Source organism: Salvelinus namaycush, chromosome 3, assembly GCF_016432855.1.
Source record: "Salvelinus namaycush isolate Seneca chromosome 3, SaNama_1.0, whole genome shotgun sequence".
Lineage (NCBI taxonomy): Eukaryota > Metazoa > Chordata > Actinopteri > Salmoniformes > Salmonidae > Salvelinus > Salvelinus namaycush.
The window spans coordinates 29,158,786-29,230,874 of record NC_052309.1 but is presented as its reverse complement, the minus strand read 5'-3'; the positions used below and the strand labels follow the sequence as shown (position 1 = coordinate 29,230,874).

The 72,089-nt window shown below is 41.6% G+C and overlaps 2 protein-coding genes and 1 long non-coding RNA gene across 5 annotated transcripts; all 3 read right to left on the bottom strand.

Moving 5' to 3' along the window:
* Positions 1-35,392: 35,392 nt before the first annotated feature.
* On the bottom strand, positions 35,393-38,684 carry LOC120044317. Its single transcript, XR_005476543.1, has 2 exons — positions 36,940-38,684; positions 35,393-36,810 (listed from the first exon to the last, which is right to left on the bottom strand). It is a non-coding gene; the product is annotated as an uncharacterized LOC120044317 (long non-coding RNA).
* A 4,009-nt stretch (positions 38,685-42,693) lies between these two features.
* Positions 42,694-58,579, bottom strand: LOC120045182 (dolichyl-diphosphooligosaccharide--protein glycosyltransferase subunit STT3A-like). 2 transcript variants are annotated; one of them, XM_038990146.1, is made up of 17 exons: positions 58,495-58,579; positions 57,310-57,429; positions 57,108-57,168; positions 56,864-56,985; positions 56,439-56,584; positions 56,196-56,286; positions 55,996-56,102; positions 49,665-49,829; positions 49,207-49,387; positions 48,637-48,792; positions 48,379-48,470; positions 45,149-45,304; positions 44,456-44,761; positions 44,226-44,328; positions 43,805-43,993; positions 43,437-43,552; positions 42,694-42,990 (listed from the first exon to the last, which is right to left on the bottom strand). In XM_038990146.1, the coding sequence occupies exons 2-17, from the start codon at positions 57,395-57,397 to the stop codon at positions 42,952-42,954; spliced, it is 2,118 nt and encodes a 705-aa protein (XP_038846074.1). In that variant the 5' UTR covers positions 57,398-57,429; positions 58,495-58,579; the 3' UTR covers positions 42,694-42,951. The 2 variants fall into 2 exon arrangements, with proteins under 2 accessions (XP_038846074.1, XP_038846073.1); XM_038990145.1 differs by lacking the exon at positions 42,694-42,990 and having other exon boundaries at positions 42,997-43,552.
* A 911-nt stretch (positions 58,580-59,490) lies between these two features.
* On the bottom strand, positions 59,491-70,973 carry LOC120045181 (etoposide-induced protein 2.4 homolog). Of its 2 annotated transcripts, none has more exons than XM_038990143.1 (11): positions 70,892-70,973; positions 66,148-66,278; positions 65,298-65,443; positions 64,827-64,887; positions 64,619-64,685; positions 64,384-64,508; positions 62,399-62,518; positions 62,098-62,209; positions 61,879-61,990; positions 61,678-61,752; positions 59,491-61,543 (listed from the first exon to the last, which is right to left on the bottom strand). In XM_038990143.1, exons 2-11 carry the CDS (start codon positions 66,187-66,189, stop codon positions 61,378-61,380), a joined length of 1,026 nt encoding a protein of 341 aa, XP_038846071.1. In that variant the 5' UTR covers positions 66,190-66,278; positions 70,892-70,973; the 3' UTR covers positions 59,491-61,377. The 2 variants fall into 2 exon arrangements, with proteins under 2 accessions (XP_038846071.1, XP_038846072.1); XM_038990144.1 differs by lacking the exon at positions 70,892-70,973 and adding an exon at positions 70,752-70,847.
* Between the last annotated feature and the right edge of the window lie 1,116 nt (positions 70,974-72,089).

Genomic DNA, 72,089 nt, shown 5'->3' with positions numbered 1-72,089 from the left:
CAGCCAGCAAACAATATAGAACGTAGGGGTTGGTAATGTTCTCTAGTTGTGCCGTGATTGGCTCAGTGTTCTTTCTCTCATGGAGACACTACGTCACCACAAAATCTATGGGGAGACCTCGAAAATTCAAGCCCCTTGTGTGCTGCCATAGAGTTATATTAGAAGTGCCCATCCAAGAAGGCTCAAGGTCATTTGGCCACAGATAAGATGTTGTTAAATCACGTTATATCTACCATAGCTTTGATTGGACTGATCATGTCAACATCATCATTTAGAAATCTTAGCTAGCAAGCTAGCAGTCATCATCATGAATCAAGTCGACAATCTACTGGCAAATCCTTTTGAAAACGTATCGCTGTTCATCCGCTATTGGACATAAACATTACACAACAAGTTGGAAATCACAAATTCGACAGTGAATCAGGAATCAGTGGCTAACTGGGTGTGTGGTCCAAGTCTGGGTTTAAGGGTCTCTTTTCCAAGCTTAAAAGGATAAACATTCTACATTGGCCATGCTGTTGATGCAGCATGACTTCTGTTGCGTTCAAAACAACTGGAAGCTCGGAACTGGGAAATCTCAGACTTCAGTGGTTCAAGACAACTGGGAACTCCGACTGGGAAAATACGTTTTGAAAGGTCATCCGACTCTAAATTCCAAGTCAGGAACACTGGCCTCTTTCTAGAGCTCCGACCTGAAGATCACTAACGTCATGATTCAACCTTGTTTTTTCCGAGTTCCCAGTTGTCTTGAAACCACCATAAATCCATAGAATGCCAGACTTTGATGACATAAATAGCCTACTGTTCTGACTTGGTTGTACACATGTAACCTATAGTCTGTTTTAGAGAAATGTCATCATCAAATATTGTGAGAGCTTTCATTGTCTGCTTATATCTCCCCTTTATTTATCCAACAAATCTGACTTGGTGTACAAGGAGAATACCTTAAGAACCGCCCATGTTCTGAATTCTGTTGCTGTATATTTCAAAAGTGCTGAACAAATAGTTATATTGACTACGTCTGTCCTAGCTCGTTCATTAATGTTTTAATCAAAATTACGGATTCACTCTAACGGGACCGTTGAGCTAACGTAGGCTAAAGCGATTAGCATAAGGATTAGCATAAGGTTATAAGTAACAAGCACATTTCCCAGGACATAGACATATCTGATATTGGCAGAAAGCTGAAATTCTTGTTAATCTAACTGCACTGTCCAATTTACAGTAGCTATTACAGTGAAAGACTTATCGTGCTATTGTTTGAGGAGAGTGCACAGTTATGAACTTGAAAATGTATTAATAAACCAATTAGGCACATTTTGGCAGTCTTGATACAAAATTTTGAACAGAAAGGCAATGGTTCATTGGATCAGTCTAAAACTTTGCACATACACTGCTGCCATCTAGGGGCCAAAATCTAAATTGCACCTGGGCTGGAATGATACATTATGGCCTTTTTCTTGCATTTCAAATATGATGGTACAAAAAACTACAAAAAAACACGTTTTTTTCTTTGTATTCTCTTTGACCAGATCAAATGTGTTAAATTCTTCTACATTCATTTCACATTTCCCCAAACTTCAGTGTTTCCTTTCAAATGGTATCAAGAATATGCATATCCTTGCACCTGGTAAGGTGTTGTTGGGACTCTTTAAAACATTTTTTTTTAACTAGCCAAGTCAGTTAAGAACAAATTCTTATTTACAATGACAGCCTACACAGGCCAAACCTGGATGACGCTGGGCCAATTGTGGACCGCCCTATGGGACTCCCAATCACAGCCGGATGTGATACAGCCTGGATTCAAACCAGGGTGTCTGTAGTGACACCTCTAGCACTGAGATGCAGTGCCTTAGACCGCTGTGCCACTCGGGAGCTCTGCTGTTTGGACAGCTTTATGTAGGCCCTAACCGTTTGTAGGCACAGTTTGTCACCGTTATAGTGCAATTCATGTATTGTTTAGTATTTTGTTGTGTTGTGTAGTGGCTTTGCTGGCATGCATCTCAAAACTTATTTTTGAGTTTGCCCTGTCGTGGAAATTCTTACACAGGAACACTCAAATACAATCTTAAATTAATCATTGTTTATTTGTCAGCGCGCTGGAGAGGTTCCAACCAACTCAATGCACCATAGAACACATGTCAATCAGGAGCTCTCCTTGGGCAGTCCCAGCAGTTGTCTTATATGGCTATACACAGACAAGTTATATTTGCATGATTTAGCAGAATTAATTAATCATTACCGTTTTGTTTCATTCATGTGACCGACCAATACTGGTTCATGACATGTGACAGACCAATACCTCACGCCGGTTCTTCTCTCTAAGCTGAGACCTTGAAACTGAGATATCTTTCATTCGTTCTCAAAACAAGGTCTGGGCATACTGCCAAATTGTCTGGGCGTACTGCAAATTGTTCAGTCAGCCACTTGCATGAACACAGAAATTGGTTTTGTCAAACCCTGATCTCTTTCACCTGTCTTAGTGATTGTCTCCACCCACCTCCAGGTGTCACCCGTTTTCCCCATTAGTCCCTGGGTATTTATTCAGGTGTTCCCTGTTTGTCTGTTGCCAGTTAGTCTTGTCAGGTCAACCAGCGTGTTTTTCCGTGCTCCTGCTTTTTCTTATCTCTCTTTTGCTAGTCCTCCCGGTTTTGACCCTTGCCTGCCTTGCCTCTGAACCCACCTGCCTGACCATACTGTTTGCCCTGATCTCGAGCCTGCCTGCCACTCTGTACCTCCTGGAGTCTGACCTTGTTTATGATCTTTTGCCTGTCCATGACCATTTTCTTGTCTACTCCTTGGATTATAATAAATATCAGAGACTCGAACCATCTGCCTCCCGTGTCTGCATCTGGGTCTCGCCCTGTGCCCTTATAGGTTTATAGAACAGCACATAAATATAACACAGAAAAAGTTATAAGAAAAGCACAAACATTAGAATTCCTATTACAGCCCCACCAACATTTACATGCTAAAATCGCCACTGGAGCTCGCGCAGTTAAGCTCATCGCTGATTGGCAAATTTTTTATACTTGTTTTGTCAAGGGAGGCCAGATGCCCGCTGGCTTCCCTTGCCTTCAATGCTACGGGCAGAAACAATGTCATATTAATTTGGACAAGACAACATCAGATTGCCTACACCTAGAGAGACAGAGGGCACTGTGTCGCTCGCTCGATTGCATCTCCTGTGAGATACATTCAGCCTCTTGCAAATTGAAGGAAAATTATGAAACAGAAAGATTAACAAAAATTATTGGTCCATTTTTTTGGGGGGATGTCTGACTTCTCTTGGCATCCATGAATACACGCAACTGGTTAGTTAGTATCAGGTATGCCTGTCTGACATCATCCTCTATCCCTTCAAACTAATATCCTATTTCTCCTGATTTTCAATGATTTCCTGAAGTATCAGAGTGATATTATACCTCATAACAAGTCTCCACAGAGGACTGTGTGGGAAATATTATATTCCTTTTCATTGTCTTGGCCCTAGTCATGATGTTCTAACCCTTGTTCCAGAGCGCCCCCCTGTCTATGACAGAGTGAGAAACGCTGAGAAAGGTTGCTTGTTCGAATACCCATGATCTGTAATGTAGGCCATGTCCAGCTCAAAGTTCTTGTGGCCGACAACAAGAACTTTGAGCTGGACATGGCCTACATTACGAGTACTGACTGGTCAGTATATACAAGCTAAACAACCCCCTTTACCTTCTGTGACTACTGTCTTAATCTCCTTTGTATTTATTCAGTCACACCCTAGAGTATTAGGGCATTCCAGGGGTTATTTATATCAAATGTCTCTAGTTGAATGTGTTGTTGTTTTCACTTTGTTGGCTCGGGTGTTCGAACAAGAAACGTCTCGGTTTCTGGCCAAATACTTTAACCTCTAGGCTACCTGCCATTACATGTAAACTCCTCAAACTCAACTCTGGACCTCGAAGCCAGACCCACTGCACTTTTTCATTGTTCCCCCCTAATCAGGGACTGATTTAGACCTGGAACACCAGGTGGGTGTAATTAATTCAGGTAGAACAGAAAACCAGCAGGCTCCGGACCTAAGAGTTGAATACCCATTGATGTATTTTTATTTTAAAACACATTATTAACACTGTCCTGTGTTTACCCCCTTGAGGGCTTGTTGTCCGGGCCTCTGGCAGTCTCTATGGGGGTGCCACAGGGTTCAATTCTTGGGCCGACTCTCTTCTCTATATACATCAATGATGTCGCTCTTGCTGCTGGTGAGTCTCTGATCCACCTCTATGCAGACGACACCATTCTGTATACTTCTGGCCCTTCTTTGGACACTGTGTTAACAACCCTCCAGACGAGCTTCAATGCCATACAACTCTACTTCCGTGGCCTCCAACTGCTCTTAAATACAAGTAAAACTAAATGCATGCTCTTCAACCGATCGCTGCCTGCACCTGCCCCCCCGTCCAGCATAACTACTCTGGACAGTTCTGACTTAGGTATTTGTAGTTGTCCACATATTCTAGGTGTCTGGTTAGACTGTAAACTCTCCTTCCAGACTCACATCAAACATCTCCAATCCAAAGTTAAATCTAGAATTGACTGGAACGAACTACAAAAATCTCTGAAACTGGAAACACTTAACTCCCTCACTAGCTTTAAGCACCAGCTGTCAGAGCAGCTCACAGATTACTGCACCTGTACATAGCCCATCTATAATTTAGCTCAAACAACTACCTCTTCCCCTACTGTATTTATTTATTTTGCTCCTTTGCACCCCATTATTTCTATTTCTACTTTGCACATTCTTCCACTGCAAATCTACCATTTCAGTGTTTTACTTGCTATATTGTATTTACTTCGCCACCATAGCCTTTTTTTTGCCTTTACCTCCCTTATCTCACCTCATTTGCTCACATTGTATATAGACTTATTTTTCTACTGTATTATTGACTGTATGTTTGTTTTACTCCATGTGTAACTCTGTGTTGTTGTATGTGTCGAACTGCTTTGCTTTATCTTGGCCAGGTCGCAATTGTAAACGAGAACTTGTTCTCAACTTGCCTACCTGGTTAAATAAAGGTGAAATAAAATACATTTAAAAAAGGTGAAAGACCTGGATAACCGAGGGCTCTCATGGACGTAAAGCCCTCCAGCCCGTCAGCATTTATGCACCTCTTTTAGCACACAGCACTGAAAATCATTCCCCTGTGTTCTACAGATGAGTGTGAAATGAAACTTTTTTTCATTTTGTTTGTAGATTTTTTTGTTTGTTGTACTTACCAATGTGGCGTCTCATCTGGGAATGGAAGGTGGTGTTTGTTCATGTCCAATCAAATGTCAATCAGTGATTTCTGCAATCAGTGACCAAAAGAATGATATTGTCTGTCAGTGAGCTTTGAATTTTTACAATTTGATCAATTAAAGAGGCATAAATGTGACACATTTTTCCAAGAGCTTTATAGGAGTCAAGATTTGGCAGCCTTGCAACTGGTTTTGCTTACTGAATACCAAGACGGCGGTAGGATTTGAACTGTGGGGGGGGGGGGGGGGGGGAGTACTATATAGGCAGTGGTATTTATGGTAACATTTCACAGAAAAGGACCACAGAGGTTTTTCTAAATGGGTCATCAACATGTCTGCGGTTACTCAAGATTCTAAAGCCTTGTTCACATTGGCAGTTTGAAGTGACTTAATTAAACCCTATTTTTTTTGCATATCTGATAATCTGTTATTTTTCCTGCAGTCTGAACAGTCAAAAAGCACATTGAATCAGATATTTCTAGCTGCAGATGGTTATTTGTCATATCTTGTTGCTCCCTAGCTACTCTGTTGACAGTTTGACAAGAATATGTGGTAGCTAACTGACGTTAGCTTGTTAATTTTTTACAAACAAATTAGTGATGTGCTAAACAGATACCTAGCTAGCTAGTTGACTGCTGTGGCTAGCCTAAAATGACTCGTTTTGAAAGTTGGATCATCTTATCCTTTGAGGCTTTAAGTGTTTTCCCGACACAATGATTTTTAACATTCAAAGCAACTGGGAAACATCCATGGCAGGCATTGTTGTCACCTTAGCATGCTACATAACTTCTGAGTGATGGGATGCACGAGCACGGACCACCACAACCAATCATTAATATGACAACTAGCATAGCCATGTCAGCAAATTATTGCTGTCTGAACACCCTGTGGCACCCCCAAACACACCGCCCGGGCAACGAAGGAGTGGCTTCGTAAGAAGCATTTCAAGGTCCTGGAGTGGCCTAGCCAGTCTCCAGATCTCAACCCGGGAGTTGAAAGTCCGTGTTGCCCAGCAACAGCCCCAAAACATCACTGCTCTAGAGGAGATCTGCATGGAGGAATGGGACAAAATACCAGCAACAGTGTGTGAAAACCTTGTGAAGACTTACAGAAAACGTTTGACCTCAGTCATTGCCAACAAAGGGTATATAACAAAGTATTGAGATAAACTTTTGTTATTGACCAAATACTTATTTTCCACCATAATTTGCAAATAAATTCATAAAAAATCCTACAATGTGATTTTCTGGATTTCTTTTCTCATTTTGTCTGTCATAGTTGAAGTGTACCTATGATGAAAATTACAGGCCTCTCTCATCTTTTTAAGTGGGAGAACTTGCACAATTGGTGGCTGACTAAATACTTTTTTGCCCCACTGTACCCATAAATATACAAACAAATAAATGCAACATGCAACATTTTCTAAGATTTTACTGAGTTACAGTTCATGGGTACAGATTAGTCAATTTAAATAAATTCATTAGGCCATAATTTTTATACATTTTTATATTTCAACTTTATTTAACCAGGTAGGCCAGTTGAGAACAAGTTCTCATTTACAACTGCAACCTAGCCAAGATTGTTTTTTAAAGCAGTGCGACAAAATCAACACCGAGCTACACGTAAACAAACGTACAGTCAATAACACAAAATAAAATAAAAATAGAGAAAGCTATGTACAGTGTGTGCAAATGTAGAAGAGTAGGGAGGTAGGCAATAAATAGGTCATAGAATCGAAAATAATTACAATTTAGCATTAATTCTGGAGTGATAGATGTGCAGATGATGATGTGCAAGTAGAGATACTGGGATGCAAAAGAGCAAGAGGGTAAGTAATAATATGGGGATGAGGTAATTGGGTGTGCTATTTACAGATTGGCTGTGTACAGGTACAGTGATCGGTAAACTGCTCTGACAGCTGACGCTTAAAGTTAGAGAGGGAGATATAAGACTCCAGCTTCAGAGATTTTTGCAAATTGTTCCAGTCATTGACAGCAGAGAACTGGAAGGAAAGGCAGCCAAAGGAAGTGTTGGCTTTGGGGATGACCAGCGCAATATACAGTTGAAGTCGGAAGTTTACATACACCTTAGCCAAATACATTTAAACTCAGTTTTTCACAATTCCTGACATTTAATCCTAGTAAAAATTCCCTGTCTTAGGTCAGTTAGGATCACCACTTTATTTTAAGAATGTGAAATGTCAGAATAATAGTAGAGAGAAAGATTTATTTCAGCTTTTATTTCTTTCATCACATTCCCAGTGGGACAGAAGTTAACATACACTCAATTAGTATTTGGTAACATTGCCTTTAAATAGTTTAACTTGGGTCAAACGTTTTGGGTAGCCTTCCACAAGCTTCCCACAATAAGTTGGGTGAATTTGGCCCATTCCTCCTGACAGAGCTGGTGTACCTGAATCAGGTTTGTAGGCCTCTTTGCTCGCACACGCCTTTTCAGTTCTGCCCACAAATTCTCTATTGGATTGAGGTCAGAGCTTTGTGTTGGCCACTCCAATACCTTGACTTTGATGTCCGTAAGCCATTTTGCCACAACTTTGGAAGTGTGCTTGGGGTCATTGTCCATTTGGAAGACCCATTTGCGACCAAGCTTTAACTTCCTGACTGATGTATTGAGATGTTGCTTCAATATATCCACATCATTTTCCTACCTCATGATGCCATCTATTTTGTGAAGTGCACCAGTCCCTCCTGCAGCAAAGCACCCCCACAACATGATGCTGCCAGCCCCGTGCTTCACGGTTGGGATGGTGTTTTTCGGCTTGCAAGCCTCTCCATTTTTCCTACAAACATAACGATGGTCATTATTGTTTCATCAGACCAGAGGACATTTCTCCAAAAAGTGCGTTGTCCCTATGTGCAGCTGCAAACCATAGTCTGGCTTTTTTATGGCGCTATTGCAGCAGTGGCTTCTTCTTTGCTGAGCGGCCTTTCAGGTTATGTCGATATAGGACTCGTTTTACTGTGGATATAGATACTTTTGTACCTGTTTCCTCCAGCATCTTCACAAGGTTCTTTGCTGTTGTTCTGCGATTGATTTGCACTTTTCGCACCAAAGTATGTTCATCTCTAGGAGACAGACCGCGTCTCCTTCCTGAGCGGTATGACGGCTGCGTGGTCCCATGGTGTTTATACTTGCGTACTATTGTTTGTACAGATGAACGTGGTACCTTCAGGCGTTTGGAAATTGCTCCCAAGGATGAACCAGACTTGTGGAAGTCTACAATTTTTTGTTGTCTTGGCTGATTTCTTTTGATTTTCCCATGATGTCAAGCAAAGAGGCATTACGTTTGAAGGTAGGCCTTGACATACAGTGGGAAGAACAAGTATTTGATTCACTGCTGATTTTACAGGTTTTCCTACTTACAAAGCATGTAGAGGTCTGTAATTTGTATCATAGGTACACTTCAACTGTGAGAGACGGAATCTAAAACAAAAATTCAGAAAATCACATTGTATGATTTTTAAGAAATTAATTTGCATTTTATTGCATGACATAAGTATTTGATACATCAGAAAAGCAGAACTTAATATTTGGTACAGAAACCTTTGTTTGCAATTACAGAGATCATACGTTTCCTGTAGTTCTTGACCAGGTTTGCACACACTGCAGCAGGGATTTTGGCCCACTCCTCCATACAGACCTTCTCCAGATCCTTCAGGTTTCGGGGCTGTCGCTGGGCAATACGGACTTTCAGCTCCCTCCAAAGATTTTCTATTGGGTTCAGGTCTGGAGACTGGCTAGGCCACTCCAGGACCTTGAGATGCTTCTTACGAAGCCACTCCTTAGTTGCCCTGGCTGTGTTTTCGGGTCATTGTCATGCTGGAAGACCCAGCCACGACCCATCTTCAATGCTCTTACTGAGGGAAGGAGGTTCTTGGCCAAGATCTCGCGATACATGGCCCCATCCATCCTCCCCTCAATACGGTGCAGTCGTCCTGTCCCCTTTGCAGAAAAGCATCCCCAAAGAATGATGTTTCCACCTCCATGCTTCACGGTTGGGATGGTGTTCTTGGGGTTGTACTCATCCTTCTTCTTCCTCCAAACACGGCGAGTGGAGTTTAGACCAAAAAGCTCTATTTTTGTCTCATCAGACCACATGACCTTCTCCCATTCCTCCTCTGGATCATCCAGATGGTCATTGGCAAACTTCAGACGGGCCTGGACATGCGCTGGCTTGAGCAGGGGGACCTTGCGTGCGCTGCAGGATTTTAATCCATGACGGCATAGTGTGTTACTAATGGTTTTCTTTGAGACTGTGGTCCCAGCTCTCTTCAGGTCATTGACCAGGTCCTGCCGTGTAGTTCTGGGCTGATCCCTCACCTTCCTCATGATCATTGATGCCCCACGAGGTGAGATCTTGCATGGAGCCCCAGACCGAGGGTGATTGACCGTCATCTTGAACTTCTTCCATTTTCTAATAATTGCGCCAACAGTAGTTGCCTTCTCACCAAGCTGCTTTCCTATTGTCCTGTAGCCCATCCCAGCCTTGTGCAGGTCTACAATTTTATCCCTGATGTCCTTACACAGGTCTCTGGTCTTGGCCATTGTGGAGAGGTTGGAGTCTGTTTGATTGAGTGTGTGGACAGGTGTCTTTTATACAGGTAACGAGTTCAAACAGGTGCAGTTAATACAGGTAATGAGTGGAGAACAGGAGGGCTTCTTAAAGAAAAACTAACAGGTCTGTGAGAGCCGGAATTCTTACTGGTTGGTAGGTGACCAAATACTTATGCCATGCAATAAAATGCAAATTAATTACTTAAAAATCATACAATGTGATTTTCAGGATTTTTGTTTTAGATTCCGTCTCTCACAGTTGAAGTGTACCTATGATAAAAATTACAGACCTCTACATGCTTTGTAAGTAGGAAAACCTGCAAAATCGGCAGTGTATCAAATACTTGTTCTCCCCAATGTACATCCACAGTTACACCTCCAATTGACTCAAATGATGTCAATTAGTCAGAAGCTTCTAAAGCCATGACATAATTTTCTGGAATTATGTCTATGTCTAATAGTCTATGTAAAATTTTGACCCACTGGAATTGTGATACAGTGAATGATAAGTGTAATAATCTGTCTGTAAACAATTGTTGGAAAAATTACTTGTGTCATACACAAAGTAAATGTACTAACTGACTTGCCAAAACTATAGTTTGTTAACAAGACATTTGTGGAGTTTTTGAAAAACTAGTTTTAATGACTCCAGCCTAAGTTTATGTAAACTTCCGACTTCAACTGTACTTCCTGGAGCACGTGCTACGGGTGGGTGTTGCTTTGGTGACCAGTGAGCTGAGATAAGGCGGGGCTTTACCTAGCAAAGACTTATAAATGACCTGGAGCCAGTGGGTTTAGCGATGGATATGCAGTGAGGCCCAGCCAACGAGAGCATACAGGTCGCAGTGGTGGGTAGTATATGGGGCTTTGGTGATAAAACGGATGGCACTGTGATAGACTACATCCAGTTTGCTGAGTAGAGTGTTGGGGGTTATTTTGTAAATGACATCGCCCGAAGTCAAGGATCGGTAGGATAGTCAGTTTTACGAGGGTATGTTTGGTGGCATGAGTGAAGGAGGCTTTGTTGCGAAATAGGAAGCCGATTCTAGATTTAATTTTGGATTGGAGATCCTTAATGTGAGTCTGGAAGGAGAGTTTACAGTCTAACCAGACACCTAGGTGTTTGTAATTGTCCACATATTCTAGGTCAGAACCGTCCAGAGGAGTGATGCTAGTCGGGCGGGACGGTGCTGGCAGCAATCGGTTGAAGAGCATGCACTTAGTTTTACTTGCATTTAAAAGCAGTCTGAGGCCACGGAAGTAGTGTAGTATAGCGTTGAAGCTCGTTTTTGAGGTTTGTTAGCACAGTGTCCAAAGAAGGGCCAGATGTACACAGAATGGAGTCGTGTGCGTAGAGGTGGATCAGATTATCACCAGCAGGAAGAGCGACATCATTGATATATACAGAGAAAAGAGTTGGCCAGAGAATTGAACCCTGTGGCACCCTCATAGAGACTGCAGGAGGTCCGGACAACTGTTCTTAGTTCAATTTTTTTTAAATAGGGCATGCTCATTTAAGATGGAGAGGAAAGCACTTTTGAAGAGCAACCAGGTATCCTCTACTGACGGGATGAGGTCAATATCCTTCCAGAATACCCGGGCCAGGTTGATTAGAAAGGCCTGCTCGCTGAAGTGTTTTAGGGAGCGTTTGACAGTGATGAGGGGTGGTCGTTTGATCCCGGACCCATTACGCATGCAGGCAATGAGGAAGTGATCGCTGATATCCTGGTTGAAGACAGTAGAGGTGTATTTAGAGAGCAAGTTGGTCAGGATGATATCTAAGAGGGTGCCCATGGTTACGGATTTAGGGTTGTACCTGGTAGGTTCCTAATCTATGGATTTCACGACTGGGCATGGGTGCAGCAATGCGTTGACCTTGGAGGCCATAGTCCCACCCACTGGGGAGCTAGGCCCAGCCAATCATAATGAGTTTTTAACCACAAAAGGGCTTTATTACATACATAAATACTCCTAAGCACCCCTTCCCACCCTCCCTCAGACGATCCCACAGGTGAAAAAGCCAGATGTGGAGGTCTTGGGCTGAAAATGTCAAAAGTTCAGAAAATAACACTGCAGTTGGCCACCATCGAGTAATTATTGTGTAAATTATGAAAGAAAAGGAACACGGCTCTCACACTTTATTGCATGCCCTTGTAAACGTGGATTGTATAGCTAAAGTAACTGTGTAATTAAACACAGTTAAACTTAGCTACACCATGTTTCTACCTGATGCAACAAAAGAAGAACAACCAACTACAAAGCTTGATTTCATACTTTAATTTTGAGAGGGGCAATGTTTTGCTGAAGAACATGGAAGTTGTGAAATGCAATTAGCATACACGCTGCATGGGTTTCAGTGTCCCTTTTTCCACATTTATTCAGACAGGATAGTAATTGTAAAATAAGTATATCCAAATTCCCACTCCAAAAGTCAGGGCCAACACGTTGAAACCCGAAGAAGTGTCTGATGCCCGCCTTGCCCCTTCCACATCTCCTTCAGCCAATTTCTTCTTCACCTGAAATTGCAATGCAATAAAGGTGTGTTCGTCACAAATACTGAAAGCTCATACATTATGAAGGTCATAAAAAAACATAAGGATTTTATAGAGACTTACCTTTACGGACTGATTGCATGCAACAGCTCCAAACGGCAAGCTGCAAAATATCATATTCAGGATGGACCAGCAGTAGTAGTCTGGCACCGATGGCTCTTCAGTGTTGACATATTGGAAGGCTCCTCTTTGCCTTTGCGACTCAACATCATCTTGGGGTGGCATGTCAGTTACAGAGGTGTTTGACACACCTCAACAGGCTCTAAAGATGAATGCTTAAGCCCACCTCTTTCAATTTATACTAAATGAAACCTCCACCAAGGCATGCTACCCACCCACCGACCACATTTGTGACAGAGCACAAGCTATAACTAGGTCAGGCTTCACTTTGTTTCAGAGAAATTATCACCAACAACCTCAGTAAACTATTGAACCCATGCAATGAAGAACCAAACACTGTATGTGCGTTTGAAAAATTCTGATGTTGTCATGTATTTATTTTTGTTTCTACCACATCAAGTGTCAATATTGAAAGATCATGTCATCAAACTTCTCTCTATCAATTATACTTAATAGTTTTTGATTTCATTCTTCTTTTCCATACTTATTGTTTTAACGCACATATATATTTCTTCATCTGTAGGATTCAATTGGCCTCATCAATTCTGACAAGAAATGTGTGTAATATCCTTAAGTTGTGTTGAGTGAAGAAGAGTGTTCTGTCTGGTTGAACCATGTTTGTGTTTATGTATTCCTATTGGTTGGTTTAAGTTATATATCAATAAGGTGTTATGGTATTGGTCATGCTTGCAGATAGGGGGAGATCGTAAACATAAATTCTTCCCTGTCTGATAATGACATGCAAGCAACGAATCACAAAACTACAGTCATCAACATACTCTTGTCCTGCACATGTAATGTCCTTCTGTAACGGCAGATTTCCTCCTCTTCGTCTGAAGAGGAGGTGTAGCAGGGATCGGACCAAGACGCAGCGTAGTTAGTGTTCATCATGTTTAATAACGACAAAACCGTGAACACTACAAAATACAAAATAACAAATGTGGCAAAACCGAAACAGTCCTATCTGGTGCATAGACACAAAGACAGAAGACAACCACCCACCAAACCCCAACACAAAACAGGCTACCTAAATATGGTTCCCAATCAGAGACAACGCAAAACACCTGTCTCTGATTGAGAACCATATCAGGCCATACAAGAAACCCCACATAGAAACAGACAACATAGAATGCCCACTCAGCTCACGTCCTGACCAACACTAAAACAACAAATACTTATTTTCCACCATAATTTGCAAATAAATTCATTAACAATCCTACAATGTGATTTTCTGGATTTTTTTTCTCATTTTGTCTGTCATAGTTGAAGTGTACCTATGATGAAAATTACAGGCCTCTCTCATCTTTTTAAGTGGGAGAACTTGCACAATTGGTGGCTGACTAAATACTTTTTTGCCCCACTGTAAATACACAGGGGATAATGGGGAAGATTGGCGACACCTGGAGGGGGGTGGAGACAAGCACAAAGACAGGTGAAACAGATCAGGGCATAACAGTAACATAACCCTCCCAGTCAACCAGGTACTGGAATCCCCTGCATCGAGGTCGAACCTTCAGGAGACCTCTCACCATGTACGCTGGTTGGCCGTCGATGAGACAGGGGAGAGGGATGGGCCTGGAAACAGGAGACAAAGGTAAGACATGGTTTTAGTTCTAGACACAGGAAAGGTAGGAAGTATACGGAGGGTACAGGGCAACAGAGGACGAACAGCAGAGGGGTTAATGATCTTGGAGTGGGGGGGGGTAAGGTCTCGGCTTCCGGGGGTGCAGCCACGGGACAATAGCAGCGCACCAGCGCATCTGGCTTGACCTTCTTGGATACCGGTCGGTGCTGCGGAAGCGAAGTGGACCGGGCCTTACTGAACCCCTCCCGGAGGTCCTGGTACTCTGTGGGGCTGGCGGAGAGGTCCGGGGCAATTTCCAAGCCCCCAGGAACACGTCCCGAGGCAGTCAGAGCTGACTTCAGGCAATGACTGTGGCAGGACGGGCTCCAGCCCACGATGAAGGGACCGGTAGAAACAAAATGACCAGCAATACCGCAATACAGACAACTCTAGGTGTCAAGTCTGCGTAAGCGTTCGGCTGGAGAAAGCCCTGCCGAGCTGCATCGGCTCGGGAAGAGGTGAATCGGTAGTCTTCGGAGGCTCTTGGAGGAACTTGGGTAAGCCCCGGATCCTCTCGGGGATGTAGACGCCGGGGACTTCCGAGCTGGTCCATGTCAGCTGGGTCAGTCAGTCCCAGTTCACAGAGAGAAAAAAGAGATCATACAAAATATTTTGCTGTGACTTGTGCATGATGTTAAAAATATTTGTTTGTCTGATGTGATTAATAAGGAGCATCCAGACGTTGCACTTGATACATTTATGAAATTGATTCTTCCAATTATTGATAACCATGCACTTATTAAGCAACTGACTGTTAGAACTGCTCCATGGTTTGAATTGAAAAGCTGTATGGTTGAAAGAGATGGGGAAAAAGGAGTGGCTAATGAGTCTAGATGCACATCTGATGCATCTAGATCAGATGCATCTAGATGCACTTACTGCAAATTGAGAAATTGTGTGACTAAACTTAACAAAAAGAAGAATACACTGTATTATGAAGCCAAGATCAATGATATAAGGAATGATGGAAAAAAACTTGAGAAATTCAACTACATCTTTCATCGAATCAGATGGCTTATTCGTCACAAAACCATTTGATGTTGCCAATTATTTTAATGATTACTTCATTGGCAAAGTGGGCAAATTTAGGCAGGAAATGCCAACAATGAACAGAGAGCCATTGTATTCATGAATAAAAAAAGCATTGTAAGAATTTTATAAAATTAGTGTGGGAGAGGTGGAAAAATTGTTAGCGATCAATAATGACAAACCTGGCATTGACAACTTAGATGGAAAGCTTCTGAGGATGGTAGCTGACTCGATGGCCATTCCTATCTGTCATATCTTTAATCGGAGTCTAGAGGAAGGTATTTGTCTTCAGGCCTGGAGGGAAGCCAAAGTCATTCCGCTACCCAAGAGTGGTAAAGCGGTCTATACTGGTACTAAAAGCAGACCTATCAGCTTGTTGCCAGCTCTTAGCAAACTATTGAAAAAAATGGTGTTTGACCAAATACAATGCTATTTCTATGTAAACAAATTGACAGACTTTCAGCATTCTTACAGAGAAGGGTACTCAACATGTACTGCACTGACACAAATGACTGATGATTGGTTGAAAGAAATTGATAACAAGAAGATTGTGGGATCTGTACTGTTTATAGCGCAGCCTTTGATATTATTGACCATAACCTGTTGTTGAGAAAACGTATGTTTTATGGCTTTTCAACCTCTGCCATATGGTGGATTCAGAGGTATCTAATATAACTTTCTTTAATGGAAGCCTCTCTAATGTAAACGTGTGTGTGGTGTACCACAGGGGAGCTCTCTAGGCCCTATACTCTTTTCTATTTTTACCAATGACCTGCCACTGGCATTAAACAAAGCCTGTGTTGTGTCTGGACTATCATTAAATGTGAAGACTTATTTATATTAAATAATTTCTCTAGGTTTAATCATTATGTGATCAAACTAATCATGTAAACATTAACTAGGAAGTCGGGGCACCACAGGAAAATATTTAGATTTAGAGTTATAATTTACCGAATATAACTCTTCAGATATTTTAATATCTTATCAATTACAGTCATCTATTAATGATTATTAATTGTTACCTTTGTTAGTCTCATTCCAAACGTCGTAAAATTCTTGGTTATCTTCACGGACCCTAGTTTCCATAATGAATCAGCAATATACAAATTGGCTTAATTGTTTATTTACTAACAAAATAATCACAGAAATACAAAACAAACAAACAGTAGATATTGGTTACTAACAATGATAGAAAAGTCCCTAGTGGGCTACATTTGACATTTTTTACATTTTAGTCATTTAGCAGACGCTCTTATCCAGAGCGACTTACAGTAGAGTGCATACATTTTATTACATTTTACATACTGAGACAAGGATATCCCTACCGGCCAAACCCTCCCTAACCCGGACGACGCTATGCCAATTGTGCGTCGCCCCACGGACCTCCCGGTTGCGGCCGGCTGCGACAGAGCCTGGGCGCGAACCCAGAGACTCTGGTGGCGCAGTGCGATGCAGTGCCCTAGACCACTGCGCCACCCGGGATTGGCCTCGGCTAAGCCGATGTGACGGCTTGGTATACAAAGGAAAGAGGTGGGGCAGATAAAGAGTAGGAAAGTCTAGATGGATTACACAAACAGTTGATAATTGTACTCATGGACATGCCAATACGTTGCACATGAACGGCCACTCATTCTGAAAGAAATTGCAATGTACATATTTACGCTTGTATGTCGTTGTCTCTCCGTTGAAAACACTTGATCATCCTGTAGAGTTCATCAGAGTCTCAGGTTAACTTTCCCAGAAGTCACAATGTCTTTCGTGGTTGTAAGTGTTTAGAATGGATACTTCAGAGTACCATTTGGAAATGTTCTCATAAATAGATGCTTCGGCGGTTGTCGGTATTCTCGTTCTAGGTTTACGTAATTTCTAACTACAGACTAGTAATTCGTGTCGTCTAGAATTTGCTCCCTTTGTAGTGAATCGATAGTCTCAGAGTTTAACCATTTCTAGCCATGTAGCCAAAACTACAGCTGTATGGTCTCCGTGGCCTATAGAATTGTAGCCATTCCAACGTGGGGACTCCTTCCCGGCGTTCTCTGACTTAATGTATATTTTGTAGGAAGTGGGTTTTATACTCTGTGGAAGAAGGGGCAGTTCTATGATGCCTAATGTGATGTCTGGGCTCATGGGGGTGTGGCCACTGACTACTAAATCTTTATATGAAAATCCATACTCATTTAGAAGGTTAACATCACATTACATCTTTTCACAAATAGTTTCATGTTTAATCACATATGTTTCACAATATTTAAAAGTAAACCTGACAGCTGGGAAATATACACATTAAGATATATAGTTATGCGTGTTTCCCGTCCTTCATGATGTTAAAATCAAACAACTTCGATAGGATTGTTCTTCAAATGTCGACGGACCATTCCCACATTCTCAAAAATATAAATATTGTTTAGTTCTCCCATTTTGGGGATTAGAGGTTTTTAACAAAGAGAAGCTCTTTGTTCTGGTAGACTCTCTGCCTCAATACCAGGTCGCAGTTGCAAATGAGAACTTGTTCTCAACTAGCCTACCTGGTTAAATAAAGGTGAAATAAAAAAATACTGCATGTCAGTTTCTACCAAGTACTTATGACCATTGTAAAACCTGACGTGGGAGAGAGAGAAGGGGGGAGGAGCCACAATATGCACCCAAAAGGCCACGTCGTGACACCCGTGTGTCCATGTATGCTGATGATTCAACCGTATACATTCCAGCAACCACAGCTAATGAAGTCACTGAAACCCTGAACAAGGAATTTCAGTCAGTTTTGGAATGTATGGCCAGCAATAAACTGGTCCTGAACATCTCTAAAACTAAGAGCATTGTATTTAATACATTTCATTTCCTAAGTTATAGACCTCAGCTGTATCTGGTAATGAATGGTGTGGCTGTTGAACAAGTTGAGGAGACTAAATTACTTTGTGTTACCTTGGATGGTAAACTGTCATGGTCAAAACATATAGATTTAATGGTTGTAAAGATGGGAAGAGGTCTGTCAATAATAAAGAGATGCACTGCTTTTTTGACACCACACTCCAAAAAGCAAGTCCTGCAGGCTCTAGTTTTGTCTTATCTTGATTATTGTCCAGTCATGTGGTCAAGTGCTGCAAAGAAAGCCCTAGTTAAGCTTTAGCTGGCCCAGAACAGAGCGGCACGTCTTGCTCTTCATTGTAATCAGAGGGCTAATATGCAAATACTAGGCATGCCAGTCTCTCTTGGCTAAGAGTTGAGGAGAGACTGACTGCATCACTTATTTTTATAAGAAGTATGAATGTTTTGAAAATTCCAAATGGTTTGCATTGTCAACTTACACACAGTTCTGACACACACACTTACCCCACCAGACATGCCAACAGGGGTATTTTCACAGTCCCCAAATCCAGAACAAATTAAAGAAAGCGTACAGTATTATATAGGGCCATTATTGCATGGAACTCCCTTCCATCTCATATTGCTCAACTGAACAGCAAACCTGCTTTTAAAAAAACAGATAAAGCAACACCTCACAACTCCTCTCCCCTATTTGACCTAGATATTCAGTGTTTTTCTTGAAATGTAGGCTGTGTGCCGTTTTTTAAATGTAAACTCAGCAAAAAAAGAAACATCCTCTCACTGTCAACTGTGTTTTTTTTCAGCAAACTTAACTTGTGTAAATATTTGTATGAACATAACAAGAGTCAACAACTGAGACATAAACTGAACAAGTTCCACAGACATGTGACTAACAGAAATTGAATAATGTGTCCCTAAACAAAGGGGTTGTCAAAATCAAAAGTAACAGTCAGTATCTGGTGTGGCAACCAGCTGCATTAAGAACTGCAGTGCATCTCCTCCTCAAGGACTGCACCAGATATGCCAGTTCTTGCCGTGAAATGTTACCCCACTCTTCCACCAAGGCACCTGCAAGTTCCCGGACATTTCTGGGGGGAATGGTCCTAGCCCTCACCCTCCAATCCAACAGGTCCCAGACGTGCTCAATGGGATTGAGATCCGGGCTCTTTGCTGGCCATGGCAAAACACTGACATTCCTGTCTTGCAGGAAATCAAGCACAGCACGAGCAGTACGGCTGGTGGCATTGTCATGCTGGAGGGTCATTTCAGGATGAGCCTGCAGGAAGGGTACGACATGAGGGAGGAGGATGTCATCCCTGTAACGCACAGCATTGAGATTGCCTGCAATGACAACAAGCTCAATCCAATGATGCTGTGACACACCGCCCCAGACCATGATGGACCCTCCACCTACAAATCGATCCCGCTCCAGAGTACAGGCCTCAGTGGAACGCTCATTCCTTCTACGATAAACGCGAATCCGACCATCACCCCTGGTGAGACAAAACCGTGACTAGTCAGTGAAGAGCACTTTTTGCCAGTCCTGTCTGGTCCAGCGACGGTGGGTTTGTGCCCATAGGCGACGTTGTTGCCGGTGATGTCTGGTGAGGACCTGGCTTACAACAGGCCTACAAGCCCTCAGTCCAGCCTCTCTCAGCCTATTGCGGACAGTCTGAGCACTGATGGAGGGATTGTGCGTTCCTGGTGTAATTCGGGCAGTTGTTGTTGCCATCCTGTACCTGTCCCGCAGGTGTGATGTTCGGATGTACCGATCCTGTGCAGGTGTTATTACACGTGGTCTCCCACTGCGAGGACGATCAGCTGTCCGTCCTGTCTCCCTGTAGTGCTGTCTTAGGCGTCTCACAGTACGGACATTGCAATTTATTGCCCTGGCCACATCTGCAGTCCTCATGCCTCCTTGTTGCATGCCTAAGGCACGTTCACACAGATGAGCAGGGACCTTGGGCATCTTTCTTTTGGTGTTTTTCAGAGTCAGTGGAAAGGCCTATTTAGTGTCCTATGTTTTCATAACTGTGACCTTAATTGCCTACCGTCTGTAAGCTATTAGTGTCTTAACGACCGTTCCACAGGTGCATGTTAATTCATTGTTTATGGTTCATTGAACAAGCATGGGAAACAGTGTTTAAACCCTTTACAATGAAGATCTGTGAAGTTATTTGGATTTTTACAAATTATCTTTGAAAGACAGGGTCCTGAAAAGGGGACGTTTCTTTTTTTGCTGAGTTTATTTAGTTCTGTCCTTGAGCGGTTCTTGTCTATTAATGTTCTGTATTATGACATGTTTTATGATGTGTGAGAACCCCAGAAAGTGTAACTGCTACTTTCGCAACAGCTAATGGGGATCCTAATAAAATACCCATTTAGAAAAACCTGACCACAAGTACCACTGCCTATATAGTACATTTTCCCCACAGTTAAAATATACTGAAAACATATGTAAACGCAACATGCAAAGTATTGGTTCCATGTTTCATGAGCTGAAATAAAAGATCCCAGAAAATGTCCATACGCACAAAAGATTATTTCTCTAAAATGTTGTGTACAAATTTGTCCCGCTCAGCCCAGTCAAAACTGTTCGCTGCTCTGGCACCCCAATGGTGGAACAAACTCCCTCACGACGCCAGGTCAGCGGAGTCAATCACCACCTTCCGGAGACACCTGAAACCCCACCTCTTTAAGGAATACCTAGGATAGGATAAAGTAATCCTTCTAACCCCCCCCCTTAAAAGATTTAGATGCACTATTGTAAAGTGGTTGTTCCACTGGATATCATAAGGTGAATGCACCAATTTGTAAGTCGCTCTGGATAAAAGCGTCTGCTAAATGACTTAAATGTTAAATGTTTACATCTCTGTTAGTGAGAATTTCTTGTTTCAAAAGAAAATCCATCCACCTGACAGGTGTGGCATATCAAGAAGCTGATTAAACAGCATGATCATTACACAACACAACACAATACCACAGACATTTCAAATTTTGAGGGAGTGTGCAATTGACATGCTGACTGCAGAAATGTCCACCAGAGCTGTTGCCAGAGAATTGAATGTTAATTTCTCTACCATAAGCTGCCTCCAATGTCATTTTAGAGAATTTGTTAGTACGTCCAACCGGTCTTGCAATCGCAGACCACTTGTAACCACGTCAGCCCAGGACCTCCAAATTCCGGCTTCTTCACCTGCGGGATCATGAGACCAGCCACCCAGACAGTTGATGAAACAGAGGAGCAATTCTGTCCGTAATAAAGCCCTTTTCTTGGTTAAAACTCTTTCTGATTGGCTGGGTCTGGCTCCCCAGTAGGTGGGCCTGGCTCCCAAGTGGGTGGGCCCTCCAAGGCCCACCCATGTCTATGCACCTGCCAAGTCATGTGAAATCCATAGAATAGGGCATATGAATGTATTTCAATTGACTGATTTCCTTATATGAACTGTAACTCAGTAAAATCATTGAAATTGTTGCATGTTGCATTTATATTTCTGTTCAGTATAATACCGTCGTCTTGGTATTCAGTAAGCAAAACCATCTAAATAATTCTGAACTGAAAGGTTGTCCAATGTTGACTTCTATAAATCTCTTGGGGAAAATTAATCTGGCCAAGGTTACATGATGTTATATTTTAAATACAAAGCAAATTCAAAACAGGAAGACTGATAAAATGCCATTTTGTCACATTTATGCCTCTTTAATTGACCACATTGTAAAAATTCAAAGCTCACTGACTGACAATATCATTATTTTGGCCATTGATTGCAGAAATCACTCCTTGACCTTTGATTGGATGTTATGAAACACCTTCCATTCCACATTCATTCCCAAACGAGGGAGATGCCACATTGGTAAGTACTAAAAAAATAATCATCCACAAACAGGATTTCCAAACAAAAGTATAAAAAAGTTTAATTTCACACTCATCCGTAGACAACAGGGGAAGGCTTTTCAGTGCTGTATGCTAAAAGGGGTGTATGACGCTGACGGGTCAGAGGGCTTTAAGTCCGTCAGAGCCCTTGGTTATCCAGGTCTTTTACACAGGACAGTGTTAATAATGTGTTGTTTAAAAATAAATCCCAAAGATGTATTTTGACTCCTTGGTATAAACAATGAGGAAATATAATTGGCAAGGGTATTCAACTCTTACCCTACAAGGTCCAAGGCTTGCTGGGTTTCTGTTCTACCTGACCATTAATTATACCCACCTAGTGTCCCAGGTCTAAATCAGTTCCTGATTGGGGGGGGGGGGGGGGGGGGGGGACAATGAAAAAATGCAGTGGGACTGGCTTTGAGGTCCAGAGTTTGAGGGTTCTACATGTAATGGCAGGTAGCCTAGCGGTTAGAGTGCTGGGCCTGTAACCGAAAGGTCTCTGGTTTGAATACCCTAGCAGACAAGGTGAAGACAACAACACATTTGACTAGAGACATTTGATAAGACAGTAGTCACAGAGAGAAAAGGGGGTTGTTTACCTTGAATATCCTGACCAGCCAGTGCTCTGTAGCGTAGGTCTCGTCCAGCTCAAAGTCCTTGTTGCCTATCTCAACTTTTCTCACTTAGTCATAGCAAGGGGGGCGCTCTGGAAAAAGGGTTATAACATCAGGACTAGAGCCAAAATGATGAAGAGGAATATAATATTTTGACACCCACAGTCCTCTATGGAGACTTATGAAAATCAGGAGAAATATTATATTCGTTTGAAGGGATAGAGGATGATGTCAGACAAGCAGGAATTCCTGAATAATTAGGAAAAATCACACTTATCAGTCCCATGTTTAGTCATCAATACAGAAAATAAAAACACCTCACCTGGCCCACTCTGGAGATGTGTGTGTTGTTCCACGTGTTGTTGTCCACTAGAATTGTTCGATTGGCCATAGCCGTTATCTGATAGCCGTAATCCCACCATGACATCACTTTAGCATCCACTGGGGTGTTGTGGCGGAGCCAGTAGTAGTCCTCTCTAAAGTCATCAAAGATGATTTGGCTGCCATCTCTCCCGTGGGCTGACAGGACGATAGCAGGGGAGGGGTATGCGTAGCTGGTCACCCAGGTGGAGTGAAAAGTGTAGGTGATGAGTGTAACAGCTTAACTTTAGTCCGTCCCCTCGCCCCGACCCGGGCGCGAACCAGGGACCCTCTGCACACATCAACAACTGACACCCACGAAGCATCGTTACCCATCGCTCCACAAATGACACGGCCCTTGCAGAGCAAGGGGAACCACTACTTAAAGGTCTCAAAGCGAGTGACGTAACCGATTGAAACGCTATTAGCGCGCACCACCACTAACTAGCTAGCCATTTCACATCCGTTACATGAGGAAGGAGGTCATGACCAGAATCATCCCGTTGGCCACCTGGAGGACAAAATGGTACAGGATGTCATGGTGCCGAATGCTAAGAAAACTTTCAGATCTATACAAGAGTCTAGGGGTTAGGGGATGTTACTGGACCGGGCCTAGATCTCACTAGAGATCCCTTATCAGCCCTTATCAAAAGTTGGAATGACATCCAGTAGCAATGGATACATTCTCAGCGCTGCATTTCGGTGTTATGAACAAACATTTATTGTACAGTGCCATCTGGGGGTCAAGTTAGCAGCATCATCATGCCCTGAAGGATCCTTCCTCGCTTACCTCGTTTTTGATGGGGTAGGTGGCGTCCTGCTGCTTCTTGCTCTTCTTGTCTGGCCGGCTGATGACCAGGTTCTTTATGTAGGTGGTGAGGACCTGGGACACACCGATGCCTGACAGGGTTCATATAACTGCGACCAGGACCAGCATCAGACGCACCTGAGGAAAGAAGCAGCTGGATCAGTTAGACACACAACCCCTCCGTAGTGTTTTACCTGACGATTATATCTGCTACTATCCCCAAGGTTTGGAAGGCGGCCCATGCACTCCCCCTTCACAAATTTGGTGACCCTTGTGACCTAAATAATTATCGTCCTATTTCTAAACTTTCTTGCCTTGCTAAAATATTAGAATGCTTGACTAATTATAAGCTAAGATCTTCCTCATCTTTGCAATGTATTCTAAATGTATGTCAGTCAGGTTTTAGACCATCCCTAGTTATAAATTATGTGTTTGACTGTATGGATAAAAGGCTATATTGTGCTGCCCTCTTCATTGACCTGTCACAGGCTTTCAATACTGTTGATCACTCACTGCTAATTCAGAGGCTTTCCTCAATTAGCCTAGACCAAGCTGCATGCAACTGGTTTAATAATTACTTAAACAGAGAAAACTCAATGTGTATCTACTGATGGTGTTAAATCAGGTTTCCGGAATATTACAAAAGGTATCCCGCAGGGGTCGATTCTATGTCCTGTACTTTTTACTGTTTACATTAACAATATCGACTTGTCTGTAAAAACAATTGTAACCTGCACTTGTATGCCAATGATACTGTTGTGTATGTTATTGCCCCCATGGTTGACCAGGCTCTATCTGAACTAGTCTGCCTTCATTGTATTACAGAAAAACTTGACCTGAAATTAGTGTTGAATGTAGGTAAAACTAAGTATATGTTGATCTCCAGAGTGCATAAAAAGAACTGATGATTTAAGCATATGTACTTTGGATGGTGTCCATATTGATCGTGTCCCTTACAAATATCTGGGCATCTGGATAGATGAAAAGCTGTCTTTTAAAAAGCATATTGATTAGGGGAATGATAATATCATATTCTGCTAAATTTAAATCTGATTTAGAAATTAAAATAAATCACTATTTTAGAAAATGTCCATAATAATCTTTATATGGTGAAGAAAAAAAATCACTTTTCTGAACATAAGCAGCAATATTATCTTTAACTTTTGAAGAGAGCCAACAACTACAGGTTAAACTCGAATGAAGCATATTTAACAGCAAATAAACCTGGTAAATATCTCACTGCGCTCACAAAATGAATACATGCTAAACCAGTTATAGTTTTAAAAGATAAAGATACAAAAGCGGCAATTAGAAATAACAATGCGATGAATTACACATTTATTCATCACTTAATTCAATACTTCCTAGTTCCATGTATCAAACACCTATTTCAGTTCTATTAAAACCAGGAAAATCTAGAGAGTACCCTCCTGATTATAGACCCATATGTTTAATAACTTCTGATAATAGAATAAAAACAAAGCTTATAAGCAATAGAATGGCAAAAGTCTTACCAGACTTGATACATGTTGACCAAACATTGTTCACTAAAAATAGACACTTACGAACAAATACAAGAACATGTTTCAGTTTAATACATTACGCAAAAAAACAAGATATAGATTAATCAATAATGGCTGTTGATGCCGAAAAGGCTTTAGATGGTCTTGAACTGACTTTTCTATTCAAAACTGTGGAAGCTTTCAATTTTCCAGCTGAAATAATACATGTAATAAAAATATTGTATAAATATCCTAAAGCAAAAATATATTCAAACAATACATTATCTGATGAAATTGCTTTAGAAAGGGGAACAAGGCAGGGATATCCTCTCTCTCCTCTCCTGTTTGCACTGGCAATTGAACCGCTTGCAAAAATAATTAGACAGGACTTAAATGTAACAGGTATCAGTGTTAGTAAACATGAATATAAACTGAACGTATTTGCAGATGATCTCCTGATATACCTAACCAATACTGAAAACATTGCCCCCTTTACTTAAAATATTTTCAGAATATTCAAAAATATCAGCTTATAAAATGAACTAGGAAAAAAAGAAATAATGGCGATAGGAAATATATGATGTACAGCAATCTTTTAAGTGGAACAAAAAAATATTAAATACTTAGGATGCTTAGTAAGTGACAACAAACAACAAATATTTGAATATAACTTTATTCCATTACTGAATAATATGAAAAGAGAGCTAAACAAATGGAATAATCTTCCCATAAATATTACAGGTAGAATAAACCTCTTTAGAATAGCATGGCTGCCAAAGTTTTTGTATCTATTTTCAATAATACCCATAATACCAATTACCCCACCGGTTATATGGGCAAATAAAATTCATAGAATAAAAAGGAATGTTTTACATCTTCCTAAGTCTGACGGTGGTTTTAACCTTCCAGACTTGGAAATGTATCAACATGCTACCAAAGGCTTTAACTTGCGACATATAGTTGAATGCACTAAAGAGGAACAATGGGTACATATTGAATGCCCATCCCCAAAATATTTTTAGGTGACTATTTTCAAAGGAAAAGCTAAGAACATTAACAACTTCAAATTTAAGAACACTATAACGATAGTGAATGAAAATGAAACGTACAGTATTTTACAAGAACCAATATCCCTCTGTAGAAACACAACCCTATGGAATAATCCTTGGATAGCTTTTCAGAACTCACTGATAAATTGGCCCACATGGTAAACTAAAGCCATAGAAACCATAAAAGACTTGGTAACGGGAAATACATGTATTTCCATGACAGAATTGAAAAGTAATTTTGGACTGACCAATGTAGATAGTTTCAAGTACATGCCACTTAAAAGTTACATATCACGAAATTATATCACAAGAGACCCAGAGACTGAAAAATAGCTTCTATCTCAAGGCCATCAAAATGTTAAACAGCCATCACTAACACAGAGAGGCTGCTGCCTACATACAGACTTGAAATCATTGGCCACTAACAAATGGATCACTAGTCACTTTATTAATGCCACTTTAATAATAATGTTTCCATATCTGGCATTTTTATTTTATTTAACCTTTATTTAACTAGGCTAGTCAGTTAACCTTTCTGAACCACCCATCCCGGATCCGGGATAATTGTCATCAGAAACGCTAACTAGCATAGCTTAGCCTAGCGCGAACGGTATATAATAAAATATAATTTCATGAAATCAAAAGTGCAATATTGCAAAACACAGCTTAGCCTTTTGTTAATCCATCTGTCGTCTCAGATTTTGAAATTATGCTTTACAGCGCAAGCAATACTTGCATTTGTGTAAATGTATCGATCGCTCGACAAAACAATAAGAACACCTAGCGTCAGGTAACTTGGTCACGAAAATCAGAAAAGCAATCAAATTAATCGTTTACCTTTGATGATCTTCGGATGGTTTCACTCACGAGACTCCCAGTTAGACAGCAAATGTTCCTTTTGTTCCATAAAAGGTATTTTTTATATCCAAATACCTCCGTTTGTTTGCTGCGTTATGCCCAGGAATCCACCGGAAATAGCGTTCGCGACAACGCCGGAAAAAAATCCAAATTATATCCATAATGTCCACAGAAACATGTCAAACGTTGTTTATAATCCATCTTCAGGGTGTTTTTCAAATATCTATTCGATAATATATCAACCGGGACAGTTGGCTTTTCACTAGGACCGAGAGGAACAATGGCTGCCTTTCACTTTGCGCAAAAATCACTCGGAGAGCCCCCACCTATCCACTTACGCAATGTGGTCGTTCACGCTCATCCTTCAAAATAAAAGCCTGAAACTATGTCTAAAGGCTGTTGACACCTTAGGGAAGACATAGAAAAATAAGTCTTATTGATATACCTTTATATGGGCAATAGGAATGCATGGGAACAGAGAGGTCTCAAAAACAGGGCCACTTCCTGGTTGGATTTTCCTCAGGTTTTCGCATGCAATATCAGTTCTGTTTAACTCACAGACAAAACTTTTACAGTTTTGGAAACTTCAGAGTGTTTTCTATCCTAATCTGACTATTATATGCATATTCTAGTTTCGGGGGCTGAGAAATAGGCAGTTTCAAATGGGTACGCCTTTTTAGACAAAAGCGAAAACTGCGCCCCCTAGTTCTAAGAGGTTTTAAGAACAAATTATTATTTACAACGATGGCCTACCCTGGCCAAACCCGGGCGACGCTGGGCCAATTGCGCGCCGCCCTATGGGACTCCCAATCACGTCCGGATGTGATACAACCTGGATTCAAACCAGGGACTGTAGTGATGCCTCTTGCACTGAGATGCAGTGCCATAGACCCCTACTCCACTCAGGAGCATTACTCATCCCATATGTACAGTTGAAGTCGGAAGTTTACATACACTTAGGTTGGAGTCAAGAAAACTACTTTTTCAACCACTCCAAAAATGTCTTGTTAACAAACTATAGCTTTGGCAAGTCGGTTAGGACATCTACTTTGTGCATGACACAAGTCATTTTTCCAACAATTGTTTACAGACAGATTATTTCACTTATTGTGTCACAATTCCAGTGGGTCAGAAGTTTACATACACTAAGTTGACTGTGCCTTTAAACAGCTTGGAACATTTCAGAAAATGATGTCATGGCTTTAGAAGCTTCTGATAGGCTAATTGACATCATTTGAGTCAATTGGAGGTGTACCTGTGGATGTATTTCAAGGCCTACCTTCAAACGTAATGCCTCTTTGCTTGACATCATGGGAAAATCAAAAGAAATCAGCCAAGACCACAGAAAACAGATTGTAGACCACAAGTCTGCTTCATCCTTGGGAGCAATTTCCAAACGCCTGAAGGTACCACGTTCATCTGTACAAACAATAGTACCCAAGTATAAACACCATGGGACCACGCAGCCGTCATAGCGCTAAGGAAGAAGACGCGTTCGGTCTCCTAGAGATGACCGTACTTTGGTGCGAAAAGTGCAAATCCATCCCAGAACAACAGCAAAGGACCTTGTGAAGATGCTGGAGGAAACAGGTACAAAAGTATCTATATCCACAGTAAAACAAGTCCTATATCGACATAACCTGAAATGTCACTGCTCCAAAACTGCCATTAAAAAGCCAGACCATGGTTTGCAACTACACATGGGGACAAAGATTGTACTTTTTGGAGAATTGTCCTGTGGTCTGATGAAACAAAAATAGAACTGTTTGGCCATAATGATGTTATGTTTGGAGGAAAAAGAGTGACTTGCAAGCTGAAGAACACCATCCCAACTGTGAAGCATGGGGGTGGCAGCATGTTGTGGGGGTGCTTTGCTGCAAGAGGGACTGGTGCACTTCACAAAATAGATGGCATCATGAGGAAGAAAATGATTTGGATATATTGAAGCAACGTCTCAAGACATCAGTCAGGAAGTTAAAGCTTGGTCGCAAATGGACATACTTCCAAAGTTGTGGCAAAATGGCTTATAGACAACAAAGTCAAGGTATTGGAGTGGCCATCATAAAGCCCTGACCTCAATCTCATAGAAACTTTGTGGGCAGAACTGAAAAAGCGTGTCGAGCAAGGAGGCCTACAAACCTGACTCAGTTACACCAGCTCTGTCAGGAGGAATGGGACAAAATTTACCCAACTTATTGTGGGAAACTTGTGGAAGGCTAGTTGAAACATTTGACCCAAGTTAAACAATTTAAAGGCAATGCTACCAAATACTAATTGAGTGTATGTAAACTTCTGACCCACTGGGAATGTGATGAAAGAAATAAAAGCTGAAATAAATCATTCTCTCTACTATCATTCTGACATTTCACATTCTTAAAATAAAGTGGTGATCCTAACTGACCTAAGACAGAGAATTCTTACTAGGATTAAATGTCTGGAATTGTGAAAAACTGAGTATAAATTTATTTGGATAAGGTGTATGTAAACTTCCGACTTCAGCTGTATTTTATACCATCTTGCCTATGCTGGTCGGTCATTGCTCATCCATATATTTATATGTACATATTACCCATAACACATCCCTTTACTTAATTTTAGGTAGTTGTTGTGGAATTGTTAGATTACTTGTTATATTACTGCACTGTCGGAACTAGAATCACAAGCATGTCGCTACACTTGCAATAACATCTGCTAATCATGTGTATGTCACCAATAAAATTGGATTTGATTTCAATTTGAAATCTTTTGGACATCAGAGCAACCTTGAGATAATCTTTTTTGAGTCAGAAAAGGATGTTCATATGATAGGGAAGGTCTACAAAACCTTGCAGAAGGCATTTCCAACTAACAATCTCTTTAAAAAATATATAAACTATTGGAACCAAGATCTAAAAGAACTGATGTTGGCACAAGATGGAGGGAAATACAGGTAACAAAAATGTATGCTTGATACAGTATAAACTAATGTATAGAGTTTATTATACAAGAAACAAAAGTCACAAATTCTACAACATAATGACAAAGTCATGCCATTGTGTCAGTGATGGCTAATTGACGGACTTGGAAGTCCATCAATTAGCCATCATTGGCACAATGGAAAAATCAAATGATTTATTATTGAAATATTGAAATAGCATGGGCAACTGAAAAAAACTAATTGGTACAATTTAAGACCAAGTGGCAAACAATAATGCAGATACTAGGAATGGGGGTGTGAGCATATTGATGAGTTAGTTAAAAAACCTCTCTGAACCACCCATCCCGGATCCGGGATCATTGTCATCAGAAACGCTGACTAGCATAGCCTAGCCTAGCGCCACAGGTATATAATATAATATAATTTCATGAAATCACAAGTCCAATACAGCAAATGAAAGATAAACATCTTGTGAATCCAGCCAACATGTCCGATTTTTAAAATGTTTTACAGCGAAAACACAACATATATTTATGTTAGCTCACCACCATATCTAAAAAAAAAACACAGCCATTTTTTCACAGCAAAGATAGCTTTCACAAAACCCACAAATAGAGATAAAATTAATCACTAACCTTTGAACAACTTCATCAGATGACAGTCATATGACATCATGTTATACAATACATTTATGTTTTGTTTGATAATGTGCATATTTATAGCCAGAAATCGTGGTTTTACATTGGCGCCATGTTCAGAAATGTCTCCAAAATAGCGAGAGTATTTACAGATAGCCACGTGAAATACAGAAATACTCATCATAAAACTTTGATAAAGATACATGTTTAACATATAATTAAAGATACACTGGTTCTTAATGCAATCGCTGTGTTAGATTTAAAAAAGAACTTTAGTAAAAAGTAGAGGTCGACCGATTAATCGGAATGGCCGAGTAATCGGGGCCGATTTCAAGTTTTCATAACAATCGGAAATCGGTATATTTGGGCGCCGATTTTTTTCACACCTTTATTTAATCTTTATTTAACTAGGCAAGTCAGTTAAGAACACATTCTTATTTTAAATGACTCGTTCAGGGGCAGAACGACAGATTTTTAACCTTGTCAGCTCGGGGGATCCAATCTTGCAACCTTACAGTTAACTAGTCCAATGCTCTAACACCTGATTACATTGCACTCCACGAGGAGCCTGCCTGTTAGCGAATGCAGTAAGCTAAGGTAAGTTGCTAGCTAGCATTAAACTTATCTTATAAAAAACAATCAATCAATGACTGTCATTGCTCCAATGTGTACTTAACTATAAACATCAATCCCTTTCTTAAAATCAATACACAAGTATATATTTTTAAACCTGCATATTTAGCTAAAAGAAATCCAGGTTAGCAGGCAATATTAACCAGGTGAAATTGTGTCATTTCTCTTGCGTTCATTGCACGCAGAGTCAGGGTATATGCAACAGTTTGGGCCGCCTGGCTCTTTGCGAACTAATTTGCCAGAGTTTTACGTAATTATGACGACATTGAAGGTTGTGCAATGTAACAGGAATATTTAGACTCATGGATGCCACCTGTTAGATAAAATACGGAACGGAATAAAAGTTCTGTTTTCGAGGTGATAGTTTCCGGATTAGTCAAAGGTATATGGTTTAGAGAGAAATAGTCGACGCGTTATAATTCCTGTAATAACTTTGAGGCTGAATTTGAAAGGGGTTCCTTCGTCATTTTACCGTTCATGTCTTCCATAGAGAATGTCTTGATCTACTTCAAATAAGGTCTGTGTTTCGTGCAGGCTTAAACCGCCTCGACGTTTTGATACCCGTGTAAATCTCACTAGGATAAGGTAACGTTTGTCAACATATTTTCATAAATCCACTCTACAATTTTTTTTTAATCTTCGCTTATATTTAGCCAATATTAATCAGAGTTACCTTGTCCTATGGATATCTACACAGTTATAAAATTGGCACGGTGATGTAAGCCTACACGAAACACAGACCTTATTTTAAGTGAATCTAAAAATATCCTATGGAATAAATGAAGGAACCGGGCCCTCATACCACCCTCATGGAGTCTGTTTCTGACCATTTGAGCAGACACATGCACATTTGTGGCCCGCTGGAGGTCATTTTGCAGGGCTCTGGCAGTGCTCCTCCTTGCACAAAGGCGGAGGTAGCGGTCCCGCTGCTGGGTTGTTGCCCTCCTACGGCCTCCTCCACGTCTCTTGATGTACTGGCCTGTCTCCTGGTAGCGCCTCCATGCTCTGGGCACTACGCTGACAGACACAGCAAACCTTCTTGCCACAGCTCGCATTGATGTGCCATCCTGGATGAGCTGCACTACCTGAGCCACTTGTGTGGGTTGTAGACTCCGTCTCATGCTACCACTAGAGTGAAAGCACCGCCAGCATTCAAAAGTGACCAAAACATCAGCCAGGAAGCATAGGAACTGAGAAGTGGTCTGTGGTCACCACCTGCAGAACCACTCCTTTATTGGAGGTGTCTTGCTAATTGCCTATAATTTCCACCTTTTGTCTATGCCATTTGCACAACAGCATGTGAAATTTATTGTCAATCAGTGTTGCTTCCTAAGTGGACAGTTTGATTTCACAGAAGTGTGATTGACTTGGAGTTACATTGTGTTGTTTAAGTGTTCCCTTTATTTTTTTGAGCAGTGTAAATATATATATTAAAATATATATATTTTTTTTAAATAAATCGGCCGATTAATCGGTATCGGCTTTTTTTGTCCTCCAATAATCGGTATCGGCATTGAAAAATAATAATCGGTCGACCTCTAGTAAAAAGCACAGCATGCAATAATCTGAGACGGCGCTCAGCCATTCTCCGCCATGTTGGAGTCAACAGAAATACAAAATTACATCATAAATATTCCCTTACCTTTGATGATATTTCATCAGAATGCAGTGCCAGGAATCCTAGTTCCACAATAAATCGTTGTTTTGTTTTATAATGTCCATTACTTCTGTCGAATTAGCAACTTTGGCTAGCATGTGTAGTGGAAATTTACGCTAATAAACGAAAACTTCAAAAAGTGATATTACAAATCGAATAAACTGGTCAAACTCAGTTGAGAGTCAATCTTCAGGATGTTTTTCTCATATATATCCAATAACGTCCCAAACGGAGCATTTCTTCATGTCTATATAACTCATTGCAGACAAGGACATGACATGCACAGTGTGCGTGGCCAAGAACTGGCAATATGCCTGACCAGTCACTCCAAAGGCTCTCATCCGGTCCCACATCAGGCTAGCCGCTTCATTCCACGTTCTACTGCCTGTTGACATCTAGTGGAAGGCGTATGAAGTGCATACAGATCCATAAATATAAGACATTTGAATAGGCGATGCCTTTCACAGCGACCCATTTCAGAATTTTCCCTTCCTGTTTGGAAGTTTGCCTGCCATATGAGTTCTGTTTTACTCACAGATATAATTCAAACAGTTTTAGAAACTTCAGAGTGTTTTCTATCCAATAGTAATAATAATATGCATATCATATGATCTAGGACAGAGTACGAGGCCCGTTCAATTTGGGCACCAATTCATCCAAAAGTGAAAATGTCGCCCCCTAGTTCGAAGAATTAAGAAACTGAGAATAAAAATGGGTCTCTTCTATAGAAATATGTCCTGCCTCTGCTAAATAGTAGAAAGCAGATTATTCAGTCGACGTTCCTATCGGTCCTAGACTATGGTGACGTCATCTATATCAGGGTTTCCCAAACTTGGTCCTGGAACTCCTCTTCTCACACTATATTGCATGCCCTTGTAAAAGTGGCTTCTATAACTACCCATATACAATGCTTGATTTCATGCTTTAATTTTGAGAGGGGCAATGTTTTGCTGAAGAACATGTAAGTTGTCAAATACAATTAGCATACATGCTGCATTGGATTCCATGTCCCTTTATCCACATTTCTTCAAAGACAGGATAGTAACTGTAAAATAAGTATATCCAAATTCCCACTCCAAAAGTCAGGGCCAACACGTTGAAAGCCAAAGAAGTGTCTGATGCCCGCCTTGCCCCTTCCACATCTCCTTCAGCCAATTTCTTCTTCACCTGAAATTGCAATGCAATAAAGGTGTGTTCGTCACAAATACTGAAAGCTCATACATTATGAAGGCTATTAAAAAAAAATCGATTTTATAGAGACTTACCTTTACGGACTGATTGCACGCAATTGATCCAAACAGCAAGCAGGAAAAGATCATATTCAGGATGGACCAGCAGTAGTAGTCTGGCACCGATGGCTCTTCAGTGTTGACATATTGGAAGGCTCCTCTTTGCCTTTGCGACTCAACATCATCTTGGGGTGGCATGTCAGTTACAGAGGTGTTTGACACACCTCAACAGGCTCTAAAGATGAATGCTTAATACAGCCCATCTCTTACCAATTATACTAAGTAAAACCTTCTTAATAAAAAGGTACACCTCCACCAAGGCATCCTACCCACCTGTCGACCACATTTGTGACAGAGCACAAGCCATAACTACGTAGGTAAGAATTCACTTTGTTTCAGAGAAATTATCACCAACAACCTAAGTAAACAATTGAACCCTTGCAACAAATAACCATATTCTGTATGTGCATTTTGAAAAATTCTGATTGTCAAACATAGTGGTGGAAAAAGTACCCAATTGTCATACTTGAGTAAAGATCCTTAATAGAAAATGACTTAAGCAAAAGTGAAAGTCACCCAGTAAAATACTACTTGAGTAAACGTTTTAAAGTATTTGGTTTTAAATATACTTAAGTATCAAAAGTAAATGCAATTGCTAAAATATACTTAAGTATCAAAAGTATGAATAATTTCAAATTCCTTAAATTAAGCAAAGCAGAAGTCCCAATTGTCTTTAAAAATTTTTTTTACAGATAGCCGGGGGCTCACTCCAACATCATTTGAAAATGAAGCATTTGTGTTTCGTGAGTCTGCCAGATCAGAGGCAGTAGGGATGCCCAGGGATGTTATCTTTATAAGTGAGTGAATTGGACCATTTTCTGTCCTGCTAAGCATTACCCGAGCGCCAAGTCTAGGTCCAAAAGGCTCCTTAACAGCTTATTCCCCCAGGCCATAAGACTGCTGAACAATTAATCAAATGGCCACCCGGATATTTAGTAAATATAGTTTATTTAGTAAATATTTTCTTAATTCTATTTTCTTAAAACTGCATTCTCGCTTAAGGGCTTCTAAGCAAGCATTTCACGGTAAGGTCTACTACACCTGTTGTGTTCGGCTCATATGACAAATAAAATTTGATTTGATTACAATTGTAACGAGTACTTTTGGGTGTCAGAGAAAATGTGTGAAGTAAAAGTAATAGTTGTTAGAAATATAAATAGTAAAGCACAGATACCCCAAAAAACTACGTAAGTACACCACTGGTCAAATATTTATTGGGTGGGGAATGTGTATACCACATCAAGTGTCATTATTGAAAGATCATGTCATCAAACATCTCTCCTTGAATTATACTTGCTAGTTTTCTTATTTCACTCTTTTCCATACTTTAAAAAAAAAAGATTTGTAAAGTCAAATTTTTTTCCAAAAGGCACAGCTGATTCTTCATCTGCAGGATTCAATAGTCATCATTACGATGGAATTCTAAACACAAGAAATGTGTCTAATGTCTATAAATTGTGTTTTGTGAAGAAGAGTGAAAAGTTCAGTCTAGTTTAACCAGGCTGGTGAGTGGTCAACCTGGTCTCAGAGCATTTCGTATTATATGTATGTAAATCCGAGACAATCCATTTATTATGTTATGTTTCTTATGTTATGCATGAATTTAATCACCAATTTTGTATTATATGTTACGAACAACAATATGTTATGAGTTTTAAAAATGTACAATATGTTACAAATTTTCAAAACTAACAATAGGTTATGAATTTGTAAAACATATGACATGTTACGAATTCTAGCTAGGTGGCTAATGTTAGCTAGCTGGCTAACGTTAGCTAGGTTAGGGTTTAGGGTTAAGGTTACATGTAGGAGTTACGTTAAAAGGTTAGGGTCAGGGGAACTGTAAATCTTACTGCCGTTTAACCACATGGTTGGTTGTGTTACTGCAGTCAGTCATTTTCCTTGGGGTGGAGCTGTGGTTTGACATTTAGTTCAGAGACTGCATACACAGATAGAACAATGAGTCAGATGTTTCATCAGATGTATAAATCTAAAGCAACCGGTTGGCATCCCCAAATATGTTGAGAGGAAGCCCAGTGGCAGGCAGTGGGAGAAGATGGACCAAGATGGATTTTGGCCAACATTCTGGACATTTTCTCATTGATGAAACATTTGCTCTCAATACAGTGTTCTGTTCTCAAAACTAGAATCTGTTACAAACAGAGTGGACTAAGTTTTGTAGAATAAATATTGCTCAGGTTGTAAATCACAGCTGGCCTAGTAGATTATTTGCTGCGTCTACCCATTCGGGATGCTCTGTTTCAGTTTCAATGACTCAATATTTTGAACAAAAACGGACGACTAAGGCTGGGAATGTCAATACAATTAAACTAGCAAGGGCAATGATCACAACTCAGTCATAACGTGGCGAATAGGCTAAGGTGACCAGATTTCTGAAATGAAAACCAGGGACATTTCCAGTTTGGCGGTCAATATACTATTAAAATATCCAATGTTATTATCTATGAAATAAAAAAGGGGGACAATTTCGGTTTCATGTATTATGTCTAACAGGCACACTGTGATAGAGAAAACAACTATATTACAGAAACACTACAGACAAGAAAGAACTGTCTGTTCTGAACAGCCATTCAGTGGTCCTGGTAGTCTGGGTAGAATAAGAGCAGAAGAGAACATGAGCAAAATGTAAAAAACAGACAATAGTATATGTGAAATACTTAACATAATAAATAAGACGATGATGAGATTGGTAAATACATAATATACTTATACCAACCTAATCTGTATATTTCTCAGAAGAATATATCTTCTTCAGGATTGCTCTGTCTTTGGTCAGCTTCTCCATGAACTCCTGGCAGGGGAGGTTGAATTTTGTCTTCACAATAAGCATGGCCTTGATGGTAGGAACAGTGAACATATTTCTTGCTGTTGTCCATATATCATTCATTTGGGAGAACACTCTCTTGACTGGTGCATTACTTCCAGGTAAGCACATGACAACAGACGCTAATCTACCCAGTTTAGTGTGTGGGATGTCGTTCTCTTTGAAGTGGGTAACCACCGTGCTCCATCTCTGACTAAGCGGTGTCTCCGATGTTTTCCATTCTTCAAGCGATCCCCCCGTTAAGGAACTCTTGCAGTTTTGATAAATCTCTATTTGGACATTGCACCATTTCCCTCTAGCTCTCTCAGAAGTCATCTGACCAAAACTGGTTGTCATCACGTCTTGCAGTTAATTTTGCCTCAATGTTTCTCAGAATTGCAGCTGACTCCACAGCACAGTGGCCCAGCCCTTCAAGCATCTTGATCGTGTCACTGAATACGGTCAAGTTTCCATGGACAAAGTCCAGCCAAAGTTCAGTCAGTGGATCTTCGAACATTGTTTGCAGGACAACAGGGCATTTGTCTTCAGAAAGAAAAAAGGATTTCAATGGCACATACCTTTTCAGCACTCTTTCTAGAGCAGGGAGCATGGACAGCCAGCGAACATTGCTGTGTCCTAAAATGTTATGGTACTCCTGGCCAACAAACTCACAAAAGCTCTTCAGTCTTTCTACTCTGACGGTGAAAATATCTTTGTGAGCAGGTACTCAACATCAAGGGGAATCATATCCAAAGCTGTTCTGACCGTGTTATGATGTGGGCAGGACAACCTAAGCCAATCACCTCCCTCTGCAGAGCATTTTTAACTTTGGTATGGACATTGACCCTCCCCAGCCTATTCAGTCCTCCAAAGTTGGTATTTGTGTTGTCGGCAGAGAATGCCACGACTTTGTTTTGCAGGTTACATTTTTGGATGACCACCAGGACCTCAGCTGCAATCTCCTCTGCTGTTTCTGCTTTCAAATCAACAAAATCAAGCAGTTTTGTTTCCACAGATGTGTTGCCACCATATATCTTACAATATCTGACTGCTATTGGCAGCAGCTTTACATGTCCATAATTGGACGCATCAATGGCCAGGGACACAAATTCAACCTGGTCTAGGTCCTGTGTTACCAAAGTAGTTGCCCATGGTGCTAACACGTTACTTACTGTGGCGTCACATTTTGTCCTAGCACATGTAAACTTCGGCTCATAAAGCTTTCCCTCCTGCACAGCTAAATCATATTCTTCTTGGGAAGGCTCTACCTTCTTGAAGAATGTGGTGACAGAGGGCATACCAACACAGGCAATCAGAGAGGCTTTATGTTTTTTTGTTTGTTGATGTTCTACCACTGCCGTTCTTCCCCCACTGCCAATTGAAAAAGAGGAATTACAAAGGGTGCAGTTAACCATTCTATCGCCTGGAAATTGGAAATTCTCTCATCATGTTGTCATTAAAATGGCATTTCCGTTTCTTGGAAATAGCCATTGTGTCTGCTTCTCTGTCTGCTCTTCTTCACTCTCCTTGTGTCACTCTTCTTACTCTCAACTTTTTCTTCTCCTCCAATCATCTTCCTGATCTTTCTTCCTTTCCACCTCACTCTTCCACACTCTCCTCGCTTCACTCTTTTTACTCCCTTAATTTTTCCTTCTTCTTCTCCAATCTTTAATAATAAATAGTACACTATTAGATAAAATACTTTGGTTAATAGATTCCCATTGCTTGCCTCATTTTTGTATTTTATCTCAAAAACATTGTTTGGAATAATAAATTGGCAGGCTCTGTAATCATATCTTTACCTTTCCTCCTATCTATTTCACTCTTCTTACTATCCAGTCTTCCTCCTCTCCACTCTTTAACAGAAAACATTATGCTAATGTTCTCCATGAAAATTTCAAAATATATTTTCACACTATTTATAATGCCAAACCATTAACATTGTAATTTACAAATAAATATTCTCATAATTGTGCATTCATTTAATATAATCATATTTTCAAAATAGCCTGTCCACTGCATGTTTACATGTGAACGTTTTTTTAACCTAGTTACCATGACAGTAGCTGGCTAACCTAGCTAGATAACTTAGTCGACATAGCTAATGTTAGCTAGCATAACCTATTTAAAACCTTATATAGCAGAGCATCTATCTATATAATAAGTTGTGACATAACATCATTAGCCAGTATCTCAAACGAGTGTAACTTACCTGGCTTGAAAAGACGTTTGTGGTGATGTTATGGATTCACTTGACACTTGCTATCTTCTGGCCCAGTTTTCCACAGCAGTTTTCTCTAAAACTAGCGCGAGCAAGTAGAAGAAGAGTGAATGAAGCTGATACAGCTAGCAGCCCCCTCTGCTGGACAAAACAAGCACAACGCGATTGAGACGTCAAACGGTAGACTCTGCTGCCCGGTCTTTCTTGCCACGTAAAATATAATTTCACTTTGCAGTCTGTTTTTAACGCACAGTTAAAAACGGGGACATTTCCAGGGACAGGCCACTAAAAACGGGGACGTCTGGCCACCCTAGAACAGGCTAGCGCACATGCGTCAAACACAAGGTCCGCGGGCTGAATAGGGCAAACAAGCGAGTATAAATGAGTCGGTGAATTAAACTTCAATTGCACTGCTTTCGTGTGTCCCGTTTACAGACATGCCACAGTATGGCTAGGCTACTAAAATGTTGCAGGTTGGCTTCGGTTTTTAAAATTTGACAATGAATAACCAAAAAAACTAAACCTGCACCAAAACACCATGCAAAGGAGAAACATGTAGGCATATTACAACAACATTTGAGCAGTAGCCTAAGCTGGCTACTCAAATACAATACATTTTGAGTGCGCCATACAGCAATGCTGCATTCAACGCACCGGTGATTCATGCAGTGTACATTAAAAAAAAACATGTTATTTGGAGTTGTTAAATACTTTTTGATTTGGGTCTGAAAGCATAACAGCAAAGGCTGGACGAAAAAAATCTCTTATTTTGTTTTAATATGTTAAAATGCTATATAGAGCATCCTACGTACATAAGTGGACATCTTTTTCTAATTAAATCAATGCCCAATTTTTTGGGGAAAGCAAATATGCTATGTCTGGCCCTATAATTGCTTGTGTTTTTTTTTTATATGGCCCGTGCACTGATTGAGTTTGACACCCCTAGGCTAGCTTATCTATTTATGTAGCTAGTTATGTATTTAGCCAGCTAAAAATAAGTAGCCTAACATTATGTTAGAGTTGTTAGGGTTTATGTTTATGCACTATAGCCTGCTACCATATTGTATGAAGATGAATATTGTTTTGTTACACACACACACACACACACAAACAATACAGATGTGTGTGTAGGTGTGTAAAGACTGACCAACATAGAGTGACAGGCTATACAGACTGTGGTCAATCTGGAGAGGGGAGGGGTGCATATCTCTAGGCCAACCAGGGAGGCTAGAGCACTGATCAATACCAAATAAGGGACTGTTTGAGTGTAGAATCGGGCACTTGGACAAGTCCAAGTGTCAGCAAAGGCGGGGCAAAGTTTAAACCGCACTCAGCCTCTACTATGATAGGCCAACGGACGAGTTGGAACTAAAGCTGTCATAGTATAAGAACTGCTATTTGAGTACATTCCACAGTTCTCTGTTCAACCCTGCGTGGTGATACAGCGAACCCGTATATACAGAAATTGCATTTGCCATTCATTGCTTGCGGTAATTAAACATAATTAAAGAACGTTAGCAGACCTTGCTTTTTATTTATCCTGATACCGGATTCGAATAACGCAACTCTCACAATTAGCAAGCTGCTAGAAGGATGTCATGTCATTGGAGGAGTGACCAACTTTTCCCCCTCATATCGTTTTTCGGTGGCTACAGCTAGAGATCCAGGTGTCATTTTGTTAGCTAGCAAGAAATGTGAATTGCTTTTGTAGCTATGCTGAACTTGAATGACTGTTATCCATAGTTAGCATATCTCTTAGTTGTCAATCAACTGTATTTGGCATCGGACGTGTAAGCAAGTTTCCATTCAGTTGTCAAAACATGGGTTGAAACAAGCATGCATTGGGAAGCAAACTGCAGAAGGACAAGCAGGCTACCATTTCCCATTGTTAATCAGTGCAATTTTGACAGCCAACTAGATTAAAAGTTTATCTAATGTTCCCTCATTACATTTTAGCTCATCTGGCTCTGGCTAGCATTAGTTGATCTTGTTGTTGACGTGATTCAGCAACTGAGGGAGCGATAGTCCTATTGATTAAACAGACATGAAAAGGTAGGCTGTGAAGTTCCCTAATGTAAGAGGACTCCTGTGGAATTTACAGAAATCCATTCGTGTATTTTGTGTTTTTTGGCGAACGTGTTCTAATGATGCTACTGCCTGATAACAAGGAGTCTAGTTCAAAGTGAATGATGGCAGACCCGTTTGGTAAATGGCTTATTTGCATATATGCTTACCGTGGTTCTGATTGGCGCACCGGTCTGCATAGACTTCAATTTCGGACAAGACAGATGTTTATTAGGTTTTATTTACTGTAGTTTCTATTAATTGTCCAAACGCATGGCCGCTTTCCCACTATATTGCTATAGAATTTTGACATGTCTTACTATACGCAATTCCAACATTCTATGGATTTATTTAAACGACCATATCTAAGTGCTCACTTGTCAGGGGTACATATGAAAAGATTTTAATAAGAGTTCATGTTGCTACAATGCAGTCAGTTCTAGTTTAAGCGTTTTTCACAATGCAGGCCTTATTGCTCAAATCCGTTTTGGAATACTGACTGTCCAAACAGAGTTACAAGTGACCAAATCAGATGTCTGTGTGTGTTCAGACAGCAGTCATTTGCTGACTTGGCTACGCTAGTTGTCATAGTAACGACGTATGTGTGTGCAATGGCATACAGTATGTTGATTGGTTGTAGTGCTCCGTGCTTACCATCACTCAGAAGTTATGTAGCAAGCTAAGGAGACAATGCCTGCCATGGACATTTCCCAGTTGCTTTGAATGTTAAAATCATAGGGTAAGAACATTTAAAGCATAAAAAGATAAGATTAACCAACTTTCAAAAATAGTCATTTTTTGGATAGCTAGCTAGTTGACTGCTGTGGCTATCTGTTAAGCTTTAACACATTCACTAATTTGTTTGTAAACAATGAACAAGCTAGTTAGCTACCACATGTCCTTGTCAAACTTTCAGAGTAGCGAGCAAGCAACAAGATGTGCCAAATAACAGTCTATACTAATTAACCATCTGTGGCTTGAAATATCAGATGTCATGTGCTTTTTGGCTGATCAGACTGCAGGAAAAAGAACAGATTAGAATTGGATATGCATTTCTTTAAAAAGTGTCACTTAAACTGCCAATGTGAACAAGGCTTTTGAACCTTGAGTAACTGCAGCTATATACAATGTAGGTGACCCATTTAGAAAAACCTTTGTGTTCCTTTTCTGTGAAATGTGACCACAGTTACCACTGCATATATAGTACTTTTCCCCCACAGTTCAAATCATACCGTCGTCTTGGTATTCAGTAAGCAAAATCATTAAAACTATGTGTTGAAAAGGTTGCCAAATCTTGACTCCTATAAAGCTCTTGGGAAAAACGAATCTGCCAAAGATTGCATTGTACTGTGCAAAGCAAATTAAAAAAAAGACAGACAACATAACATTTATGCCTCTTTAATTGAGCAAATTGCAAAAATTCAAAGCTCGTTCTTTTGGCCACTGATTGCAGAAATCACTCCTTGATATTTGATTGGACATTATGAAACACCACCTCCTATTCCCAGACGAGAGACTCCACATTGGTAAGTACAAAAAAAAATAATCTACAAACAAAATGAAAAAGTTAGACCACAGGGGAAGGCTTTTCAGTGCTGTGTGCTAAAAGAGGTGCATGAACGATGACGGGTTGGAGGGCTTTACGTCCGTGAGAGCCCTCGGTTATCCAGATCTTTCACCTCAAGGGGGTAAACACAGGACAGTGTTAATAATGTGTTGTTTAAAATAAGTGTCTACATCAGGGGGTATTCAACTCTTACCCTAAGAGGTCCGTAGCCTGCTGGTTTTCTGTTCTACCTCATAATTAATTACACCCACCTGGTGTTCCAGGTCTAAATCAGTCCCTGATTAGGGGAGGAACAATTTAAAAAATGCAGTGTGACTGGCTTCGAGGTCCAGAGTGGAGTTTGAGGGGTTTACATGTAATGGCAGGTAGCCTAGTAGTTAGAGTGTTGGGCCAGTAACAGAAACGTCGCTGGCTCAAATACCTGAGCCGATAAGGTGAAAACACATTCGACTAGAGACATTTCATATAAATAACCCCCTGAAATGGCCTGATACTCTATGGACGGGACTGAATAAATATAGAGGAGAGTAAGACAGTAGTCACAGAAAGAAAGTTTACCTTGTATATCCTGACCAGCCAGTGCTCTGTAGTGTAGGCCTCCTCCAGCACATCCAGCTCAAAGTCCTTGTTGCCAATCTCAGCGTTTCGTACTCGGTCATAGCCAGGGGGGCGCTCTGGAACAAGGGTTAGAAAATCAGGACTAGGGCCAAGATGAAGAGGAATATAATATTTTCACACACAGTCCTCTGTGGAGACATGTTATGAGGTATAATACCACTCTGATACTTCAGGAAATCATTGAAAAATCAGGAGAAACAGGATATTAGTTTGAAGGGATAGAGGATGATGTCAGACAAGCATACCTGATACTAGATAGTTTCAGAGCAGACCTGCCATATGGATTATAATCATGCAGGGTTACTCACTGGCCTCTGTGTAGACCTGCCCGAAGCGGTAGTAGCACATCTTGTACATGAGGCAGTTGAGCAGGACGGGGGAGCCCTCGCGGTCCACACGGAACTCTCCAGTGGGGGTGTAGTAGTCGTGCTCCTTGATGTGCTTCCCTGTGTCTGTGCTACCACCTATACGCACCATCCACAGGAACTTGTTAATGTCTGCACAGAGGACAGAGGAAGTGTTAGCAGACCTAAAGCATGAGTGACATTCAAGTTTATTTATGGACATGCAAAAAGTGCTCCATCTAATGTATGTATTAGGCATTGACAACTAATGATCATGAGTTAAATAATGTAATCTGAAATATGTTAAAATGCTGTAATAATTCAACAAAGTGATTATCCATAGGGTGATGGGCATTGATAGTTTCCACTGGCTTTGTAAACATACCGTCTGAGGAGTACCCCGTTAGTCCACCAAAGATCACCAGGACGTAGCTGACATCCAGCTCCCGCATGATCTCATAGGCCTTCTCCTCAGTGGACGCCATGGCCTACCGGTCAACAGAAACAGTTTAATTGAAGTTCAGCAGTCACAGGTACCAAGCAGCCATTAACAGATGATAGGATTTTCCCACTTATCAGTCCCATGTTAAGTCATCAATACAAAAAACACTTCACCTGGCCCACTCTGGAGATGTGTGTGTTGTTCCACGTGTTGTTGTCCACTAGAATTGTTCGATTGGCCATAGCCGTTATCTGATAGCCGTAATCCCACCATGACATCACTTTAGCATCGACTGGGGTGTTGTGGCGGAGCCAGTAGTAGGCCTCTCTGAAGTCGTCAAAGATGATGCGGCTGCCGTCTCCACCACGGGCTGACAGGACAATAGAGGGGGAGGAGTAGGCCTCGCTGGTCACCCAGGTGGAGTGAAAAGTGTAGGTGATGAGGAAGAAGGTCATGACCAGAATCATCCCACTGGCCACCTGGAGGACAAAATGGTACAGGATATCAGTGGAACAAATACTAGAAAGACTTTCAGATCTATACAAGTGTCTAGGGTTTAACGGTTGTTACTGGACTGGGCCTAGAGATCCCTTATCAGCCCTTATCAAAAGTTGGAATGTCATCCAGTGGCAATGGATACATTCTCAGCGCTGCATTTCAGTAATATAAACAAACATTCACACACACTGCTGCTACTCTGTTTATTATCAATGCATAGTACCTTTACCACTACCTACATGTACATATTACCTCAGCTACCCCATACCCCTGCACATTGACTTGGTACCGGTAACCCTTGTAGATAGCATGGTTGTTATATTCGGCGCATGTGACAAATACAATTTGAAGTATCCTTCCTCTCTTACCTCGTTCTTGAAGGGGTAGGTGGCGTCCTGCTGCTTCTTGCTCTTCTTGTCTGGCCGGCTGATATCCAGGTTCTTTATGTAAGTTGTGAGGACCTGGGACACACCAATGCCTGACAGGATGCACATGACTGGGGCCAGGACCAGCATCAGACGCACCTGAGGAGAGAAGCAGCTGGATCAGTTAAACACACCTGCTCCGTAGTCTCTTTCTGGGAGCTCATCTGCTTGCACAACAGGCAATAATAGGGGAAGCCTAATCTCGCATTGCAATTGATAGCTATAGGCTACATTGAGGTTTTTTGAGAGTTGAAAATAAAGGGAGGGCCAGAAAAGTAATGTTTGGGAAAATATTTGTCGAAGTGGTAAAATAGGATGATAGCATGTTATGTGTGATTGTGAGGCGCTATACAAATTTGAGAGTCACAAGACGGGGACTTCAAATAAGCCTATGGCACATCAAGGGAACTGTAGCCTATTGTTCAGATGGGTTAATTGGAAACTGATATCTGGACACTGACTATAGGTCTATAACCTCTCACATAGCCTTAATATAACTCCTGCAGAAGCAAGCATTTCTTACAGTAAAATGATACACCAAATGTAGGCTAAATTTTGACCCTGGAACAGGAGTTGGGAAAGAGGATTTATTTCAGCATCTTGAGATAATTCAAATGCACAGTTAGCACCACTACAGATGGTATCCATCTTTATTAGTATCATAAAAGCACAAAATATATATCCAAGCTGAAATTAAAATCTTATCAAAAACATGTTAGGTAATTCTCACAGCTTTCTATTTCCTTACAACCGGTCAAACTGATGTCATTTGGAAACTTTTCACAGAAAATCTTTTCATATTTTTTTTGTTATTGCATTTTATACTAAACCCCTAAATGGCTTTGCTCCATGAAAGAAGCAGAGCTGAAAGAGAACTTTACCCATGTCAACTAGATGGAGGCATTCATTCTACTGATTTATGACATTCTGGTGAGCAAGGGTTTATTCAGTCTTCTCGGCCAACATATAATGACAGAAGAGAAGCTGCATGTATCTAATTATAGACAAGCTGACTAGCAAATAGCCAAACCAAAATGTTGGAAATTTTAAATCCGGCAAAAATTGTTTAAAAAAGAATGCTTCACCAAAATAGAAGTCAGTTCTATTTGTGACGCTGAATGTGGTGCAAGTCCTGCCTCTCCCATCTCCTCATTGGTTTATAGAAGCAGATAACCACATGCCATCCCCTCATTGGTTATACCCACATGGGTGATTGAAAGATGAACTGAGTTCGGTCGGTCGTCGTGGTAACTATGAAAGTTAGATGCCAATTTCCATATAAAGTCCAAAGAAGAAAAAGCCTGGGAGGAGGAGAGATGACTAGAAACGATTCGGTTGACCGTTTTGTGTGGATTACTTGTCAGAGTAGAGAACCTTAAGCATTTCAGTTAAAATGACAATTCAACATTTATATCCCAGGACAAATTAGCTAGCAACTGCAAGCTAGCTAGCTAAATTGCCATAAATGTTTAATGCTTTTCGACCTGTCCCCAAATTAATATAATTGGTTCAGAGTTTGTTTTGATATTTCAACCTGCATGTCGTGATCGCGTTTGGTGTGGGGGGACAAAATCAATTTGCGGCCGGTTTGGGTACGGTGTAAGCATTTGTGATCCGTAAGTCCTTCAGATCAGAGGCAGTATGACCAGGGATGTTCTCTTGACAAGTGCGTGAATTGGACAATTTTCCTGTCCTGCTAAGCATTGGAAATATAACTTTTTCATGTCAAGGAAAATGTATGGAATAAAAATTACATTATTTTCTTTAGGTATGTAGTGAAGTAAAAGTAGTCAAATATAATTAGTAAAGTACAAATAAAAAACGGACTTAAGTATTTTTACACCACTGGGTACCAGTCTTTTTTTAACCTAATCCACTCCCTGTACTCCATGTGATGTGCCAAAGAAATCACCACCTGCTGGAGAAGACAGATTTTGGGCCCAGTTCCCACTCTAGCGTCGCCTCTTCCTCTGGTGTGACACAAATTTCAGTTAATAACTATAGCTCCCGCCTTGGGCCAATCGGTGTAATTTTGTAAATCCGGATCTCTATGGCAAGACAATTCATTCACCCAAGTTTCATCAAAATCAGGCCAGTGCTGTCTGAGATATCGCGTGTGCCTAACGAAAGGACTGAGATCGATCCACAGTCCCCTCCCCGATGTAATCGTGGGGAACAACTGAAAATATTTTGCTTACAGAGCAGATGAGGGCCAGCACACAGAAACCACTATGCAAAAGGTGTTATAAAGCAGCGCAAGGGATGTTTAGTTGCAAAATGACAAACGATTCTAAACATGACATTTTGCATTGTAATGTTATTCTACTAGCAACTAAATTCTAATTATTTTTGAGTGGCAATGACATAAACATACAGTATATTCAGCATGACATTCATGTAATCGTATTATAATTCTCACAACCCAAAAGTAATGTGAAATGCACTCATTTAGCTATGACAGCAATATATTTAAATTAAACAACTTTGTTTGTCTGGGCTTGCTAGCAGTAGCCACTAGCCAGCCAGCAGCCCTGGGCGGAGCATTGCACCCTGGGAGTTGAAATGCACTCGGAATGGTAGTATGCTGTATAAAATCCATTGTGTGTAAACTTAAAATGAGTTTCAAAGTGCGTTGTTTTGGAACTAAACTATTCAATTAATACATACAATTATTTATTTGTAATGAATCATAGGTTAAATTAATGTAATTTGATCCAATATTAATGGCCATTGTAAAATTATTTTATATGCGCCGAGTCTCAGTTTTGCATAAGGACATTTTAAGATATTCTTCTGTTATTTAATTTAAAATTAATTTTTGAAAGAAATTTAATATAAAATAGAATATCTGTTATTTCAGTAGTTCTAACCATTATCAACATATTGTTCAATGTTTAAAAAAATAAAGGACAGTCGGTTATTCAGTGACTTTAGCCAATACGCTTTATTTTTCTTGGTGTGGTATCATTTCGACATCGAGTATAATTTTGGTTGAGTATTTTGCAACTAAACCTGGTATCAGTATTGAATTCTGGTATCATGGCAACCCTAGAGCTCTGACAGTTAGGTACCATGTGCAAGTACTACTCACAACAGCAGAAATATTGGAATATTTTAAATGTATGGTATCAAATATTCCTCTCATTCTAGAGCTAATCTGCTAGCTGACTTACCATGACAGCTGAGAAGTACATGCTGGTGACTCCATACATGATGATGAAGATCCTTGCATCAGACAGGTTATTGAAGCAGTAATACAGACCCACTGTCAGGAGGAAGCAACGCAGGTTCATTAAAGCAGCACAATGTTTTTCTTCACAAGTGATTTTTGTACCTTTGTCCCAAAGGTATTCTGATCGATCCATTCATCTAAAAATCATTTCACCAGCAAGATTCTGACATTCGAGACTGATTGAGAATAATCTATGTACCTGGGAACATGAAGACGAGCAGCTGCAGATCAAAGTAGTAGGAGGACCAGGTGGTGGGCTGGTGCTCAGACACAGAGGCGATGATGGGGATGTTGTTCTTGGCGTAAGATGGGTCTAGCAGTGAGTAGAAACGACCCGTCCAGGGGGAGATCTTCCCTGAGAAATGCAACAATCACAACACAGTCAAGTGAAATAAAAAGGCACTACCAAATCACTTACTGTAGTCCTGATACTTAATGGGTATACTGTTTTGCATTTTCTTAATCTTAACCATGTCAGTATGTTCCTAAAAAAGGCATTTTAAATCTGGAGAATCTCAAATTTATAGAGGAATTGTGTTGATAGAGAAATGTAATTACAGGTTCAACAACAACAAACAAGCTTTGAACGACCATACAGGCCTGTAAATAGAAGCCTACGGTACATTACTGAGTAGAGTAGAGGCATTGCCCAGGCCTGTCTGAGTGGCAGACCTGAATTCAAATACAGCAGTATTGGTTTTCATTCAAATATTTTAACTGGACTTGAATGAGCGTATTTTACTGAGTGGATCCTTGGCGAGCCTCTTACCGGTTAGCATGAGCACAGTGCCCACAGAGAGCAGTACGAAGCCCACCAGGGAGATGACGCTCTTGAAGAGGACCTCAAACTGCTGGGTGTTTAGCTTGCTGCGCAGGTAGTCCACAAAGGCATGAATCTGACATAGGCCAAACACCCCGAATGCTGCCATGTGCTCAGACGACTGCACTGGCTTCAATTGGTGATGAGAGGGAGACAAGGAGTTGATTGAACTGTGTGTGTTTTCCCAAAATCTCTCCACCAGCAAAAATGACTGATCATACAATATATAATGGCTTAATCATTGTAAATAATCATATTGGGCCATCATATTCATGGACCCATGTTGTCTTCACAAGATAACATGCAATGGACATGCAGTCTAACAACAGACTGCTCCAGTTGGAGCAACGTCTGGGCAGCTGCTGTGTCTATGCGAAGGAGGGGAGAGAATACGTTGTTTTTTTTACCTGGAAGCCGACAAAAGAGATCTGCATGGAGAGGATGGTTCCCAGGCAGTAGACGGTGCAGTAGGCCACGTAGATACGGTGGGAGAAGCGGCCGGTGAGCATGAGGACCAGCACGTGGAGGGGGATGAGGTTGATCAGGAACACATAGCCACCCCAGGAGGACACCTAGAGACAAAGACATAAGGGGTGTGTTCAGTTGGTTTAACATTTTTCCTCATATTAAATCAAATTTTATTAGTCACTTGCGCCGAATACAACAAGTGTTGTATTACAATGAAATGCTTACTTACGAGGCCCTAACCAACAATGCAGTTAAAATAAAACATACAGTTAAGAATAAGAAATAAAAGTAACAAGTACCGTAATTCAAGAGCAGCAGTAAAATAACACATTTTTATTTTAGCTTTATTTAACCAGGTAGGCTAGTTGAGAACAAGTTCTCATTTGCAACTGCGACCTGGCCAAGATAAAGCATAGCAGTGTGAACAGACAACAACACAGAGTTACACATGGAGTAAACAATAAACAAGTCAATAACATAGTAGGGGAAAAAAAGAAAAAAAAGAGAATCTATATACAATGTGTGCAAAAGGCATGAGGAGGTAGGCAATACATAGGCCATAGGAGCGAATAATTACAATTTAGGAGATTAACACTGGAGTGATAAATCATCAGATGATCATGTGCAAGTAGAGATACTGGTGTGCAAAAGAGCAGAAAAGTAAATAAATAAAAACAGTATGGGGATGAGGTAGGTAAATTGGGTGGGCTATATACCGATGGACTATGTACAGCTGCAGCGATCGGTTAGCTGTTCAGATAGCAGATGTTTAAAGTTGTTGAGGGAGATAAAAGTCTCCAACTTCAGAGATTTTTGCAATTCGTTCCAGTCGCAGGCAGCAGAGAACTGGAAGGCGGCCAAATGAGGTTTTGGCTTTAAGGATGATCAGTGAGATACACCTGCTGGAGCGCGTGCTACGGGTGGGTGTTGCCATCGTGACCAGTGAACTGAGATAAGGCGGCGCTTTACCTAGCATAGCCTTGTAGATGACCTGGAGCCAGTGGGACTGACGACGAACATGTAGCGAGGGCCAGCCGACTAGAGCATACAGGTCGCAGTGGTGGGTGGTATAAGGTGCTTTAGTAACAAAACGGATGGCACTGTGATAAAATGCATCCAGTTTGCTGAGTAGAGTATTGGAAGCTATTTTGTAGATGACATCGCCGAAGTCGAGGATCGGTAGGATAGTCAGTTTTACTAGGGTAAGTTTGGCGGCGTGAGTGAAGGAGGCTTTGTTGCGAAATAGAAAGCCGACTCTAGATTTGATTTTGGATTGGAGATGTTTGATATGAGTCTGGAAGGAGAGTTTGCAGTCTAGCCAGACACCTAGGTACTTATAGATGTCCACATATTCTAGGTCGGAACCATCCAGGGTGGTGATGCTAGTCGGGCGTGCGGGTGCAGGCAGCGACCGGTTGAAAAGCATGCATTTGGTTTTACTAGCGTTTAAGAGCAGTTGGAGGCCACGGAAGGAGTGTTGTATGGCATTGAAGCTCGTTTGGAGGTTAGATAGCACAGTGTCCAAGGAAGGGCCAGAAGTATACAGAATGGTGTCGTCTGCGTAGAGGTGGATCAGGGAATCGCCCGCAGCAAGAGCAACATCATTGATATATACAGAGAAAAGAGTCGGCCCGAGAATTGAACCCTGTGGTACCCCCATAGAGACTGCCAGAGGACCGGACAACATGCCCTCCGATTTGACACACTGAACTCTGTCTGCGAAGTAGTTGGTGAACCAGGCAAGGCAGTCATTAGAAAAACCGAGGCTACTGAGTCTGCCGATAAGAATATGGTGATTGAGAGTCGAAAGCCTTGGCCAGGTCGATGAAGACGGCTGCACAGTACTGTCTTTTATCGATGGCGGTTATGATATCGTTTAGTACCTTGAGCGTGGCTGAGGTGCACCCGTGACCGGCTCGGAAACCGGATTGCACAGCGGAGAAGGTACGGTGGGATTCGAGATGGTCAGTGATCTGTTTGTTGACTTGGCTTTCGAAGACTTTAGATAGGCAGGGCAGGATGGATATAGGTCTGTAACAGTTTGGGTCCAGGGTGTCTCCCCCTTTGAAGAGGGGGATGACCGCGGCAGCTTTCCAATCCTTGGGGATCTCAGATGATACGAAGGAGAGGTTGAACAGGCTGGTAATAGGGGGTGCGACAATGGCGGCGGACAGTTTCAGAAATAGAGGGTCCAGATTGTCAAGCCGAGCTGATTTTTTTTTTCTTTCAGAACATCTGCTATCTGGATTTGGGTAAAGGAGAAGCTGGGGAGGCTTGGGCGAGTAGCAGCGGGGGGAGCGGAGCTGTTGGCCAAGGTTGGAGTAGCCAGGAGGAAGGCATGGCCAGCCGTTGAGAAATGCTTGTTGAAGTCTTCGATTATCACGGATTTATCAGTGGTGACTGTGTTACCTAGCCTCAGTGCAGTGGGCAGCTGGGAGGAGGTGCTCTTGTTCTCCATGGACTTTAGTGTCCCAGAACTTTTTGGAGTTAGAGCTACAGGATGCAAATTTCTGCTTGAAAAAGCTGGCCTTTGCTTCCTGACTGACTGCGTGTATTGGTTCCTGACTTCCCTGAACAGTTGCATATCGCGGGGACTATTCGATGCGATTGCAGTTCGTCACAGGATGTTTTTGTGCTGGTCGAGGGCAGTCAGGTCTGGAGTGAACCAAGGGCTATATCTGTTCTTAGTTCTGCATTTTTTGAACGGAGCATGCTTGTCTAAGATAGTGAGGAAGTTACTTTTAAAGAATGACCAGGCATCCTCAACTGACGGGATGAGGTCAATATCCTTCCAGGATACCCGGGCCAGGTCGATTAGAAAGGCCTGCTCGCAGAAGTGTTTTAGGGAGCGTTTGACAGTGATGAGGGGTGGTCGTTTGACCGCGGACCCGTAGCGGATACAGGCAATGAGGCAGTGATCGCTGAGATCCTGATTGAAGACAGCAGAGGTGTATTTGGAGGGCAAGTTGGTCAGGATAATGTCTATTAGGGTGCCCATGTTTACGGATTTAGGGTTGTACCTGGTGGGTTCCTTGATGATTTGTGTGAGATTGAGGGCATCTAGCTTAGATTGTAGGACTGCCGGGGTGTTAAGCATATCCCAGTTTAGGTCACCTAACAGAACAAACTCTGAAGCTAGATGGGGGGCGATCAATTCACAGATGGTCTCCAGGGCACAGCTGGGAGCTGAGGGGGGGGTCGGTAGCAGGCGGCAACAGTGAGAGACTTATTTCTGGAGAGATTAATTTTTAAAATTAGAAGTTCGAACTGTTTGGGCATAGACCTGGAAAGTATGACAGAACTTTGCAGGCTAACTCCTCCCCCTTTGGCAGTTCTATCTTGACGGAAAGTGTTATAGTTGGGTATGGAAATCTCCGAATTTTTGGTGGCCTTCCTAAGCCAGGATTCAGACACGGCAAGGACATTTTCCTCTGACACCGCCTGGTATAGAAGTCCTGGATGGCAGGAAGCTTGGCCCCAGTGATGTACCGGGCCGTTCACACTACCCTCTGTAGTGCCTTGCGGTCGGAGGCCGAGCAGTTGCCATACCAGGCAGTGATGCAACCAGTCAGGATGCTCTCGATGGTGCAGCTGTAGGATCTGAGGACCCATGCCAAATTTTTTCAGTCTCCTGAGGGGGAATAGGTTTTGTCGTGCCCTCTTCACGACTGTCTTGGTATGCTTGGACCATGTTAGTTTGTTGGTGATGTGGGTGCCAAGGAACTTGAAGCTCTCAACCTGCTCCACTGCAGCCCCATCGATGAGAATAGGGGAGTGCTCGGTCCTCTTTTCCTGTAGTCCACAATCATCTCCTTGGTCTTGATCACATTGAAGGAGAGGTTGTTGTCCTCGCGCCACACGGTCAGGTCTCTGTCCTCCCTATAGGCTGTATTGTCATTGATCAGGCCTACCACTGTTGTGTCATCGGCAAACTTAATGATGGTGTTGGAGTCGTGCCTGGCCGTGCAGTCATAAGTGAACAGGGAGTACAGGAGGGGACTGAGCACGCACCCCTGAGGGTCCCCTGTGTTGAGGATCAGCGTGGCGGATGTGTTATCTACCCTTACCACCTGGGGGCGCGTCTGGAAGTCCAGGATCCAGTTGCAGAGGGAGGTGTTTAGTCTCATAGTTTCATGTTTCCACAAACTTTAATGGAACTTTTTTACTTTTTGTCTGGAGCGCGTTTTATGCCTTTGGATTACTCAACTAAACGCGCGAACAAAACGGAGGTATTTGGACATAAAGAGTGACTTTATTGAACAAAACAAACATTTATTGTGTAACATGGAGTCCTGGGAGTGCCACCAGATGAAGATCAAATGTTAGTGATTAATTTAATCGCTATTTCTGACATTTGTGAGTCCTCTCCTTGGCTGGAAAATGTCTGTATGGTTTTCATTGGCTAGGCGCTGTCCTAACATAATCGCATGGTGTGCTGCAAATCCCAGAGAGGTTAAAAGGTCTTACATTGGCTGCGGAGAGCGTGATCACAGTCTTCCAGAACAGCTGGTGCTCTCATGCATGTTTCAGTGTTATTTGCCTCAAAGCGAGCATAGAAGTAGTTTAGCTCATCTGGTAGGCTCGTGTCACTGGGCAGCTCTCGGCTGTGCTTCCCTTTGTAGTCTAATGGTTTGCAAGCCCTGCCACATCTGACGAGTGTCAGAGCCGGTGTAGTACGAGTCAATCTTAGTCCTGTATTGACGCTTTGTCGGGGGGGAAGAGTGGGATTTCTTATAAGCTTCCGGGTTAGAGTCCCGCTCCTTGAAAGCGGCAGCTCTAGCCTTTAGCTCAGTGCGGATGTTGCTTGTAATCCATGGCTTCTGGTATGTACGTACAGTCACTGTGGGGACGACGTCATCGATGCACTTATTGATGTCATCGATGCACTTATTGATGACACCAATGACTGATGTGGTGTACTCCTCAATGCCATCAGAAGAACCCCGGAACATATTTCAGTCTGTGTTAGTAAAACAGTCCTGCAGCTTAGCATCTGCTTCATCTGACCACTTTTTTTTATTTATCTAGTCACTGGTGCTTCCTGCTTTAGTTTTTGCTTGTAAGCAGGAATCAGGAGGATAGAATTATGGCCAGGTTTGCCAAATGGAGGGCGAGGGAGAGCTTTGTATGCATCTCTGTGGGTGGAGTAAAGGTGGTCCAGAGTCCCCCCCCCCCCCCCCCCCTCTCTGGTTACACATTTAACATGCTGATAGAAATTTGGTAAAACAGATTTAAGTTTCCCTGCATTAAAGTCCCCGGCTACTAGGAGTGCCACCTCTGAGTGAGCGTTTTCCTGTTTGCTTATGGTGGAATACAGTTCATTCAATGCTGTCTTAGTGCCAGCCTCTGACTGGGGTGGTATGTAAACAGCTATGAAAAATACAGAAACTCTCTAGGTAGGTAGTGTGGTCTACAGTTTATCATGAGATACTCTACCTCAGGCGAGCAATAACTCGAGACTTCCTTAGATATCGTGCACCAGCTGTTATTTACAAAAATACATAGTCCACCGCCCCTTTTCTTAACAGACGCTGCTGTTCTATCCTGCCGGTGCAGCGTATAACCAGCCAGCTGTATGTTGATAGTGTCATCATTCAGCCACGACTCCGTGAAGCATAAGATATTACAGTTTTGAATGTCCTGTTGGTAGTTTAATCTTCCACGTAGGTCATCTATTTTAATGTCCAAAGATTGCATGTTTGCTAGCAGAATGGAAGGAAGTGGGGGTTTATTCAATCGCCTACGAATTCTCAGAAGGCAGCCTGACCTCCGGTCCATTTTTCTCCACCTCTTCATGCAAATCACGGGGATCTGGGCCTGTTCCCGAGAAAGCAGTATATCGTTCGCGTCGGGCTCGTCAGACTTGTTAAAAGAAAAAAAGGATTCTGCTAGTCCGTGGTGAGTAATCGCAGTCCTGATATTCAGAAGTTATTTTTGGTCATAAGAGACTGTAGCGGCAACATTATGTACAAAATAAGTTAAAAAATAAGTTACAAACAACGCAAATAAACAAACAAAAAACCCACAATCGGTTTGGGGCACGTAAAACGTCTGCTATCTTCTCCGGCGCCATCCTATTATAACGATGCACACCGCTTTATATTTTTTCTTCATCTTGAACGCAGTGAAAGAAAGCCTCTTTCAGATGAGCACCATGAGAGGAGTGTCACAACCTTTAGCACAGACTAAGTTACTGTACCTTTCAGTTTGTAAGTTCTCTCGATTGTTAAAGTTCCTCATCATTTCTTTATTTAGAGGCGTTTGTCTCACCATGTAGAAGTAGGCCAGGGCACACATGGCGGACCAGTATATGGAGCCTGTATTGACTGCCTTGATCCACATGTAGTACGTCAGCAGCATGCAAAAGATGGCAATACCTGGACAGAAAAACAATAAATTATATTAAAGACCACAACATGGGCCAAGTCCTTTAAACTGGCATGTTCATGGGGATGAGGCAATTTCTGTACCTTCATTGTCATAGGAGCCTGCGACAGAACGGGAAATGTAGCCAGGTACCACTGCTATCATGGCAGCAGCCAAGAGCCCAGCACCTGCATCCTACAAGAAATAGACTGTAGATATGAAAGCCATGGAAACAAGCACATTTCAGAGCTCTTGAGCATTTTCAGGTTGTAGACTACCTCCCCGCTTCCCTCCATTTCTTTATGTTTTCTACCCCCTGAACAGGACCCAGGTGTGCTGCAACCTACCTTGAGCTCCTTGGTGAAGTGGTAGGTGACGATTGCAGTGAAGGAGGAGAAGAGGGGAGCCAGAAAGACACAAACGTTACGGATGTCGATGGTGATGTGGAAGAAGTTCAGGACGTGGTACAGAGCAGCAGAGGTGATCATCAGGCCTGGGGGAACAGGGCAGAACAGAAAGAGTTAACGAAGGGCAAGTATTTTAGCTACTAGCCGTGTCAGCTTGCTGTTGCCAAAAAATGTGTGGTTTAGGCCAAAACAAAATCACAGAAAGGATATATATAAGATGGGAAAAAAATGGTGACAGAAGGACTTTATTACCCAAAGCCACCTTAACAGGACTTTTTTTAGCTGAACATTTTAATGTCTAGATAATCACCCTATAATGTAAAGTACTGTACAGTATTGTGTTGAACAGGTCATCCCATTCCTACCTGGGTAAATAGTGCCACCGATGATTCTCCCCAGAGGGTACCATGCCCGGTCATCAAACCAGTTATGAAAGTTGTAGAACCCCTCTTCTACCAAGAAGCGGGTTGTTCTGTAGTTAAAGTATCTAAGGATGAAGCAGAAAAGCATTCAAGGTCATGCTCCATTTCTGGTTTTAAACAACATTGAGAAAAACATTTGTAAACTACCATGAATCTGAGTATTAAGGAACCAAGGCAGTGGACTTACGGATCAAACTCATGGATGACACTCTCGAACCTTAACACAGAGAAAAGCCTGGTGGAAAAGGCTAACAAGAAGGGGGAGAAAGAACAAGTCTAAACCATCTCTACATGTTGCATCATCAGTCCGCGACAATGGCCCTAATAATAATAGTATGGAATATAAGTGTAGAGTAACAGAAAGGGATGTAAAGTGTATGTGTTCTTACAGAGGATTGCAGCCATAGACAGGATGAGCAGCTTCAGCAACGTGTCCTGTTTTTCATAGGACAGCCGCAGGAAGCCTAACTTCGTCATCTTCACACGGGGAGTGATAACTTGGCTTATCCCTATTGGAAAGACAATCTACATTAGCAGTGAAGGTGTGAGGCAGCAAGCTCCATTCCAAACTTCCACACTTGCTCTGATTATTGCACAAGCAATGCAGCACAAAAAGTACACTCCCAACCAGTCAGTTTTTACTAGCTTGGTCAGTAGATTGGCCATGAGGCAAATCTATTCCATAAATTATTTATTTAGTAATTCAGGGTTTAAAAACATGGAGCGTCAGTCTACAAACTAAACCCCAATTCTATTGGAAAACTCACTTGAGCAATGTTAAACACAAAACCGCGATCTATTAACAACTTGTCTTACACCAACATTATTTGCCTGATGAAATCACTGACTGGGTTTAAAAGACATGCTTCAGTCTGTTCCAACTAGGTATGTAAGCATTAGTCCAAGCATTGCAACTAAAATTAACGTTTATATTGGACAATTCAGGTAGGTTCCTCCATGTTTGAGACGTTTTGCAACAGAATCAGTGTAATGAATAGCCCCTGATAAGGACATGCGCACTTCTAGTTTGATGTGGCGAAGAATCAAACCAGGAAATGGATGCAACTCCGTCTAGACTGCAAACATTCCTTGTTATTCATACAGTTCTTTCCAACACATCATTGGTTCTTTCTCTGCCTTGACCAACCAAATTATTAAGACATTCGTGTTGTATGTACAAATGACCAAGAAATAGCAACATAAGTGACAAATCTGGCAGCCAGCCTTTGTTAAATAGGTAAAGTTAACTAGCTAGTTAATGTAGCTTAATGTGTTAGAAAATAGTCTGCATGTATGTAATGACCTAGCTAAACGCAATAGGCAGTTATCTGATGGGTTTTCCGTTCCTGTAAATAGACAGTGCAGATTCCATTAAACTCAAGGAGGACTGAGCCTTCTTTTTACATGCTAACTTGCTAGCTAACTTTAGCTGTATGAATGAACAGAAGATCTGCTTTCATTTATTCTCAAAGTTACACCTCGTGATTAACTTCAGAATAGTCATACAAACAGAGTCATAGAGCAGTTCAATTATATTTCTCGTTGAGGTTGCAGCTATTTTGAGCGGCACTTACCACTCCGTTGCTGTTACACATATACTCACAACCTTGTGTTCCCGCCCAACCACACTATGCAACGTGTTTATTGGCCTTGCACCTGCCCTCAGTAAACTCTCATTTCTGATTCGTTCATCAGCTATCATTCAAACAGGCCGCGCAGTCGCTGTTCGTTCCAGTGACGTGTCCTTACTGCTGAGAATAAAATAAGAACACATGTCATGTGTAGTGATTTTTATTTCTTGTTTCTGTTTATTTTATGTTTCTTTAGAGAAAATATACATGTAGTGATGTCCTGTTTTTTTTGTTATTGTAATACATATTTTTATTAAAACATTTTAAAAAAGAGCTTGATAAAAATAAAGTTTGGAAGTATGAACAGCGAAGCTGTTATCTCTAACTTATCACCCACATTGGGACGTATAAAACACCAGAATATTTTTGGTGAATTCTCTTACAAATGTTGGGATTTTTTAATTAAATATCCAGGTGGGAAAGTTAAAGTAAATTTCCTGCAATTCTACACATTTTGTAATGACATGTTAATATGATATCTGAGTGAGATTGACTAACAAAATCAATAGGGAACCCCTGGAGGTCAGTGCCTTTTGGCATGTGCCCTGTGTGCTCGGTCGGTATTTGGCCATGATTACTACAAGTTTAGATGGCTGGCTAGACAAACTACCAATCTAAAAATTGTTAGCTGACATGTCTGAGTGACTGACATGAGAAAAACTGCTAATGCCCAACCAAATTTCTATATTGCAACTGGTGTATTCTACTATTTTTACTCTCAATAGTAAGTTGAGACCACAACGGAGTTCCTAAAAAATGTAAATACAACTTTTTATTTATATATTTTTTTCTTGGTTTTGGTCGGGCCCCCTAAGCAACCACTTTTTTCAATTATGACTGGAGCTGGCCCTGGGTGGGAAACATTGAGCAACGAAGCAGCTAACCATAGAATAACATTTGAGACAAAATAAATTGGGGTCAATCAAGATTACTTCCAAGTAGATGTAGTGTATACTGACCAATTTTATTTAGGCAATACTTTTACTCCAACCTCACAAATATCAATCTGCATACATAAACACTATGCACTTTTTACAATTACTACATACCATTTCAAAAACACTTCCCCTTCCCCCGCAACCCATGAGATTAATGACTAGGTGAAAGCTAGATGATGGTAATCCCCTTGGTGAGGTTTTGGTTGAACATTAGAGCCAAGTGACATCATGTAAAACAAGAAGCCCCTAAAGGCTGTTTGTATTTGCCACTGCTCAAGGGGGAACATAAACACAGAGGATTTCTCCCCTGTCTGTAACTCCAAGAGAAAATCTGTCAGAAGTTCAGCTCAGTGACATCTTCCTAGTTCCTACACTACAGTCCTTGGTGTGCAATTGATTCGAAGCAGAAATGAGTCAAACAGAGTAGTAAAGAAGTTTGGCAGTTTCATCTGATCTGACCCAGCAGCAGACAGACAGCTTCACCTGTCTGTCTAATGCTGCATTTATACAGGCAGCCCAATTCTGATCTTTCCCCCACTAGTTGGTCTTTTGACCAATCACATCAACTCTTTTTCAGAGATGGTCAAAATACCAATTAGTGAAAAAAATAACAGAATTGGGCTGCCTGTGTAAACGCAGCCTAATACACCCCTATAGAAAACCACTTCCTTAAAACAGCTAACTTCACTTATCACCACACAACAACCAGTGATTTCATATTTAGATTTTTTAGGTAAGGATACTCTTCCTTGGTAGTGTGATGTTTAGATCAGGGCCTGTATCCACAAAGCGTTGCAGAACAGGAGTGCTGATCTAGCATCAGTTTGGACTTTTAGATCATAATGATTATAAGATTGTATGGACAGATCCTAGATCAGCGACACTTTGGCTGTGTTTACACAGGCAACCCAATTCTGATCTTTTTTCCACTAATTGGTATTTTGCAGCCTACATGGATACAGGCCCAGTTCCCATACTGAAAGCGTAAAAATTAAGATTCCTCTAAATAAAGCCCTTATAGGAATAAATAAAGTGTCCCTTTGTATTCACAACACAAGCTTATTCCTGGGCCAGAGGAGTAGCAGTGTCACCCTGGCTTTATAGCGAAACAGCTATTCATGAACAAGACAGCAACCTATCAGGGTGAAAGGAATGTCACTTGCAACACAGAAAAAAAATTACACTTGTGCTTTACTTTTGAACATCGCAAACATGTCACCCCCTTCAATGGAAAAGCAGAACAGGCTTCTTTGGGTCACACAAATGTTCTACTCCTGTTTCTCTTATAAAATATTATCTCATAAGTATTGTGGAGCTCCTGCACCAAAACAGTACCGTCACCCAAAATGAACACAGGCACGGCACGTATTTCAATCCAAGTCAATTATTGATAACATCAGTCCTGACAAAAATGTAACCTTTTCCTTTTTCTCTTCCACATCCAGTGTTTTATACAAATCAGTATGGGATCAGTCACTGGGTGATAAACAGATTAAACAAACAATAGATAGCAAACATTGGAGTTGGAATTGAAAAGAGCAGAAAACAAAATGTATATGACAGCTGGTGCTGTATTTAAAGCTCTCAAATGGCACATCATACATAAAAAAAACTATTAAACAAAATAAATGAGAAAAATATATAATAACCTGTGTGTTTGAGTGTGAGGGACAGGGCAGTCAAATCTCATTCGTCATTCACATTAAAAACACACCTTGCAGGTGCTCCAAAATAATATGAAGGGCTGTGGTAGAATCATTAAAATCACATAAAAACCTTTAACCAAACAAACATCATTCCTCTTCCTGTCCACAGAAAGAATCAACTGCTCCTCCATTTGTTTATTAAGCAGTTGCTGAGCTGCTCCTTTGCCGCCCCCTGGTGGCCATCACTGGGAGGGTAGGGGTCTCTGGCGGCCAGGTGAGGCGTGGGGAGAGGGGGGCAGCTTCTCGGTGGAGGTGGAGAAAGTCAAGGACGACTGTAGGTGGACCGTTTTGTGGAACAGCTTGTTGCTAATCAGCACAACCAGAGAGAAGAGGCGCAGCTGGAAGTGACTGTGTGGAAAAGACACGGGGGGAAAGAGAGTGAGTGAGCAGGGAAGAGGATTTCACTGGTTCTTTTTACACGTGAGTAAGTGAATCTGTTTGATCACTGGTCATTGTTAGGGCTTGCAGTGCACCATACTCACTATAACTTTGTTGGGGTCTTGGCCTCGTTAGCGCTGATGATGAACAGAGGGAAGAGGATGGAGAACAGACAGCCACTAAAGCAGAAAAATATATAATTTGAGTGGATCATTCAAATTATTTGGTATATCAGTAGAACTGAAAGTCTGCATATTGGAAGAGTCTCGTGCTTGGATTGAAAGAGGGGATACAAGTGGCGTTACCTTATAATATATGAAGAGGGGAGGGCAGTCAATAGAGCCATGGGGAGACCAAAGCCAAAGTAGTAGGGCCAGTTCCTCTCAATGTTGGACAGCCGTTGGTGCATCTCAATGCCTTGGATGAAACGGTTACAAATGGGTTGAGATTCTGCTCAGTTCCTATTACCTAAAATGAGCAAAATACTTTGAGAAGAAATACATCTGAGTAGAAAGGAGGCACACCATGGTTGAACCAGCGATACTCAAAGCAGTAGAGGGAGTAGAGCAAAGACATGTGAAGAAGGCTGACCATCTGTCCAATGGCATCGATGGGGAAGAGACTCACAACCATACCCTAGTGGACCACAACAAAGACAAGATGATGAGCTGATAGATTGACTATTAACTTCAACCAATGGATGTAATGAATTAGAGCTCTCAGCGTTGATCCCAAAGATCCCTGTATGTTTTCATTCCAACATAACCTTAGTGAACCCTTCTTTGTGAACTTGAAGACACATGGGAACGTCGATTGCTGTACTACCTGAATGAGGAAGAGGGCCTGGAGGAGGAGGTTGAAGAGCATGTCAGCGATAATCTTACTGACGCTGGGGAAGGGCTGGGCTTTCCGACCAGACACCTCAAACGCCAAGTCAGCTATGTCCTACAGTAGACAACCAGAGGGTATGTTAACCTCCTGTTTCACTGTGTGACATATGTTATCATCTCAAAAGATCCTCGGGCAATAACGGTGTAAAAACACTGGAAGGGAATATAGATAGCATAGCAATAACACATTGGAAATCCGTTACTGCTGTGAGACAAAAGGAAAGCATAGCCAAGCATTCATTCAACTGTATTAAAGCCACTACTCCATCGCCTGAACATTGCTGGAAAGCTATAAACATTGTCAATAGAGACCGTAATTGGTTTAAGATAAAACTATGTATATACAGTGCATTGCAAAAGTATTCATCCCCCTTGGAGTTTTTCCTATTTTGTTGCATTACAACCTATAATTTAAAAATATTTTTATTTGGATTTCATGTAATGGAAATACACAAAATAGTCCAAATTGGTGAAGTGAAAAAATTATAGAAAATAAAAAATGGAAAATTGGTGCATGCATATGTATTCACCCCCTTTGCTATGAAGCCCCTAAATAAGATCTGGTGCAACCAATTACCTTTAGAAGTCACATAATTAATTATGTGCAATCTATGTGTCACATTGTCTGTCACTTGATCTCAGTATATATACACCTGTTCTGAAAGGCCCCAGAGTCTGCAACACCACTAAGCAAGGGGCACCACCAAGCAAGCGGCACCATGAAGACCAAGGAGCTCTCCAAACAGGTCAGGGACAAAGTTGTGGAGAAGTACAGATAAGCGTTGGGTTATAAAAAAATATCCGAAACTTTGAACATCCCACGGAGCACCATTAAATCCATTATTAAAAAATAGAAAGAATATTGCAGCGCAACAAACCTGCCAAGAGAGGGCCGCCCACCAAAACTCACGGACCAGTCAAGGAGGGCATTAATCAGAGAGGCAACAATGAGACCAAAGATAACCCTGAAGGAGTTGCAAAGCTCCACAGCGGAGATGGGAGTATCTGTCCATAGGACCACTTTAAACCGTACACTTCACACAGCTGGGCTTTACGGAAGAGTGGCCATAAAAAAGCCATTGCTTAAAGAAAAAAATAAGCAAACACGTTTGGTGTTCGCCAAAAGGCATGTGGGAGACTCCCCAAACACATGGAAGAAGGTACTCTGGTCAGATGAGACTAAAATTGAGCTTTTTGGTCATCAAGGAAAACGCTATGTCTGGCGCAAACCCAACACCCCGAGAACATCATTCCTACACTGAAGCATGGTGGTGGCAGCATCATGCTGTGGGGATGTGTTTCATCGGCAGGGACTGGGAAACTGGTCAGAATTGAAGGAATGATGGATGGCGCTAAATACAGGGAAATTCTTGAGGGAAACCTGTTTCAGTCTTCCAGAGATTTGAGACGGACGGAGGTTCACCTTCCAGCAGGACAATGACCCTAAGCATACTGCTAAAGCAACACTCGAGTGGTTTAAGGGGAACCATTTAAATGTCAACTTGAAGGAGCTGGAGCAGTTTTGCCTTGAAGAATTGGCAAAAATCCCAGTGGCTAGGTGTGCCAAGCTTTTGAGACATACAGCTGCAAGTCTCTTGGGGTAATTGTTATGCACGCTCAAGTTCAAGTTCTTTTTTCTTGTTTGTTTCACAACAAATATTTTGCATCTTCAAATTGGTAGGCATGTTGTGTACATCAAATTATACAAACCCCAAAGAAATCCATTTTAATTCCAGGTTGTAAGGCAACAAAATAGGAAAAATGCCAAAGGGGGTGAATACTTTCGCAAGCCACTGTACGACTAGTGCTCTCCGGTGCCAACTGAGCAACAGTTGTCTTTGACCAGCTATATCCCACCCTTGTTACAACGACAACCACAAAACATCTATGTCATCACCTGTGTACTAACAGAGGCCTCACCTGGAACCAAATGGCGTTGACTATCTTGCTGAGCACAAACAGAGGGAGCACCCAGAGAGCACTGAACACGGAGGTCAATATGAACTCCAGCCAGGACCACACGTTACCATGGAGTGAGGGGTCACCTGTCAGGAAATGTCTCTTTGAGTGACAGGATTTACCACTGTTATTAACAAATCACTATGAAGCATGTGATAATGGAGTGAACCCGCCCCACAGTTCCAGGCAGGCATACCGATAATTCTTGCTGTCAGAGTCTGCAGCAGTGGAATAAACACCCGATAGAAGAGGAACAGACTGAGCTGCAAAAATATTTGGAGGGATTACTAACATGAACAATGTCATTGTAGTATTACTTCTCTGCCCCTCTCATAGAAAAATCAGTATTTGCATGATATGCATTTTTCAAACAGTTTTAAAATATAGAAAAGTATGTTTCTTACCCAGAACACTCCCCCATTCCACGCACAGCACTGAAAAATCCTACTGGCTAATTTGGGTTCACTGAAAGAGAGAGTATGACTACACATTATCACCCACCATTGTCATTAATAAGCACAAAAAAGGTATAGGCCTAAGCCTACTGTTAACACTGGACAGCACAAAACGATCCATATTAAAGTTTTTTAATATGAACCTGTAACAACTAGAAAGAACATATCAGGTTAGATACGGAGGAATGTTAATAATACCCTTTTATGATATGTATCAAATAGCTCCTCGGGCTGAGGGAGAAAACACATATACCCTTTTTATACCCACAATATCGTGCCAACCAAAACAGAAGTGTGCTGTCTCTGAATTTTTTCTTCCACACCAACCTTTCCAGCACGGTTCCAAAAATTGGGGTTTTTAAAACCAGTCCAGCTTGGCAGTGTGAATAGGGTATCAAAGTCGTAATTGCCAGTGTCTACCTCTCCTGTTTGCGTTCCTCACTCTGGGCCCGTCTCTGAGCCAGGGCCCCACTGGCTCTCCTCTTTCGCTGCTCCTCCCTTTTCTGCTGGATGCGGGCATCCAGCTTGGAGATAGTTCTGATCCCCAAAATGGAGTCCTTAATCCCCTGTAGGACACACAGAAAATTCAAAGTGAGACTGGGGTAAACGCCTTATAAAGTAAATCAACACAGCACATTCTTCTAATGTTGTACACTACACTGTATGTTAGACTTGGTATGTGTATACGTACATGGGTGGAAAAGTTACTTTTAAATCAAAGCAGTGTTGCAAACACAAAATGTATCTTAATATCATTGAAGTCAGGTAACTTGTGCTTAAATTCACTTGCTTACCTAGTAGCAGTTGAAATAAAAACACCTGAACTAAACCAAAAAAACAAGGCTAATCTTTGTGCTGCTTTTGTTGAGGAGATCATCATCTGGAAGTAAGGTGATGAGGTTCAAGGTAAACAACACAAGGGTAAACATTTGGTTAAGCCATTAAATGTAGGCCACTATGGTTTTGCCTGAAAGCAACGTTTGCTCTAAAGCAAACAAGAAAAAACACAAAAGAAAAAGCTTAAACTTTATTAACATGTTTAATTTGTCTAGTGTAAAAACATACTAACTTATTAGACGAAATGTCTAATGGGCCGAGTGGATGGCATCAATTGAACTAGAACATAATTCCCAATGGATCTAAACAGAGCTTGCTAGTTGGTTCACCAGCTCATGATTCAGACTCATGATAGCTGTACCCTCCTTTAACCCCATGTGTCGGCCTATCACTTGTGTGTGAACAGACGGGGTGTGTTGGGTTGCTGTCTGACCGTCGCAACATTACGGAGGAAGGCCCTGACACTGTCTGTCATCTCCAGACCAGCTGCAGATCCATCAACTGCAGGAGGGTGTGCTGAGGACCTGGTCAACTCTCATCGCAGGGAGGGGCACACCTAGCAACCTGTGACATCACACCACACAGGAGAACAGTTACAGAGAGCAGCAGGGGCACTTTGCTCCAAGTCTCATGTTAAAGAGCACGTTATACAGCCTCTATTTAGGGAAGTTATTATTCATGGCAAGGAGGAGCAGACCAAGCAACCAGTGACATCACCAGTCACATCACACAGTTAAATATTTAGAGAAGGGCTCTCCAACCCTTATGCTGCGTTCTAGACAACTGGGAACTCGGAAATCTCGGACTTCCAACTTCAGTGCGTTCAAGACAACTTAGGAACATACAGAGATGTATGTTCCTGGAAGACAACTGGGAACTCAGGGGGAAAAAATGAACTTCGATGGAGGAAAATGGTTTTGAACAGTTATTCAACTAAGAAACTCAGGCATCTTTCTAGAGCTCCTACTTTCTGACTTGAAGATCACCGCAGTCATGATTTGACCTATTTTTTCATTTTTTTTGTCCAGATAAAGCAGGGGTTCAAACTGAAGAAACCAGTTCCCCACATTTGAATATAGAAATGTATTTTATCAAACAGAACTATGCTACATTTTATCTCTGGGACCCTCAGGATGACAAATCAGAGCAAGATTACTGAATGTAAGTACATTATTTAACTTCAGAGGTGAATGTATCAAACCAGTTGCCATGATACATTTCTTGTTGTGCACTCTCAAACAATAGCATGGTATTTGTTCACTGTTATAGCTACTGTAAATTGGACAGTCCAGTTAGATTAAGAAGAATTTAAGCTTTCTGCCCATATAAAGACATGTCTAAGTCCTGGGAAATCTTCTAACTTACGTCATGCTAATCACATTAGCGCACGTTAACGCAACCGTCCCGCGGGGGACACACCGATCCCGTAGAGGTTAACGAGTCCGCCGCGAAGGCTATACTGCTTTCTCAGGAACGCGCCCAAATCCCTGTCATTTACGTGAAGAAAAAACAGAGAAAAAGGGGGTGGAGGCCGAGCTGCCTTCTGAGAATTCGTAGGCGAGTGAGAAACTCCACTACCATCCGTTCTATTGGCAAACGTGCAATCATTGGAAAACAAAATGGATGATAAACGATCAAGACTATCCTACCAATGTGTCATTAAAAACTAATATCTTATGTTTCACCGAGTCGTGGCTGAACGACGACACGGATAATATAGAGCTGGCGAGATTTCCCATGCATCGGCAGGACAGAGAAGCTACGTCTGGTAAGACGAGGTGCGGGTGTGTGTGTCTATTTGTCACTAACAGCTATGCGATATCTAATATTAAAGAAGTCTCGAGGTATTGCTCACCTGAGGTAGAGTACTTTATGATAAGCTGTAGACCACACAATCCACCAAGAGAGCTCTCATCTATATTATTCGTAGCCGTCTATTTACCACCACAAACCGATACTGGCACTAACATCGCACTCAACAAGCTGTCCTAGTGTCCGGGGACTTTAATACAGGCAAACATAAATCTGTTTAACCTAATTTCTACCAGCATGTCACATTTGCAACCAGAGAGAATACAAACTCCAGACCACCTTTACTCCACACACAGAGATGCATACAAAGCTCTCCCTCGCCCTCCATTTGGCAAACCTGGCCATAATTCTATCCTCCTGATTCCTGCTTACAAGCAAAAACTAAAGCAGGAAGTACCAGTGACTCGCTCAATACAGACGTGGTCAGATGACGCAGATGCTACACTACAGAACTGTTTTGCTAGCACAGACTGGAATATGTTCCGGTAATCATCTAATGGCATTGAGGAGTATACCACCTGTCACCAGCTTCATCAATTAAGATAGAGCCCGTGTAGTAGGATTCAGATGCTCGTTGGATGTGGCAGGGCTTGAAAACTATTACGGACTACAAAGGGAAACCCAGCCACGAGCTGCCCAGTGACACGAACCTACCAGATGAGCTAAATGTCTTTTATGCTCGCTTCGAGGCAAGCAACACTGAAGCATGCATGAGAGCACCAGCTGTTCTGGATGACTGTATGATAATGCTCTCGGTAGCCGATGTGAGCAAGACCTTTAAACAGGTCAACATTCACAAAGCAGAGGGGCCAGTCGGATTACCAGGACGTGTACGCAAAGCATGCGCGGACCAACCGGCAAGTGTCTTCACTGACATTTTCAACCTCTCCCTGGCCGAGTCTGTAATGCCTACATGTTTCAAGCAGACCACCATAGTCCCTGTGCCCAAGGAAGCGAATGTAACCTGCCTAAATGATTACCCGTAGCCCCCACGTCAGCAGCCATGAAGTGCTTTGTAAGGCTGGCCATGGCTCACATCAACAGCATCATACCGTATATCCTAGACCCACTCCAATTTGCATACCGACCAAACAGATCCACAGATGATGCAATCTCATTCGCACTCCACACTGACCTTTCCAACCTGGACAAAAGGCACACCTATGTGAGAATGCTGTTCATTGACTACAGCCCAGCGTTCAACACCACAGTGCCCTCGAAGCTCATCACTAAGCTAAGGACCCTGGGACTAATCACCTCCCTCTGCAACTGGATCCTGGACTTCCTAACGGGCCACCCCAAGGTGGTAAGGGTAGGCTACAACACGTCTGCCACTCTGATCCTCAACACTGGGACCCCTCAGGGGTGCGTGCTTAGTGCCTTCCTGTACTCCCTGTTCACCCATGACTGCATGGCCAAACGACTCCAACACCATCATTAAGTTTTCTGACGACAACAGTGGTAGGCCTGATTACCGACAACAAAGAGAGAGCCTATAGGGAGGTCAGAGACCTGGCAGTGTGGTGCCAGGACATCAAGCCCACCTTCAAAGTGAGCAAGACAATGGAACTGATCGTGGACTACAGGAAAAGGCGGTCCGAACAGGCCCCAATTAACATCGACGGCGCTGTAGTGGAGCGGGTCAAGAGTTTCAAGTTCCTTGGTGTCCACATCACCAACGAACTGTCATGGTCCAAACACACCAAGACAGTCGTGAAGAGGGCACGACAACACCTTTTCCCCCTCAGGAGACTGAAAAGATTTGGCATGGGTCCCCAGATCCTCAAAAAGTTATACAGCTGCACCATTGAGAGCATCCTGACCGGTTGGCATCACCGCCTGGCATAGCAACTGCTCGGTATCTGATCGTAAGGCGCTACAGAGGGTAGCGTGTACGGCCCATCACTGGGGCCAAGCTTCCTGCCGTCCAGGACCTATATACTATGCAGTGTCAGAAGAAAGCCCAAAAAATTGTCAAAGACTCCAGTCATCCAAGTCATAGACAGTTCTCTCTGCTTCCACACAGCAAGTGGTACTGGAGTGCCAAGTCTAGGACCAAAAGGCTCCTTAACAGCTTCTACCCCCAAGCCATAAGACTGCTGATCAATTCATCACATGGCCACCCGGACTATTTACATTGACACCACCCCCCCTATTTATTTTTACACTGCTGCTACTGGCTGTTTATGGCAAATGGAGCATCACGTTAGCCTGTTACAATCTGCTAGTTATCCAACCCTCTTCCTGGAGCTACCCTCCTGTACATTTCCAATCCAATCCCAGTTGTAACTAACCTGAGTCAGTTTATCAACCAGCTAATTATTAGAATCAGGTGCACTATATAAAATAGGGTTGGAGTGAAAAACTACTGGACAGTAGCTCTCCAAGAACAGGGTTGGAGAGCCCTGATTTAGAGAGCATCAGGTTTGCTTTGCTCATAACATTAATGTTAGAAAGAGCATGTCATTGTATATGGCCTATACTATTATTCAAACAATTTTCTAAAATCGTTATAGCATATTTCTGAACAAGTATAGATCTATCACTCTCAATGCAGCTAACAACATCTATATGCAAGCACCAAATCCATGCCACATTTGAGCATGTGGACACCTCATGTGTAGGCCTAGATCGAGGGACTTGAACAAATCCCTTGTTCACATTGGCTGTTAAAGGTTTCAGGTTAATGTAACACAACTACAGTGAAATGCCTTTCTTGCAAACTCAAAACTCAACAATGTAATACTAGAAAAAAACAAATAAGAATTAAGCAAGCATACTATATACAGGGTCAGTTCCAATACCATATTTACAATGTGCAGGGATACTGGAGTGATGGAGGTAGATATGTATAGGGGTAAGTTGACTAGGCAACAGGATATAAGATAAACAGGGTAGCCTCAACATGTATGTGAGTGTGTGTAGAGTCAGTATAAATGTATGTGCATGGCATTCTTATGTTGAATAGCCAGTTACATGATCAAGATGTTAGAGACACCGTTATCTAGCTAACTAGCCATCTGTTGTTAGCCAGTTATGATTGAAACGTTGTTTTGCCTCAATTCTAGGAACCCCAAGGGTCCCTGCGTCTTGGGACAGACAACACTGAAACGTTAGCTAGCTACAAGAACATTATACAACCAACGTTGTATAATATAACAGACGTTCAGTAGTAACATTAGCTAGCTACATTAGGTGTCAAAACAAACATATAATTATAGCTACCTAGGCAAATCGTCCAAATTCAAACGGTGCAAGCTAACATGACCGGCAACTGGCTCGCTAGCTAACAACGACTTTTGATGATTTAGCTAATTGGATCAAAAACAAGCCAGATAATCGATTATTTAGTCAATATGGCCTACCTCATACGACAGCTCCACTTAAATAATCTCTTCACCTCTTTTTTCTGCAACAACAAACCAAACCCTGCCCCGTAACTTGTGTAATGCGCAAACTCCAACCTAAGGGATTGTGGGAGGTGTAGTGTGGTGTCTGGGGCGGCTAAAAGTTGTGTCATCTGCTTGCTCTTTTGGGGTTAGGCCCTACGAAAGCACCTGTGACAACTATTTGTGTAAAGGGTTTTGTAAAGACAATTTTCCAGTGAATCATCACTCATGGATTTCATACAATTAAACACTGTAGTAGAGTTGAAATAAAAGATCACAGGCATTTTCCATCTGCACAAAAAGCATATTTCTCAAAAATGTTGTACACAAAGTTGTTTACATCCCTGTTAGTGAGCATTTCTCCTTTGCCAAGATAATCAATCCACTTAACAGATGTGGCATATTAAGAAAATTATTAAACAGCGTGATCATTACACAGGTGTATCTTGTGCTGGGGACAATAAAAGGCCATTCTAAAATGTGTTGTTTTGTCACACAACAAAATGCCACAGATTTATCAAGTTTTGAGGGAGGGGTGGGAAGTGGACATCGCAGGTCCCTGAAAGATGGAGGAAGTGGATGCTGAGTTTGAATTAAGCAGCGCATCGAGTAAATTTGGTGAAGACGAATGTTCTGAATGGACAACAGTAGTATCAAAAACTGGAACAAAAAGGAAATTGTCAAACCTTTTAGTGGAGGATACATGTGTAAATGATAATGAATCGCTTCTTGTTGGGATGTGTTTGTTGAGTAAGGATGCATATTTGGGAAACCCGTTTGAGGTGTCAAAAATGGTGAAGTATGCACTTGGAAAAGTGGTCTGTCAGAGTGACCCGGAGTGGCCTTATTTTGATTCATTGTATTTCTGAAGATTAGAGGAAGATTGCAGTGGCCTCAAAAGAATCTGGACAACAGAACTTGTGTGTTCTGAACTTCGCAGTAGAGCACCCGTCAAAGGAGTCATCTCAGGGGTGACAACGGATGTTCAGGTTGAATACCTGAAGATAATTCCTGGTGTGGTTGGGCCCCGGCGACTGACCAGCTGGGTGAATGGAGAGAAAAAAGAAAGTCTGTCGGTCCTGTTGTTTTTTGATAAAGAGCAAATACCTACGCATGTGAAGCTTGGTTATGTAAGATACGCCGTAAGAGCTTTTCGTCCCCAAACCACTGCAGT

What these genes read in the sequence shown, in the direction of transcription:
- LOC120045182 (XM_038990145.1), bottom strand. Translation starts at nt 57,397, where the DNA reads ATGACGAAGTTAGGCTTCCTGCGGCTGTCCTATGAAAAACAGGACACG. An exon ending in CCCTGGCCTACTTCTACATG is followed by an intron (nt 49,830 to 55,995) that starts GTGAGACAAACG and finishes CTTTGTCTCTAG; the next exon opens with GTGTCCTCCTGGGGTGGCTA. An exon ending in AACGGGGTACTCCTCAGACG is followed by an intron (nt 43,994 to 44,225) that starts GTATGTTTACAA and finishes TCCTCTGTGCAG; the next exon opens with ACATTAACAAGTTCCTGTGG.
- LOC120045181 (XM_038990143.1), bottom strand. Translation starts at nt 66,189, where the DNA reads ATGACAGACAGTGTCAGGGCCTTCCTCCGTAATGTTGCGACG. An exon ending in GAGGAACGCAAACAGGAGAG is followed by an intron (nt 64,888 to 65,297) that starts GTAGACACTGGC and finishes TCTCTCTTTCAG; the next exon opens with TGAACCCAAATTAGCCAGTA. An exon ending in AAGACCCCAACAAAGTTATA is followed by an intron (nt 61,544 to 61,677) that starts GTGAGTATGGTG and finishes TTTTCCACACAG; the next exon opens with TCACTTCCAGCTGCGCCTCT.